Here is a 62456-nt window from a genome sequence, read left to right as displayed (position 1 = left end):
TTGAGAAGCTGCTTGACTACACTGAGTCTCATTGTCACCTATGAGTGGAGGTTGCTACATTGCTACTGTGTGGAGCACCTACCCCCAGGCACTCTTATAGGGTGATGGTGAGGATTAAATGAAATAATAAGGTTGAGGCAGGAAGATCACTTGAAGCCAGGAGTTCAAGACTAGCCTGGGCAACATAGCCAGACCTCATCTCTACAAAAATGTTTCTTAAAAAATTAGCTGGGCTTGATGGCTTATGCCTGTAGTTCCAGCTATTCAGGAGCCTGAGGCGAGACCACTTGAGCCCAGGCAGTCAAGGCTGCAGTGAGCCATAATCACGCCACTGCACTTCAGCCTGAGCAGCAGAGAGAGACCCTAACTCAAATATTAATAAATAAATAAATGAAATAATGCATGCAATTAGTACACTAGTACATGATCAAACACATGGTAAATGCTCTCTACAGTTACTTTCAGTTCTAAAATATATTTCGTGACCCTGTGAGATAAACAGACCTGAGCAGAACCTTGTTAAACCAACAGGTTCAACATCTTGTCTAGAGATAGCAAATTCTTGGAACATTTGCCACTAGTCCCCAAACCTATGCCCATGTCAGACATTGCTAATCAATAGCAGCATATTTCCCCTACAAGCCTCATCTATCTCAGAATCCTTTCTAACATAGCTTTCCAAGCAGCCACTTGATCCAAGCACATGAGATGAAACCTATTTGGCATTTCTTGATCTAGTGCCCCAGTAAACTTTATAATGTTTCAGCAGAGGGTATCCTTTGGACTCAGCCCAGTGACAGAAGCATTTGAAAAGACTAATCTATATGATGGCTATTTCCTACAGGTTTGAACCTGTACCTCCAGGGACCCAGGGCATTGGCTCACTGGAGCCCTTTGTTCCCTTTACTCTTGTTTTGGGCTGTACGAATTGATTGCAATTTTATACTCCAAAGCTTAAGACTTACTTTTAAAGGGAAAGATAACTTGTTTTATTAGTTAATTTCCTAGAGCAACTCTCTTTACCTCTTAGAGCCAGAGTTTTTTCATCTATAAAAGAAGGCATTGAAATAATAAAGATTAGAGAATAAAGTAATAAAACAGAAAATATAAAAACAATAGAGAAAAATCAATGAAATCAAAGGTTGTCTCTTCAACAAGATCAACAAAGTTCTTTAACAAATCTTTAGCTAGACTGACCAAGAAAAAAGAGGGAAGATTCAAATTACTAAAACCAGAAATGAAAGGAAGGGTCATCATTACAGACTCAAGAATAAATAAAAAATGTAAGTAGACCTGTAACAAGTAAAGAGATTGAATAACTAATCAGAAAAACTCCCCTCAAAGAAAAGCCCAGGACCAGATAGCTTCACTGCTGAATTCTACCAAATATTTAAATAAGTAATACCAATTCTTCATAAAGTCTTCCAAAAAAAAAAAGAGGAGAGTACACTTCCCAACTCATGCTATGAGACCTCTACTACCCTGATACCAAAACTAGACTAAACATCATAAGGAAAGAAAACCACAGACCAGTATCTCCCCTAAATATAGACACAAACATCTGCAACAAAATCCTAGCAAAACAAATCCAGCAACATATTAAAAGGATTATACAGGATTTATCCTAGAAATGTAAAGTTTGTTTAACATGCAAAAATAAGCTACTGTGATACACTATATTAATAAAATAAAAGGGTCGGGAGCGGTAGCTCACACCTGTAATCCCAGCACTTTGGGAGGCCTAGGTGGGCAGATCACCTGAGATCAGGAGTTCAAGATCATCCTTGCCAACATGGTGAAACCCTGTCTCTACCAAAAATACAAAAATTAGCCAGGTGTGGTGGCACACGCCTGTAATCCCAGCTACTCAAGAGGCTGAGGCAAGAGAATTGCTTGAACCTGGGAGGCAGCAGTTGCAGTGAGCCAAGATTGCACCACTGCACTCCAGCCTGGGTGACAGAGAAAGACTATGTCTCAAAAAATAAATAAATAAATAAAAATAAAAGACAAATACCACAAGATCATCTCAACAAATGCAGGAAAAGCATTTGATTAAATGTTTTCATGATAAAAATACTCTACTCTTTTCATGATAAAAATATTCAACAAATTAGGACTAGAATGGAACTTTCTCAACCTGATTAAAAAAAAACTATGAAAACCCCACAGATAACATCATGCTTAATGATGAAAGACTAAATGCCTTCCCCTAAAATCAGGGATGAGACAAGGAAAGCCACTTGCATGATAAGACTACAGGAAATCAGAAGGAATAAAAAGCACAATTTAGTCACCCACTCTCCAGTTGATGGGCAATAAGTTTTTGCTATTTTGAACAGAACTGTTAGGAACATTCCTTGTACATGTCCCCTGTTTTATATAGGCGAGAATTTCTTTTGGAGGTAGAGTAGAACTCCTGGGCTGGGAGGAGTGTGAATATTCAACCTTATGAGATGGAGCCAAACTGTTTTCCAAAGTGGTCAGATCAGTGTACATTCCCAGCAGCAGTTCTTAAAAGATCTCAGGATCTCTATCTTCTGGTGGTGTCACAAGCAGTCAAAAAGAATGAACAGCAGCTATAAACAACAATGAGGATGAATCTTAACAATATAATATTCAGCAAAAAAAAAAAATCCCATAAGGATGCATACAGCATACTTTATATAACTTGAAAAACAACTGAAAGGAAAATATGTGTATAGGCCAGGCATAGTGGCTCACACCTGTAATCCCAGCACTTTGGGAGGCCAAGGCAGGAGGATCGCTTGAGGCCAGCAGTTCAAGATCAGCCTGGGCAACATAGCAAAACCGTGTCTCTATAAAAACTAGAAAAATTAGCCAGGTGTGGTGGTGCAGGTTTGTAGTCCCAGCTACTTGGGAGGCTGAGGTGGGAGGATCTCTTGAATCCAGGCGTTTGAGGTTACAGTGAGTTGAGATTGCGCCATTGTACTCCAGCCTGGGCAACAGGAGATTCTGTCTCTTAAAATAATAATAATAAGCAAATAAGTAAAAATTTTAAGAAATGTGTACATATACTTTAGGATTATATAAGGATAAAATAAAAAACTGTATGAAAAAGAACTCTAGGGGAAGAGAGACATCCATACACACATTCAATAGCAGCATTATTCGCAATCACCAGAAGTCTATTGCAACCTTTTGGCTATTGGGTTGCAAAAGCAACCCAAGTGTCCATAGATGGATGAATGGATAAATAAAATGTGGTATACACATACAATGGAATATTAAATTATATTCAATATATATTAAATAATATATTTAATAGTATTTATTTAATAATATTTAATAATTTAATACTATTTAATAATATTAAAAAAGGAGATTCTGACACATGCTACAGCATGGATTGAAGACATTATGCTAAGTGAAATAAGCCAGGCGCAAAAAGAGAAATACTATATGATTCCACTTGTAGGAGGTATTTAGAGTAGTCAGACTCAGAAATAGAAAGTAAAATGGTGGTTGCCAGCATCTTGGAAGGAGAGGAAAACAGGGAGTTATAAATGGGTGTAGAGTTTCAGTTTCATAAGATGAAAAGAGTTCTTGGAGACTAGTCATAGTAGTGTGAATATACTTAGTACTGAACTGCACACTTAAATTTCATGTCTTGTGTATTTTACCACAATTTTGAAAAGAAAAAAGGAACTCTTAAGGGAACTAGGAACACAAGATTCAGGAAAGTGGTTCCCTGTGGAGGGGGAAGTGATAGGGAGTCCGGAACATGGGGAAGTGCTGTGTTGCCAGCTGTAAGTTGTCAATGTCCTAACTTTAATTTTGCATGGTGTGTTCCCTTTAAAAATAGTGCTTATTACGTTTTTAAAAACAAATAAACATATTAAAATGCTCCTGCATTTTACCAGTGATGAGAATGTGTTTTGAACCTGGGATTAGATCAATCCAATTATCTACACCTGAAGGGAAAAACATTCAACCTCAAAATCCTCTGTAGGAAATTATAAACTGTTTTAAAATTGACAGTTAGGATGTCAACATCTCCCCTAACAACCTCCCTTTGTCACTTTCATAAAGTCCTGACTTAAAGAACCCTTCTTTAAATTACTGCAGATAGAAGAGAGAAGGCTGAACCAGGAAGATCCCCATCTGGGAATTTTAGTCACACTTCTGGCACCCAGCAGAAACAAACAAAGGGAAGCTTGTTCCTTACAGAAAGTTATATTTTTAAAAAATTCAACAAAATACTAAGTTATTAAATAATCCAAGTCACAATTTTGTTGCGAGTTGGACACTCAACATTTCTAATTTTTTAATAAAATTGATTGATCATAAATGTGATAATTGAGTTATTCTGACCCCAATTTGTTGTCAGCTGTTGATTTAACAAGGTTTTGCTCAGGTCTGTTTATCTCACAGGGTCATGAAATATATTTTAGAACTGAAAGTAACTGTAGAGATCATCTTGTCTAAAGATAGCAAATTCTTGGAACATTTGCCACTAGTCCCCAAACCTATGCCCATGGCAGACATTGCTAATCGATAGCAGCATATTTCCCCTACAAGCCTCATCTACCTCAGAATCCTTTCTAACATAGCTTTCCAAGCAACCACTTGATCCAAGCCCATGAGATGAAACCTATTTGGCATTTCTTGATCTAGTACAACCATCTGCTTGTACAAATGGAGAAACAGAGTAAGGAAGTGACGTATCCAAGGTCACACAAGAGACAAAACTCATTAGGGTCTTCTGAGCTCCAGTCCAGTGCCTTTCTCATTACTTTTGAGTCATCCCTTCCTTTGACATAAAACAGATACTCCAGTCATCACAGGAATCCCAGCCTCTGCTGAATCCAGCTCCCAATGTGCAGCCTTATTCATGGACATTTTTCTTTCTGGGATTGCAGGCCTGTCTCTCCCTCTCTGTCCTTTTAGCTGCTACTGCTGCTGGTGGTGAGGGCTTCCATGGAGGAGAAAGCATCGTCCTTATCTTCTGTGAAGCTCCTCTGGCAGCTCCCCAAACAAAGCCCTTTGCAAGTGCACCACAGCACTGCCAGCTTTGGGATGGCTGTAACTCACTGTGTGCTGGTCACCGAGCTCCCCTCCATGGTTGCCTTGTTGACATGGAGCAGGTTCCACTTCATTGCCTGAAATGAATACCCCTCCAAAACCTGCCACTCCATCCCCATACACAAATGACCAGAGCATTCTTTCTCTGAGAAAACCTACAAACTCCAAATTGTTGGACAAATGAGATGGAGACCAAATTGGAAGAGCAGGTAAGCTGGTCTTGATCCATGTGAAATAGCTGTGGAAACAAAACTGAAGACCATTTGGTGCCTTCTGAAATTGGCCTTAATTAAGATGCTTTTATGTAGCTGGAGAAAGGCAGGCAGCAGCTCAGGATCTTTAGTACCACAAAATAATGGAAAGGACTTTAACTTCTGAAAGTGGCATCAGGTACAGGCAAGGCATCATTTTCCTTGAACCATGTGGACATTTTACAACCTCTGGCAAGATGCCTCGATTCAAATTAAAATTCAAGTGGTTTTGGCCAGCCCCTCCTTCAAGTGAGAAGTACATACCTCATCTTAAAGCCATAGGAAAGACATTGGAGAGAACTGATTCAGTCTTCTCATTTTGGACATGAGAAAGAAGGGCACAGATCAGACAGGGACTGGCCATAGGTCACACCTGGGGACTCAGAGCTCAAAGTCAGAGCTCTGCCCTTGATTCAAGGTTCTTCCCCAGTGCCTGTATCGTAACCAGTGGCCCTTGCTCGGGTGCCTGGGAAAGGGACATACCAAACAGTGCCAAGAAACTTGCAACTGAAGGCAGCATCCCCAGGGAACACACCGCTGCTGGTGGTGAAAGGACAGCAAGAGGCCTCGCAATCAGAGGGTGAGAGAGGACAGACCGGAGCTGGAACTGACAAGCCAGCTCTGTGTTAGCATGGTGCTGTTGCCTTGCAGGTATTTTCTTTTAATCATTTCAACAAATCTGGGTGACTAAATCCATTTCATGGATGAGAACACGTAGGCTCAGAAACAGTGAGTAACTTGGCTAAGGTGGCCTCATTAGAAGTTGGCTGTGCCATTTGACCGCAGCTTACTCCCCAGGGCCTGGCCCTTCCTCTCTGACACACACTTAAGGCCACCCTCAGGCCACACAGAGTCCTGCCACTCCCACATGGATGCTGAAGAATCTCAAAGTTAGGTAGAAGTATATTTTATCTTGACACTTCCAAGGAAAGTCTGTGTAAGCAATGAGTTATGGGTAGATGTAAGGACTTTTTATTTTTTGTGGGGGATATTTAATCCCTTTAGGAGAATAAAATGTTCTGAAGCCACTTGATAGTAGCTATTTTTATAGAACTATTCTATTGTAAGGTATTACTTCTAGCTCACTGCCCTACATTTTCTAGAAAAGAAAACTTTGCATTTACTGTTTAAAATGAAATAAATGTTTATTTTTATAAGGTTGATATGGTTTGCATCTGTGTCCCCAGCAATCCATGTTGCGATGTAATCCCCAGTGCTGGTGGTGCGGCCTGGTGGGAGGTGTTTGGATCGTGGGGCTGGATCCCTCATCAGTGGCTTAGCGCCATCCCCTTGGTGATGAGTGAATGAGTTCTTTGAAACCTGGTTGTTTAAAAGTGTGTGGCACCTCCCCTCTATCTTGCTCCCACTCACTCCCTGTGACACGCCTGCTCCCCCTTTGCCTTCTGCCATGATTGTAAGCTCCCTGGGGCTTCTTCAGAAGCAGATGCCAGTGCCATGCTTCCAGTACAGCCTGCAGAACCAGGAGCCAATTAAACCTCTTTTCTTTGTAAATTACCCAGCCTCAGATATTTCTTTATAGCAATGCAAGAATGATCTAATGCAAAGGTGTACTGTTTTGTTTTGTTTTCAAGCTAAAGTACATTGTTTATGCCTTTTTACAAATATGAGGGATATCAGAAACTGGGGAAGTCCCTAAGCCCAGCAAGGGGAAGAATCCTCTATGGCTTCAAGCCTGGGCTCTCCTGCCTATGGGGTTTCACAATGGGAATGGTGCTTGATGCATTCAACTAATACCTTATTTGCAGACATCTGTATAGTTTTCAGCTTTTAAAATATGATCAGCTACATTGTAGCCAGTATTTCCAGTTAAGTCATAGCTGATATGCAACTTTATTTCCTTATAGTAAAATACTAGAAGTTACTGGTCAGATTTAAGATGTTCAATATATATTGACAAATTGCCCTCTAGAAAAATTGCTCCAATTTACCTTTGGACAGCAATTATGAAAGGCTCATTTTTCCAGACTCTCACTCATGTGGTTTGGATCTCTGTTCTCACTAAATCTCATGTTGAATTCTAATCCCTGATGTTGGAGATGGAGCCTGCTGGGAAGTAATTGCATGACAGGAGAAGATTTCCCATAAATGGTTTAGCACATCCCTTGGTACTGTTCTCATGATAGTAAGTGAGTTCTCCACATGGACACCGGAAGGGGAACATCACACTCTGGGGACTGTTGTGCGGTGGGGGGAGGGGGGAAGGATAGCATCAGGAGATATACCTAATGCTAAATGACGAGTTAATGGGTGCAGCACACCAGCATGGCACATGTATACATATGTAACTAACCTGCACATTGTGCACATGTACCCTAAAACTTAAAGTATAATAAAAAAAAAAAGTAAGTGAGTTCTCATGAGATCCAGTCATTTAAAAGTGTGGCACCTGCTCCCTCACTCTCTCTTGCTCCTGTTCCCACCATGTGAGAGGCCTCACTCCCCCTTTGCCTTCCACCATGATTGTAAATTTCCTGAGGCCTTCCCAGAAGCTGAGCAGATGCCAGCATCATGCTTCCTGTACAGCCTGTGGAACCGTGAACCAGTTAAACCTATTTTCTTTAGAAATTCCCCACTCTCAGATATTTGTTTATAGCAATGTGAGAATGGACTAATACACTCACTAATGCTGGGTTTGCTTTTTCTTTTTTATTATTACTAGTGAAATTGAATATTATTTTATATGTTCATTGGCCATTTGTATTTCTTCTTTTCTGAATTGCTGGTATATTTCCTTGACTCATTTTTTCTATTACTGTGTTTGTCTTTTTCCTGTTTGTTGATGAGTACTTTTATATAGTTGGAAAACTCACACTGATATACCTCATTATGTAAAAATCAAAACTTCTGTATGTTACAAAACACCAGAAAAACAAATGAAAAGACAGAAGAAATTATTGAGAAAAACAAATTTGCAATGAATAGAACAATTTTTCTTTATACCTTCTGTGCAGTACTGAGCATCATCCTTAAAAAGTCCTTCATAATCCCCAAGATCATGTAAATATTCTTTTTTTAATGTTTTCTCTTAGTATGTTTATAGTTTTATTTGTTAACATCTTTACAACAACTGGAATTCATTTCTGGCATGAGGCTTAAAGCAGTAATGATTCTAACTTAATTTTTTTCCAGGTAGTTAATTAATTGCTCTAAAAAAACTTATTGAATAATTCTTCTTTGTTCAAGAGGTCTTAATGCCACCTTTATCACACGCTAAAACAATATATTCTTATAAAAATTCAGGTTTGTGGCTGCGCATGGTGGCTCATGTCTGTAATCCCAGCACTTTGGGAGACCGAGGTGGACGGATCATGAGGTCAGGAGTTCAAGACCAGCCTGGACAAGATGGTGAAACCTCATCTCTACTAAAAATACAAAAATTAGGGGGGCATAGTGGCAGGCACCTGTAATCCCAGCTACTCAGGAGGCTGAGGCAGTAGAATTGCTTGAACCCAGGCAGCAGAAGTTGCAGTGAGCCAAGATCACACCACTGCACTCCAGCCTGAGTAATAGAGTGAGACTCTGTCTCAAAAAAAAACAAAAAAAACCTTCAGGTTTGTTTCTGAACTTCCTATCCTGTTCCATGATTTCTGATCTCTTCTGAATTCTAAAGCTGTCCTATTCCAACAAGGGCCCCCAAATTCTCAGAAATAGAGTTTGCATTGCTTCGGCGATCTCTGTTCAAATTCTTATCTCTTATGTTAGACTGTGAGTTCCCTGAGGGAAGGGTCCTGTCTCACTCCTCTGTGTACCCTGAGAGGCTAGTGTGGTATAATGAAGGGAGGGCACAACAGCACCATGGTGAAGTGAGGAAGCCCCAAGATTAGGGGTGCCAGATTGAGCAAAGAAAAGTATAGGATATGCAGTTAACCTACAATATCAGATAAACAGCAAATAGTTTTTTGTATGAGTATATCCCATGCAATGTTTGGGATATACTTATCCTAAAAGTTATCCAGCCATCTCCACTGAAACACATCCTCCTCAGACCTCACACCCCTGCTTAAATGAGATCCAAGCTGGAAAACCAGGAATGCATTTTTTACATGCCAAATGCCACAGCTCAAGTTAGAAGCACCCAACTGACTGGGTGTGAGAGTGGGGAATATGGCCTCCTATGCCTGCAGAGGCAGCTTCCCATGCCAAGAAGGGACTGACTCACTGCTCTTCCTCCATAAGACTCCCTGCCACAACCACTTGCACCATGCGCCATGTCCCTGTCCCATATCCCCATTACCCAGGGGCCTTGAGCCAAGTGGAGCAGGGCAGACACTGCATGATCCCACAGCTGACTGTTCATAGTCTCTAACATTTCCTTCTCTTATAAAAGGAAAACAGGGCACTCCTCTGATGCCATCCAGCATGTGATACATGCCTGGACACATCCAGGAAGCACTCAAGCCATGCTGGGGAGGCAGTCATCCTGTTTCTCATGTTTATCCACACATTTCCCCAGGAGCTACAAGTCTACATGGCCTAGACACTTGGTCCAAATGGCCCCTAGTTTGTGCTAGGCACAGTGCTAAGCATTTGGGTTACAATGATGAACAAAAACTGACCTGGTCCTTGATGTTATGGAGCTTACATTCTAGTAGGGGAGATGGCCATAAATCACATGATCAAAATTTATTTAATTGAAAAAGTATAAAGAGATATAAGAGCATATAGTGAGGGACCTAATCTGATGGGGTGAGTAGTCAACACCCCAAATAAGGGATATTTGAGAAGGCGTTGACTGTCAAAGAGAAGTGTTTCTGGCAGAGAGAATAGCATGTGCAAAGGTCCTGAGGTAGGAGGGAGGGAACCCTCAGGGATCTGAGGTGATTGAGGGAGTGAGAGAGAAAGAACGAAGCAAGAGGTGGCTGCAGAGGCAGGCAGGGGCCAGATCCTGCAGGCCAAGGGTGAGTCAAAGCCATTGCAGAATTTAGCAAGAGAGTGACTTAATAATATTGGGCTTTTAAAGATGAATATGGCTGCAATACCAGAATGGCTGGTTGGAAGAGGCCAAAAAGTGGAAGCTACTGGGAATGTCTGTGTAAGAGCTGATGGTGACCTAGTGGTGGAAATGGGGCAGGAGAGAGGGAGACTGTGCTGGGCTTCATCATGGTTGAATGCAGGAGAGAAAGGAAGTATCAGGGAGATGCTGGCACAACCAGGGAAGACTTTCATCAGCCATTGGGTATGGGGGAGGGTGGTTAACCTGTGGGGAGAAGCAGGGCACTTATCCAGGGTGGAAAAGAGAGAGAGTGAGGAGAAGAAGCAGGAGTAAGAGACCTAAAGCTGAGAACTCAAAGGACCAAGGAGAAGCTACAGGGCCAGCTCACAGAAATGGGGCAGAAGGAACTCACTTGTTGCCCCAGCTTTCTCTCATTTCAGTCTCAAAGAGATCCTGCCGGCTAGGCGGACACTTTCTCCACTTCACAGGGTAACCAACTATGGATCAGATCCTTTCCTAACATCGCAGAGCTGGGACTTGAATGCAAGTCTGTGTAACTACAAAGCCCATACTCTTTGCTCTCTGCCAGGAGCCCCACTCCTGCCCCTGATCCCTGGGCTGATGAGTTATATCGAGGCCTATAGCCAAAATGAAGGCTCAAAGATTCCCCGGCAGGGGAGGAAAGTGGCTGGGTGGGAGGGCTAATTCTCAATTCCTGTAGTTCTCCCAGATCCTGGAGCCTGGGGGAATATGGGGAAACCAAGGCAGACGCAATGTGGAGACAACAAAGGGCAGTATTTCTCTACCCTGGCTGCACAGTGCCATCATCAGGTGAGCTGTGAAAACTCCTGGTGACCGGGCCATCCTCCACCAATTAGCTCAGAAACTCTAGGGTGGGGCTTGGGCATCAGAATGTTTTCAAGCTCTCCAGGTGATGATGCCAAGCTCTCCAGGTGCAGCCAGGTTGAGAACCACGGGCATATCAGCCCCTCTCCTGAGACCCACTCTATCTCAGTCTAGACTCATCTTGGAACGTCCTCCCATAACTGTATTTGGGGCCACACTGCCCAGGATCCCAGCCTAATCTGAGTTTAGGTCCTAATTAAGATCTTTAGAGACCCACGACACTGCAAAATTATTGTGCAGAGCTCTTCTCTTTCTTTTCTTTCTTTCTTTCTTTCATTCTTTCTTCTTTCTTTCATTTTCTTTCTTTCTTTTTTTTTTTTTTTTTTTTTTTTTGAGGCAGGGTTTCTCTCTGTCATCAGGCTGGAGTGTAGAGATGCAATCGCAGCTCACTGCAGCCTCAACTTACCAGCCTCAGATGACTCTCCCACCTCAGTCTCCTGGACAGCTGGGACCACAGGCACATACCACCACATCTGGCTAATTTTTGTATTTTCTGTAGAGATGGGGTTTCACCGTGTTGCCCAGGATGATCTTAAACTCTTGGGCTCAAGTGATCCTCTGCCTCAGCCTCCCAAAGTGCTGGGATTACAGGCATGAGCTACCACACTCAGTTCCCCTTTTGCTTAAGTAATTCTAAATAAAAACAAGACTAAATTATAAAATAAAATTTGACATGGGCATCTTTGGAGAAATGACACAAAACTTCCATGATAGCTGAAATTAAAATATTTATTTTTGGATTTTCTATTGTGTGTGTGTGCACACAGGTACACACTTGTCCTTGGTTGGTGCCCTATGTGTGTACTTGCTCTGTGTATTAGGTTAATCTGCACAGAGTCTGAAGGCACAATTTTCAGTAAATGAAAGCTCTGCATAGCACAATTTCCAAGCAGTTGAAACTGAAGCAGCAGTCTCTTTCTGGGTTTAATTTGAATTAACTTATTATGTCAGAGGTTGCAAATGTTTTTTTGTGAAAAATCAGACCTTGGCGATGACACTGAGCAGTAGGATATAAATAACTCCACAAGCTTAGCGTTCCAGTAATGGAACGCTAAGCATAAATGGGTAAACTGCCAAGATGTACTTGTGCAGGAAACTGACAATTCTCAGCAAGAAATCTTCAGATGAGGCCTGTCACTCTCCAGTGTAACTCTAGGGCCTGCTTAGCAGGGGGACCAGCTTTGGCTGGAAGCTGGGTCAAAAGGGCAACCCTGGGATGGCACCTTCCCATCCCATGGAGGGAGCTCTGTTGGGAACGTGAGACAGACCAAGAAGACTCATCCATTAGGAAAGCGGCCCTTGGCCTGTCCGGTTTTAATGGAGGAGGGTGCTTGGTGCAATGACCACTTCTGATGGAGAAACTAGTTGAAGACATGGGCATTGTCTTTCCCATGTGTGCCCCACTGGGAGCCTAAACTTGATGGGTGAAAATTTCCAAGAGATGAATCAAGAGCGGTACATATGTCTCGGCTGTCCAGGCTGGGATCCTCCCACCACCCCTCGGTCCTGCCCTCTGGAGCCCTTAGCAGGCTGGCAGGAGCCCTTTTTGGGGTCCAGACTTCTGACCAGGATGCCTATGGCTTCCTAACACCCAGGTAGGGCAGCCTAGTGTAAAGATCCTGAAAGCAGGAGAACAGCAATTGATCAAGTGAACCCAAGATATGACTAAAACTGTCTCTGATGACAAAACCTTTGTTGATGAAGAGTCTGGCCCATAGAAAGATGGCCCTGAGCATGGCACCTCTGACCAAATCCGTCACTCTGACCTACTGAGTGTATGAGCCCAGCCTTGCTCACAGTTGGGGCTGGAGGAAGACCTCATGGAGGCCACTTGATAACTGCACTTCCTGTGTGCCTGTCACTGCTGATTCCACCCACACCATCCTCTGCCCCAGCCAGCCCAGCCCTGCCATGCCCTGCCATTACAGTCCGGGCTCTTTGGATGTGAGTGACAGAAAATTCACTCAAGTTGGCTTAGGCAAGAAGGGAAGCTCATTGGTCAGTAAGTTAGCCATGGGTAAGACAGGGAACAGTTGGGCCTCAGGAATACCTGGACTCAGAATCACCAGCGCTGTTAGGATTTGCAGGCTCCTTCCCTTTTCTCTGTCTCCACCTCAGTCTGCAGATCAGTTTTGTGCTCTCAGAGCAACTCTCCCCACAAGGTTAGAGTCAGGCTGTTGGCACCATGAGGCTTCCGCCTTACTGGCTTTGGCCCCCAAGAAAGGATGGGGCTCCCCTCTATTAGTTCCTATTCAGAAAATTCCAGAAGAGTTTCTGCTTGGTCTGGTCTGGGTTGGCTGAGTAGCTGGGACACTAAAACTGCCAAGCCCTCTAGTGTCATGTGGTTGAAGTAGGGCAGGGAGATGTATTAGTCAATTCGGTGTACCTTGCCAAAATACCACAGACTGGGTGGCTTAAACCACAAATGTTTATTTCTCACAGTTCTGGAGGCTGGGAAATCCAAGACCAAAGTGCCGGCAAGGTAGGTTTCATTCTGAGGCCTCTTCTCTTGGCCCATAGGTGGCTGCCATATTGTGTGCTCACGTGACCTCTTCTTTGTATTTGTGCAGAGAGAGAGTGAGTGCACTCTCTGGTGTCTCATCTTATAAGGATACTAATCCTACTGAATCAGGGCCCCACCCTTAGGACCTCATTTAACCTTAATGACTTCCTGAGAGGCCTCATCTCCAAATGCAGCCATACAGAGGGTTAGGGCTTCAACATATGAATTTGGAGGAGACAGAGACACTCAGTCCATGAAGAGAAGAAAAGCTATTCAAGAAAAAAGGGGTGCAGTGGCCAGAAAAGGGGGCAGACAAAACTACAGATGCTCTCCCCATTTCCCCCAATACACAACAAACACACACACACACACACACACACACACACACACACAGCTCTGCCTTTGTCCCTTCCCCACAAGGCCACTCCCCACCCCATGATTATTTACCTCCCTCCTATCCTGCTCTCTGGAGCTGCCCCTTCCCCTAAGTTGTCCTGTGGCTCACTGATTGCTGCATACAGGTAGGTGCGTGTAAATGTAGTTGGGGCTGGGGGCCTCCTGGACCATGTGTGTCCTGAGCCCCACCATGGGACTAGGCAGGAAGTGGGTCTCACCCATGTCTCCTGTCCTCAGGCAGAGCCTAGCCCTGGGATATGAGCTCAGAGGGTGCTGCAGCTTTGTTGGATTCACCTCAGGCCCCCTTTCTCCCCATCCACTTATAAGGTTCCCAGGGCCTTGATACCTCTGTCCTTGGAAGAAAAGAATGTGATTACCCAGCTCACTCAAACCTGCTCGTGGCTTCCCACAATAGAAGGACATAATTTTCTAATTCAAAAGAGTCTACCAAGTGACTAGCACAGTGAATGAAGAAAGACCTACAGCAAGGCACAGCATTGGGAAATTCCAGAAAACTAAGGATAGAGAGAAAATCCTAATATCTTCCAGAGAGAGAAGACAGGTGATATGTAAAGAGCCAAGACTCCGCATGACATGGACTTTTTCCCAACAACACTGGGAACTAGAAAATAATAGAGCAATATTTCCCAATGTGAGGAGAAGTTACATTTAAATTAGAGCATTACATCCAGCCAAACTAGTAATCAGAAGTTGGGGTAGAACAATGACATTCTAAAATATGTGAGGGTCAAAAGCTTGGCTTCCATTCACTCTTTCTCAGGAAGCCACTGGAAAATGTGCTGCAACACAGTGAGAGAGTAAAACAGGAAAAAAGAAGATCTGGGGCCAAGGAACAGGAGATGCACACAGAAGAGGCAGGAGGAAATTCACACGATGGTGCAGAGACGTGCCAGGACGCCAGCCGTGTCATGGGCTGAGAGCCGAGTCCAGATTGGAGCAGAAGGATGGAGGGCAAGGGAGAGAGGGAAGCCTCCAGGAAAATAACAGGGCTGATACAGTATCTGGTGTTTCTTAGTTTTTGGATCATTATCACTAGGCATTTGATAAATCAGTTGGAGCATCTGAAAAGAAAATAGTAGGTGGGCCTGAAGTGGTGACTCACACCTGTAATCCCAGCACTTTGGGAGGCTGAGGTGGGCAGATCAAGAGGTCAGGAGTTCAAGATCAGCCTGGCCAATATGGTGAAACTCCATCTCTACTAAAAAATACAAAAGTTAGCCAGGCGTGGTGGCATGCGCCTGTAGTCCCAGCTACTTAGGAATTTGAGGGAGGAGAATCACTTGAATCCAGGACTTGGAGTTGCAGTGAGCTGAGATTGTGCCACTGCACTCCAGCCTGGGTGACAGAGTGAGACTCTGTCTCAAAAAAAAAAAAAAAAAAAAAAAAAGTAGGTAATAGGTACAAAAACATATAAGCAAATGAAGGAAAAAAATACAAAGCAATTATTAACTCTGAGGGGAAAAAAAAGGAAAGAAATTAGACAATTTCAGTGCAGGAGTTGGGTTAGGGAACAATATTTAGATAGCTACAAGAATGTAAATGCTTTTGATTTCATAAGACTATGATCCAATCAAACTGGTAGATTGGAAGCAAGGAAATTGTTAAGACCTCATAAGGGAGGTAAGCCCTATACTGAGCTATACCAGGAGGTAGACACATACTGAAGAAAACAAATCAAGAAATAGCAACAAAAACATTATTTAGAAATATGATGATAAATACCAGAGGAAATAGCAAAATGAGTTTAAAGTGATGGCCTCTGGGAATTAGGACTCAATGCAAGAAAGGAAAGGGCAGAGGAAATGCTTTTTGATATAAGCCTTTTATTACCATTTTGTTCTTTTTTTCTTCTTTTTTTGTTTTACCGAGGATTTCTTGCTCAAGATACCATTTTGTTCTTAACTCTGTGTATGTAGTACTTTGATCGGAATTAAATAGAATCTTACAAATTCTGGAGATCTATTGTACAGCATGATGACTATAGTTAATAATAATGTATACTCTAAAATTGCTGAGAGTTGATTTTTTGTTTTTATTATTATTTTTAATTGATACATAATAATTGTACTTGTTTATGGGGTACAGTATAATATTTTTATATATGTATACAATGTATAATGATCAAATCAGGGTATTAGCATCTCCACCACCTCAAACATTTATCATTTCTTTGTTCTGGGAGCATTCAAAATCCACTCTTCTAGCTACTTGAAAATATATAATACATTGTCATAAATTATAGTCACCCTATAGTGCTAAAGAAACTAGAACTATTCCTCCTATCTAGCTGTATTCTTTTTTTTTTTTTTTTTCAGACAGGGTCTCACTCTGTCCCCTAGGCTGGAGTGCAGTGGTGCAATCACAGCTCACTGCAGCCTTGACCTCTCTAGCCCTCCCGAGTAGCTAAAAATGCATGGCGAATTTTTAAATTTTTTGCAGAGATGGGAATCTCCCTATGTTCCCCAGGCTGGTCTCAAGCTCCTAGGTTCAAGTGGTCCTCCCACCTCAGCCTCTGAAAGTGCTGGGATGATAGGCATGAGCCACCGAACTCAGCCATGTACTTTTTTTTTTTTTTTTTTGACAGAATCTCACTCTATCTCCCAGGGTGGTGGAGTGCAGTGGCACAATCTTGGCTCACTGCAACTTCTGCCTCCTGGGTTCAAGCAGTATTCATGCCTCAGCCTCTCAAGTAGCTGGGATTACAGGCATGAGCCACCACGCCCAGCTAATTTTTGTATTTTTCACGGAGACGGGGTTTCACCATATTGGCCAGGCTGGTCTTGAATTCCTGACCTCAGGTGATCTGCCTTGGCCTCCCAAAGTGCTGGGATTACAGGCATGAGCCACCGCGCCCGGCCCAGCCATGTACTCTTGTATCTGTTAACCTGTTAGCCAGCCTTTGGCTACTCTCTCCCGCTTATCTTTCCTCACTGCTAGTAAACACTATTCTAAGCAAATACATCTTAAATATTCTTACCACAATAATAATAATAATAGTAAGTTGTGATGTGATGGAAATGTTAATTAACTTGATTTAATAATTTTATAATGTATGCATACATCAAAACACCGCATTGAATACTGTAACTGTACACAATTTTTATTTATCAATTATACTTTAATAATGTTGGAGGAAGAATTGAGTATAATGTTAAAACAAAAAACAATTGCAAAACCTATAGAAAATCATTAGGCTGGGCACAGTGGCTCACACCTGTAATCTCAGCACTTTGAGAGGCTGATGTGGGTGGATCACCTGAGGTCAGGAGTTCAAGACCAGCCTGACTAATATGGTGAAACCCCATCTCTACTAAAAACACAAAAATTAGCCGGGTGTGGTGGCAGGCACCTGTAGTTCCAGCTACTTGGGAGGCTGAGACAGGAGAATCTCTTGAACCCGGGAGGCAGAGGTTTCAGTGAGCCGAGATTGTACCACTGCACTCCACTCCAGCCTGGGGGACAGAGCAAGACTCCATCTCAAAAAAATAAAATAAAATAAAATAAATAAGAAAATCATTAATCTAGTCCAGACCAGTCTTTTATAGATGAGGTCACTGAAGTGCAGAGAGGTGAACTGACTTTTCTTCTCTTACACAGCAAGTCACTGGCAGAGCTTGACCTGAAACCCAAAGCCAAGCATTTCCTATTACCTCCAGGTCCTTCAGTCCAGCCCTCCCAGGGCTCTGCCTTGGGAATTGGTATTGGTGACAAAGGGAATAGAGAGGAACATGCATAGAGCTCTCCATTTAGATTGACATATTCACACTGTGCCAGGGCATCAGCAAGAAACAGTGCAAGCTCCAAGAGTACTCGCCCCAACCTTTTCCCCCCTCCCCATCCTCTCTCATAACCAACTTCAGCTAAAAGGTCTGAGAAGAAAAGGGAATCTTAGATGACTCTCACTAGGGTGTAAATGACTCCCACGATGATTTTTATTTTATCAAGACATAAATCTAAAAACAGTTTGATGGATAGGATGCCAGGCAATAGGATGAAGACAGATAGGGAAACTGCCTGGGGTCATGAAGAAGGTGGAGGCACTGAGGCCCTGAGTAATTTCATAAAGAGCACCTTAGCAAATGTCCAGCACCATGATTTCTCATCTTCACTACCCAGGACACAGAAGTCCCCACGTTCTGACAGATTTTATCAGACAAATTGCACTCGGTCATGCTTCATTCATTTTCCTCGGAGAGTTCCCACGTTACATAAAATTGAGATAATCTCCCCCCTCCCCATCACCCCCATGAAGACATTCTATGTTTCTGTTTGCAATACAGTCTTATATGTATTGATATTAGATTTTCATGGTGCTCTTTGTATTTTGCAACTATTGCTCAAGCTGGAGACCCAAAAAGAGCACTAGCTTTAGAATCAAAGACCCCTGGGTTCCAGTTTCAGCTGAGAGACTGTGAGCACACCGCCAGCCCACTCTGATCCTGTCTCCTAGTTGTATAATCACCTATTTCCCACCAATTGCGAGGCTGGAGATAAAAGTGCCCACTCTGGCCAGTACATAGTAGGAGCTTAGTAAGCTTAAGCTCTCTTGCTTCCCCACTACCCTAAAGTGTTAGTGGAAAGACAGAGATGTGGGGAATGGCACCTAGGAGGCTCCAGCTGTATGCTTCACAATCCTACCAATGAAAAATCTGAATTAGGCTTCAGTTTCCTGTCTACAAAATGAGAAAGAACAGGAGTGGGTAGGAAGAGGAGGAGCTTGGCCTTGTTGGTTTAAGCTGGGCTCATCTGATTCTGTAACGCGGGCTTCACTGCAGGGTCCAGCCCACTCCCCAGCCAGGGCTTCGCGTGCTCTGAATGTCTTTTGGCCAAGTCCAAAGCTGTCCAAGGTGGCGGTGGGGATGTGGGGTGGTGGGTAGTGGGGTGGAGAGAAGCAGTTCCCCCATATAACCTGCAGGTGGCACCAGAGCAGCGCGGGAGCCGAGAGTTCCGCTCCAGCCTTCCTGGAGACCCGGGCAGGGCGGGGTAGGGCGAGGCAGAGGTGGTGCACGCGGCTGAGGTGGTGCACGCCGCTCAGCTGGGCAGCGGCATAAGCGCGACTGCAGATCAGTCCACACCGTTTAAAATCAACACAAAAGTCTCCTGGCTAATTTCCTCTCTTCAATAGGGTGATCATATGCTTTGTCATCCAAATCCAGACACTTCGGAGAGTGAAAGGGGGCACTATAATAATTGCACCAGGACAGCAGACATAACCTTAGCTGTACCTTGCAAACGAGAACATATGGTCACCCTACCCTCAGGTCACTTTTTCCTCCTTGTTTCCATTCTTTCTTTTAAATTTTTTTTTTCTTTTTAAACACACAGTATTCTTTTTCCCTAAGCACCGCTGTCTTTGAAAATGCCTTTGCATTTGGGATATTTTCGACCATGCAACATCTGTTTTCGCATCTTGAGTCTGAACAGTCTCTCTGAACCCACCCCAAAGGCTGGTTTTAGCTTCCAGTCGGAAGACTCTGTTCTCTGGCTTACCATCCCCATGACTCAAGAATTAAAGATGTCAGACCTGGAACAGTAGCCCTTATCTCAACTTTGTTTACTCTTTGCTAAATTTATTCCTGTAATTTTGTGCTGAGTGCTCATGTCCTTTATCTCTTTGAATTTACGTAAATTAGTTTATCAAATTGCAAGTAGACAAGTCCCATTAAGCAGGATTCTTATATTTTCAAGATCATCTCATTACCCCATTCAACCCCAAATTAGTATGCCATTTATCCCCTTGTTTCTGAACCCTCTTCACTTAATAGTCTCATAAACATCCATCCGTCGCAAAAAGGACTTGAACTTTTCTTACTTCCATTTTTAGTTGATTCATTGCGATCCAAGTAATAATTTGTCTGGGGGAGTGATTAGTAGAGAATTGTGCTCTTAAATTTAGTTTTATAGTTGGATTCTGCTAGTTAATATCTCTCTCTCTGTCATTCTCACATTGCAACAAATGACTATGGGTTTCTGTCTTAACCTAAAATCTAGGTTAGAAATTTGATCTTATCTGAATAAGATATTAATAGATAATGTGAGACTTTTAAAATTTACTGAAACGTTTCTCAGCTAAGAATGACAACTCATGGTCACAAATATGTATGTAAGCAAGCAGAAAATTGAGCTTTAAATATATAAACTCTTAAAATATCATGTTTAGAGACAATTTTTTTTCTTTTCTAGTAAAGTATATTTGCTATTGTTGGAATGATTGTGTCTCCTCCAAAATTCATGTTGGAACTTATACCCCAATGTGATAGCATTAGGAGGTGGAGTCTTTAGGAGATGACTAAGTCGTGAGGGAGGAGCCCCCTCATGAATGGGATTAGTGACCTTATGAAAGGCCTTGAGGGAGCTACCTAGCTCGGTTTTCTTCTTTTGCTGTTCTGTCCTTTCCACCATGTTGGGACACAGCATTCCTCACCTCTGGAGGACTCAGCATTCAAGGTGCCATCCTGGAAGCAGACAGCAGCCCTCGCTAGACTACAAACCTGCTAGCACTTTGATCTTGGACTTCTCACCCACCAGAACTGTGAGAAATACGTTTTTGTTCTTTACACATTACCCAATCTCAGATATTCTGTTACAGCAGCACAAATGGATTAAGACAGTATCTTGCATACAGCGAGGTGCATATACCTTAAGCTACAACTCTGTACTACTTACATATGTGCACACTCATGTAACAACCACTCAGCTCAAGATACAGAATGTTCCCATCAGCACAGAGGGCTCCCTCTTGCCCCTTCTCAATTGCTGTCCCCGCAAAGTTATCCAGGATCCTGACCTCTGTCACCATGGATTAGTTTCGCCTGTTCTTGAGCTTCATATAAATGGAGTCATTCAGTGTGTGCACGTTTGTGGCTGGCTTCTTTCATTCAACATAATCCTGTGAGATTTAGCCATGTTTGGGTACTGGTAGTTGTTTATTTTTCTGGTTGTGTAGTTTTTCATATTTTATTTATTACCCTTCTATTTTTGTCTCTAACTCAGTGTCTTGTGGGGTCTATTGATCCTTTTTAGCCAGATTGATATTAAACATCTTCTTATCAATGGAGCTTAGGACATTTTTAGAAAACAAAAGCCTAATAAACCCAAGACCCCCAATCTTAAGCCAAGTTTCCTTCTCACGCCTGCTTCAGTTGCTCTTCTTCATGTGGTATTTTTTTCCTTCCCAAAACTGATGGAAATTAAGAAACCCAAAAGCTCTTCATCAAGTTATCAGCTTAGGGATGCTTGTCATCTGAATAACAGGGTAGATATTTATAATCTGAAATGTTAAAATAACTATAGCAAACACTTACATAGCACTGATTGCTTTTCAAAGTGCTTTACATATATTATTTTCCTCAAAACAACTCTGAAATAGACACTAATATTGTCATCCCCTCATTTTAGATGGGGAAATTGAGGCACAGGGAGACCACGTAACTTTCCCAAGGTGGTAGAGCCAGGACTTGAACCTGTGTTTTCTGGTTTTAGAGCCTGCACCCTTCCCCACCACACCATATTGGGTAGCATGATACTTCATGTGGTTAAAGTGTTTTCTTCTATTTACTTGGGAGCATTTTCTGAATAATTTGAATCTTATAAATTAGCTTCAAATAATATAAGCAAATTGAAATGGAAGATTTAATATAGAATGTGCAGCATTCATGAATAAATTATAAGACTCCCCGGTTTTAAGTAATAATTATTTGCTTATCTTGTGACTTTTGTCGGCAGGGCTGTAATGTGCTCACCTCATTTTCCTTCTCTTCCAAAGGAGGAGATGGGCTCAGAGATAGGCACAATTTATCATAAAGTCTCATCACACTTTCCCTCACCATCTGGAAGCTGGAGCTAGGTTTGTGAAATCTTGGTTGAGAAAGAGTTGAATGCCACTTGTAGCATAGTGAGTTTCAGAAAGATAGTTTTATTTGCTAGTTCTGTTGCATAGGGTCCTGCAAGTTTTGGCAATTAACATATATGACCAACAGTTTTCTCACAAAGATTATCAGGGTTCTAGAAGAAATTATCTTCCAGTTTTATCCTGCTGCTAGTCCTATATTTCTTTATATAAGAACTAATTAATTCTTTGTCACTTTTCATTAGACATTTCTCTGCCTCTTTATGCTGTGCTTTATGTCTCTTTGTGCCCAGCCCCAGGTTTTTCCTTCTAACTGCAAGATTATTGAAATTTTCTCTCTCTCTCTCAAACTCCCAGGCTCAAGTGATCCTCCCCCGTCGACCTCCTGTGTAGCTGGCATTACAGGTGTGCACCGCTGCACACTGCTGATTTTCTCTCTCTCTCCTTTTTGAGATGGAATCTCACTCTGTTGCCCAGGCTGGAGTGCAGTGGTGCAATCTCGTCTCACTGCAACCTTCACCTCCCTGGTTCAAGCAATCCTGAGTAGCTGAGTTTACAGGTGCATGCCACCATGTCCAGATAATTTTTTTGCATTTTTAGTAGAGATGGAGTTTCACCATGTTGGCCAGAATGGTCTTGAACTCCTGACTTCAGGCAATCCGCTCACCTTAGCCTTCCAAAGTGCTGGGATTACAGGTGTGAGCCACTGCACCTGGCCAATTTTCTCTTTAACTTTCCCCATGAGCATGTGTACACACACACACAAACATGCATATAGACACCCAGACATCCACATGTATACACAAACACACATACAGAGACATACACATATCTACACATACTTATTAGATATACATTTACACACACCAACACAGACATGCACACACACGTACACACCTTCCTTTCACCTTCTTCACAGGACTCAGTGTTCTTAGAGAATGGAAAGAGTATTGCACCATGAGTCAAAGATATACTGTGCAACTTTGCCCAAGTGTCTTTTCTTTTGAGATCTCATTTATAATAATAAACATCCTTACCCACCAATTAGGGTTATTTTGAAGATAAAATAGAAAGGTTGAATAACAGAATGATGGCATGTCATATAGTTAAAAAAAATAAAGAAAAACATTAACCTGACCAAAAAGAGATCTGGTCTTTGTCCTAGACTCCTGGGAGGTAACTGTCAACATGTAATACCTGATAGGAATATCTTTGCCTGGGGATCTTGGCTCATGATGGATAGCCTAATAATAAGATTTAGGGTGGGGACTAGCCAGGGCAATAAAACAACTATGTGATTTAGAGTCTGGGCTTTAGGTCACTCCTGGAAGGACTGGAGACTGGAAACTGAGAGCAGCCACATGGACAATCAAGCATGCCTCTGTGATGAAGTTCCAGTAAAAACCCTGAACACCAAGGCTTGAGGGAGCCTCACTGGCTGGGAATACTCCATGTGTATTGGCACATAGCAAAGCCGGGAGGGTAATGCACTCTGACTGCATGGGGAAGGGATAATGGACACTCCATGCCTGCTGCCCTCCTGGACTCAGCCCTATGCCTTTCTTCCCCTGGCTGATTTTAATCTGTCTCCTTTCCATGTAATCAAGCCGTAACTATGAGTATAACAGCCTTCTGTGAGTTCTAGCCAATTCTTAGAGGTAAGTAAGCAGAGCTCATCTACTGCCTGCTTGAAAAAACTATTTAAAAATCCCTAAACTGAAGAAGGCCAGAGCTCTCATGAATCTGACCCAACAGATTTTGAAGCCAAAGCTGAGGGCATTGGAAGCCAGAGCCAGGCCAGACAGAGATGAGGCTCCTGGGAGGGAACAGGTGCAGTCCTGCTCAGGCTGCAGTGTCCCTGGGCTACAGCTGGACAAGGACTCCCTCTGGGTCACAGCTTCTAGGGACAGAATTTGGGGTAGTTTCACTGTCTGATTTGTAGGACTTTGGTGATGAACTCAGCTGGGAAACTGTGTGGTAATGGGAAGTGAATAGTTTTGCTTTTTTAAATCATCTACCTCCTGTATGCTTGGATCCACATGGGAACTCAGTGTGGAAATTGCCTTCGAACAGCCTAAGCCTGAACTGTGGGCCATGTGTCCAGTTTCCTGGCCACCAGCTTTGTTCACTCCTCACCCCTACCCATCACTGATGCCAGATCCATCCTCCCAAATATCCTTTCATCATGTTACCCTCCCCACCACCTCATGGCACCTTCTACACAACAGGAAATGCCTCCCACCTCAGCCTGGCATTCAAGGTTCTTTCTGATGTGGCCACCTCTCACCACCCCACCACATCTCCCTGTGGGCCCTGCCTAATTGGATCAATTTTTCCTATCCATGAGCTGAACTTTCCCACCTCCATACTGTTGCTTACACTGTGACCTTCCTCTGAATGTTCTCTTCCTCCCTCTCCCCAAGTCCAAATGCAATAGACTGAATTGTGTCTCCTCAAAATTCATACATTGGAGCCCTAACCCACTATATGATTGTATTTTAAAATAGGGCTATTAGGAGGTAATTAAAGTGAAGTGAGGGAGGGGGGGCAGAGCAAGATGGCTGAATAGTAGTCTCTACCAATCATTCCCCCTGCAGGAAAATCAAATTTAATGACTCTTCACCAGAAAACCATCATCATAAGAACCAAAAATCAGGCGAGGACTCACAGTACCTGGGTTTAACTTCATGTTGCTGAAAGAGGCATTGAAGAGGGTAGGAGAGACAGCCTTGAAACACCAATATGACCCTTCCCCCTCCCCCAGCAGTGGTCACTGTGGTGCTGAGAATCTGTGCACCTGGGGGAGGGAGAATGCAGCAACTGTGAGACTCTGTCTTGAACTCAGTGCTGCCCTGTCACAGCAGAAAGTGAAACCAGGTGGAACTCATGTGACACCTGCCCATGAAGGGAGCATTTAGACCAGCCCTACCCAGAGGGATTCACCCATCCCAGTAGTTAGAAGGCTTGAGGCTTGGGTTTTGACGAGCCTTGGCATGGCAGGCTATTATGCCCTGGGGCCCTAAATACACTTGAAAGGCAGTCTAGACCATAAGGACTTCAGCTCCTAGGCACATCCTAATGCCATGCTGGGCTCAGAGCCAGTGGACTCAGGGGGCACACGACCTAGAGAGACACCAGCCAGGGCAGCCAAGGGAGTGTTTGCACCACCCCTCCCCCAACCCCAGGCAGTGCAGCTTGCAACAACTAAACTGACTTCTTCCTTTTGCTTGAGGAGAGGAGGGGAAAGAGCAAAGAGGACTTTGTCTTATGTCTTGGATAGCAGCTCAGCCACAATAGGACAGAGCACCTGTCAGAGTTGAGAGGCCCCCATTCCAGGACCTAGCTCCTGAATTACCTTTCTAGATACACCCTGGACTAGAAAGGAATCTTCTGCCCTAAAGGAAAGAACCCAGTCCTGGCAAGATTCATAACCTGCTGACTCAAGAACCTTGGGCCCTGAATAGCCAACAACAGTGATACCCAGGTAGTATGTTATGGGTCTGGAGTAAGGCTCTGAGACTTGCTGGCTTCAGGTGAGACCCAGCACATTCCCAGCTATGGTGGCTGTGGTGAGAAATTTCTTCTGCTTGAGAAAAGCAGAGGGAAATGTAAAAGGGACTTTGTTTTGCAGCTTACATACCTGCCTGGCCACAATGGGATAGACAGCACCAAATGGGCTCTTGTGGTCACTGATTCTAGGCCTTGGCTATTAGACAGCATTTCTGGACCTGCCCTGGGTCAGAGGGGAGCCCAATGCTTTGAAAGGTGAGTCCCAGGCCTGGAAGCATTCACCACAAGTGACTTAAGAGCCCTTGGGCCCTAAGTGAACATCGACAGTAGCCTGGCAGTACTCCCTGTGGGCCTGTGGTGTTGTGGCCACAGGGTGAGGCTCCTCTGCCTGTGGAAAGGGAAAGGCAGAGTGGGAAGGACTTTGTCTCATGGTTTCGGTGTCTGCTCGGCTGCCTTAGAATAAGGCACCAGGTAAATTTCTAAAGTTTTTGACTGCAGTCCCTGGCTCCCAGACAGCATCTCTGGACCCGCCAGGGCCTGAGGGAACTTGTTGCCCTGAAGGGAAAGACACAAGCCTGGCTGGCTTTGCCACCTGCTGACGGTACAGCCCCAGGGCCTCAAGTGAACATAGGCGATAGCCAGGTAGTGTTGACAGTGGGCCCTGAGACCCAGTGCTTTGCTGGCTTTAGGTCTGACCCAGTGCAGTCCCAGTGGTGGTGGCCATAGGGATGTTGTGTCAGCCCACCCCCAGCTCCAAGTGGTTCAGCAGAGAGAGAGAGAGAAAGAGAGAGAGAGAGATGGGGCGCCGCAGAGACAGAGACAGAGAGACAGAGACAGCGACTGTTTTTTGGAGAGAAATTACAGGTAGAGAATAAGAGTCTCTACTTCCTGGTAGCTCAGAAAATTCTTCCAGATCTTATCTGAGACCACCAAGGCAGTTCCTCTATGAGTCTGCAAGAACCATAGCATAACTGGGCTTGGAGTGTCCCCTAATAAAGATACAGTTTAGATCACAACACCCACATCCTTTCAAATACCTGGAAAGCCTTCCCAAGGGTGGGTACAAACAAGCCCAGGCTGAGAAGATGGTGGCAGCTTGAAATCAGCCATGGAATATTTGCACCACCGAAAATGGCAAACACTACAGAACAGACTTCTGTTCCCTCCCCGACAGAGAGCCCCTTGTGTAACAACAGCACACCACTGCCCCTTCCCTGAGCAGAGCACTGTGTGTTGCAGCAGAGTGGGGGTGGGTGTCTTCTCCCTTGGGCTACAGAGTACACATTTTTTTCCTCAGCACATGGATCATTCTCAAGGATAAACCATATCTTAGATCACACAATACATCTTAAAATATTAGAAAAAAATGAAATAATATCAAACATCTTCTCTGATCACAATGGAATAAAACTAGAAGTCAGTAACAAGAGAAATGTTGGAAACTATACAAACACATGGAGATTAAATAATATGCTCTGGAATGACCAGTGGGTCAGTGAAGAAATTAAGAAGGAAATTGAAATATTTCTTAAATGATAATGGAAACACAACATGCCAAAACCTATGGGATTCGACAAAAGCAGTACTAAGAGGGAACTTTATGTCTATAAACACCTACTTTTAAAAAGCAGAAAAGCATCAAATAAACAACCTAACAATGCATCTTAAAGAAATAGAAAAGCAAGAGCAAACCAAACCCAAAATTAGTATAAGAAAATAAATAATAGAGATAAGAGCAGAAATAAATGGAATTGAAATGAAGAAAACAATAAAAAGCATCAGTGAAATGAAAAGTTGGTTTTTGGAAAAGATAAACAACATTGACAAACTTTTAGCCTAACTAAGACTAAGAAAAAAAGAAGAGTGAAGTGAATAAAATCAAAGATGAAAAAGGAAACATTACAACTGATATCGCAAAAATTCACGGGATCACTAGTGGCTATTAAAAGCAACTGTATGCAAGGCCGGGTGTGGTGGCTCATGCCTGTAATCCCAGCACTTTGGGAGGCTGAGGTAGGTGAATCACGAGGTCAGGAGTTCGAGACCAGCCTAACCAACATGGTGAAACCTGTCTCTACTAAAAATACAAAAAAATTAGCTGGGCATGGTGGCACAACCTGTAATCCCAGCTACTTGGGAGGCTGAGGCAGGAGAATCGATTGAACCCAGGAGGTGGAGGTTGCAGTGAGCTGAGATCATGACACTGCATGCCAGCCTGGATGACAGAGCAAGACTATCTCAAAAATAACAACAACAACAATAATAATAATAAACAACTCTATGCAAAGAAATAGGAAAACTTACTAAAAATGGATAAATTTGTAGACACATCCAGCCTGCCAAGATTGAACCATGATGAAATCCAAAACCTGACCAGACCAATAAGAAATAATGAGATCAAAGCAGTAATAAAAAGTCTCCCAGCAAAGAAAAGCCTGGGACCTGGTGCTTCACTGCTGAATTCTACCAAACATTTAAAGAACTGATACCAACCTTAACCAAACTATTCAAAAAATAGAGACCTTACCCAACTATTTCAAACTCATTCCACAAGGCTAGTATTACACTGATACCAAAACCAAAGATACATCCAAAACAGAGAACTACAGGCCAATATCACTGATGAATACTGATGCAAAAATCCTCCACAAAATATTAGCAAATTGAATTCATCAACACATTAAAGTTGGGATGCAGTGTCCCAGGTTCACTCAACCCTTCCCCTTTTCCTGTGTGTGTCTACTTTGGCTGTGCTCCCAGGTGGCAGTGGTGGTGGCAATGTTGGTGTGTGGGCCTCCCAGGACAAGGGGAAAGTGAGTATGCCCTTCCTGCCTCCTGCCAGGTGTCTGTAACCTGTCACCAGCTCTGGTCAGGTCTTCAAGCAAGGGATCTGGAGATGTTCTTTTCCAATTTCTGGATTGGGAAATGGAGGCAAATTCTGGGTACTAGAGTCAGAACTAAGATGAGGCTTGATCAAGGGCATCTGGGGTCCTGAGAGGCAGAGACCGGAAACCCTCTAGAGCATGTGGGGATCTGGGTGTGTGTTCTGGCCAGTTGCTTCTCCCTGTGCCTCAATGTTCCAGGTATGCTTGGAGGGGCTGAGATCCTGGGGATGCCTGGAGCCTGGCTGCATGGCCTGGCCACCCTGATGCCTTTGTGTTCTCCGTGGCAGGCCAGCAAGGCTGAGGAGAATGGCTCTGACAGCTTCATGCACTCCATGGTCCCACAGCTGGAGCGGCAAATGGAGACCACCCAGAGCCTGGTGGAATCCTATGTGGCTGTTGTCAACAAGACCGTGTGGGACCTCATGGTTGGTCTTGTGCCCAAGACCATCATGCACCTCATGATCAACAATGTGCATGCACCGCCTCATGGGGGCAGGGGGCTCCTGTGGCACTGGGGATGCAGGTGGCTGTGTTGGCCTGGCAGAGATGACAACCAGCCCTGTGGGACCAGGTGCAGGGAGAGGGTCACGGTCCAGACCAGAGCTGTTCCATAGAACTGTAACATAGGACTGGGCACAGTGGCTCATGCCTGTAATCCCAGCACTTTGGGAGGCCAAGGCAGAAGGATGGCTTGAGCCCAGGAGTTTGAGACCAGCCTGGGCAACATAGTGAGACCTGGTCTCTACAAAAAAATTTTAAAAATAGCTAGGCCTGGTGGTGGCATGTGCCTGTAGTCCTAGCTACTCAACAGGCTAACCTTGGAGGATGACTTTGAGCCCAAGAGGTTGAGGCTGCAGTGAGCAGTGATCTCACCCACTGTACTCCAGCCTGGCGACAGAGCGAGATCTTATCTCCAAAAATTAAAAACTGAGTAGACAGGTGTCCTGGTGGCATGATAGGTCCTGGGTCCCCTCCCAGATCTGTGACCCTGGACTGGTGACTTGACTTTTCCTCTGGACCTCAGTGTCCCCATCTGAGTGAGAAAAGGCGGTGGAAAGGTAGGTCTTTGAGTCTAAGTGGTGTAGAAGCCGCATCTGAAAAGCCATGCTCGGAGCTCCAAGTCCATGGCACAGTCCCAGCAGGGCCTGGTGGGGTGGCCAGGGTGGCACGGGCATCAGGTCCCAAACTCCTTCCTTCTTTGCCCGCTCTCAGACAAAGGAGTTCATCTTCTTGGAGCTGCTGGCCAACCTGTACTCATGTGGAGACAAGAACATGCTGATGGAGGATTCTGCAGAGCAGGCACAATGGTGCAACGAGATGCTGCGCATGCACCACGTGCTGAGGGAGGCACCCAGCATCATCGGCGACATCAACACGACCACTGTCAGCATGCCCAGTGGGGCCCATGGATGACTCCTGGCTGTAGGTGCAGAGCATCCCAGCCCAACGCAGGTACCAGGGCTGGCCCCCATGGCCCCAAAGCCCCCCAACCTCCATGGCTGAGCCTGTGGGATCTTGGAACAGGCTCCATGCCCAAGTTGGCAGACGTGGGTGCTCTCTGGAGCTGTCAGAGAGGGCAGAGAGCTCGTGGTTCATGGTGTAAGGGCTGGAACTTGGAGGGTGTTGTGTGTGGGGCTGGAATCTGAGTCTGCCAGAGGCCTAGGAACATCATCCTGGGCATGCCGTACCTGTCGTGCAGTCTGAGTCATGCTGCCAGGTCAGGGTATCCAGCTCCCAACCTGGGAGTGCCAAGAGCCAAACCCACTGCAGAGCAGGGGTGATAGTCAGGGTCCCACCTCCTCTATCTGTTGGCAATCCAGTGGTGATATAGGATAAAACCTTGAGAGTCCCATACACATGGTCATCCCACAACACACCTCACAGACCAGGCAGGAGTCACATCACCAAGGCAGCCAGGACCCCATCCCCACCTCCTTCCTCTGTCCTATGCTATCAATAAGTAAGTTTCCCAGCCACATATAATGATTAGAACCTCCTCCCCATATGCCAGCTCCAACCTCCACTAGGTATGATACAGGGGGCGACCCTACCCCCCAGAATATACAAAATATTACACAGATACTATATGTACACTGGGGAAGGGGGTCCACCCCAGCAGCCCATGCCCTCACCTGCCTACAGTTAGCCCCACTGTTCTGCTTCAGCTGCCTCTCTGAATAAGATGGGAGCCCCCTTAGGGAAAAGTTGCTTTGGTGAGAGTAGGGAGGCCATCAGGCCTCCTCCAAACAAACCAGCTCTACCAGCCTCTGGCTCTTAAGTAACAAACATCACCATCCAGAAATGTAAGGACTCAGCCCTGGTCAGGTGGCAAAGGGTCTGTTTGTCTGCCCCCATTAGACAGGGGTCTTGTCTTGCTACCCTAATGGTAAAGGGGTGACTGGGAAGGGGTGGTAGGGACATGGTGGGGGCAGAGACTCCAGCTCCACTTCTCCAGGCTTATGCTGACAGGGGCCTGCTTTTATTTATTTTTATCCCATGACTTATTTTTTAATCCTATAACTTCTTTTTCATAATACTTTTTTTAAACTTTTCATAAAACTTTATTCTACCTTTTTTCACAACACTTTTCTGCCACAAATTTTCCACAACATTTTTTATCCCATAACTTTGGTTTGTGTTCTTTAAATAAACACACTTGCATAGTTACAATTTTGTAAAAATAAAAACTGATTATCTCGTGCCAAGCGTGCCCAGCATTTGCACATTCTCAATACTTTTAACACCATAGTTTTCAAGACACAAAATTTTAAGGCAAAAACAGCACTTTGCAACAATTTAATAATTTATTACATTACAGTAGCATCACAGTAGCAGTCAATAATGCCACTTTAGGCAACAGTGTTTCAGTATTTCCATTATACATTCTGTTTACTAGAATTCATAAATTGGTAAAAGTCATTCTAAGAAAACTTGGCAAATAAAGCTTTGCATTGGAATTGGCATTTCTTTCTCTACCTTTCCTTCCCCCAGTTTCTTTTAAACTACAGTATTCATATTTTAAAATGTTTTAACTTACTTCAAAATGTTAAGATAGCAGTTACATTTTTGAATAGTTATATTCTTTTAAAATGACTCTTTAAGATAAAGTTTTAGAGAAACTATATTATGGATAGGGCTGATTTACATTTTCACATTTTCTAAATATCAGCTTTGGTTTTAGAACTGATTTTTTTCATTTCTGGAAAAACCTATCAGGTTTAATCAAATACTTTAAAAATGATTATATATTGCAATATTTAAATAGGTATTTTAATTCTTTACTTTTTCAGAAATTCTAATTTATTCAGTAGAACTCACATTTTAAAATTCTATGTTTCTGATAAACTCTAACCTTCCAATGTTGCCTTCTAAGCAAATTGAAAGCTGCCTTATACTGAATGAGGAAGAGAACAAATACTTGGCTGAATGAGGCATTGCAAAGGAATGCATGCACTTTGAAGAGAGACTTAAGTTATTGTCATACGATTTATATTCTATGTAATTTTTCTTAAATATATGACAAAATGCCTACACAAAGAGTGGTATTTCAGTTAATATAGTACATTTACTTTCCAGACTGACATTCAGCTTAAATATGCCAGTGTGTGATTTAATCCATAGGTACCTGATGAACACATTATTGTCAGATTGGTTACAGATGCTAAATGCTATCTGAAGGTCATTCCTAGTCATTTATCTTTATCAGGGTAAAAGTGAAGTGATTTGAAATAAAAATTCCTTTGAAATAATTTATCAATATATTAGGTAAACCCAGTTTCAGAATTATAAAGAAAAACTGTTAGACCAAATAAGGTGGCTAATTAACAGTGGTACAACTTCTAGCCCGAGGGTTTAAAATGGACTTAAAGTAACTGTCTTTCAAGTGAACTCAAATAATGCAAAAGTGGCAAGTTCACAAAATAGAAGGCAAGAACGGGACCTTAAGTCCATTTTAAACCCTCAGGCTAGAAATTGTACCACTGTTAATTAGCCACATTATTTGGTCTAACAGTTTTTCTTTATCATTCTGAAACTGGGTTTATTTAATACATTGATATATTCAAACAATTTGGAAGAGTCAGTTGAAGTCACAATAACCCAATATTTGCAGTCTTTCAGTGACTGCAGGCAAATCTGTTATTTCATCTGTAAAATCATACTATTGCTCTCCTATTAATGTCATATTTATAGAAGTATCATGAGGATATCAAATGATAAAAATGGAGATGGTCTAGTAACTAGAAATGCCCACCCCAGGGAGCACACATACATCTCTCCCTACATCCTAATAATGTGACATATTTTGGAACACAGACATTAGAACTTCATGAAGTTTTAACTGTTGATTCTTTCCCAAGCATCATAAAGTTATGATTTAGGCAATGTATGACTGAAATAATTCATTCATCGTGTATAGGCACATTAACATAAATATGGCACAAAATATGCCTCTAACTGAAACTGAGAGGTATAAAAACATATTTCACTCTTTGTAAAGAACCCTGTGAGGAAATATAACTCTGTGATTGTATAGACACTTTTCCTCATAATACTTGGACATTCACAAACAGTAGATTGCACTGCGGCTTGTAAACATTTTAAGTTACATAAACTTCACCTTGATTTTAAAATGTAGTATAATACTGTCTACTAAAACTCCTTTTTGTTTCAACTAAGTACTCTCACATATATTGGTTTATAATAATGGTGGTTATTATTTTTTAAATGTTTTCCTCTCAAGGGAAAGAAGTAAATTCCTATGTCAGAGAAACCAATGTGGCTGAAGAATAGGTATTAGCCAGAGAGGTCTACATGGTAAAAATCAATCTTCTAGCCTCAAAGAAGCTCCATGAACATAGAGGAAGGCCAGGTGTCACACAGCTTTCCTTCACTCGAATTCATTCTTGACTAGAACCTGTATGCCTCTTCCAGGGATATTTAAACTCTTAAAGGATTTCTTATGATCTTTACTAAATACATTAAGAAGAATGCCAACCAGTGCCCTTTTGTGTACTGGGACATATACTCATGTGATTAAAACAGGTAACATGAACTCTGACTTTAAAATCTATTATAGATATAAATGCTCTAAGCTAGAAAAGGTTTTCCACATCCACAGTCAATGATGGGAGCCTTTCATTCCTCAGAAATAATCCCTTTTTAGGTCATTGAGAAAGGGTACAACTGCTGCAGCTCATGATGCAATATCTTCATGACCCCAGAGCACATACAAATCCTAAGGGAACTACCATAGTACAGCACTCATTCTTGGCACCAGAACAAATGAAACACTCTATCCTGCACACACCTGCCAGAGCAGACCACTTTCCTCTTCTGTGAGATTTAAAAAGCTCCCCAAAATGTTATTACTCCCATCCCCAATACACAGAAAATAGGGGAAAGGCTGTTTCCAGTTCTCGGCCTTTAAACAACTCTAAATGTCAGTACTCACAGTGGCATGTTACCAAGTAATAAACAGTGCGCACTTGAGGGCAAACCACATATTGAGCTAATGAAGAGCTCACTGTGGTTAGGATTCGACCAAACATAATAGCAGAATATAAGCAAATTTTATCTGAATTCTGTAATGAATGTACATGCTGCAATAACATTAAAAAAGCGTGGCAGCCTGTTCCAAACCAGTAAGAATAGTTTTGTGCAAATAGTGGGTCTTTGTGTGTTTGAATTCCCATCACCTAAGGGCAAACTCGATATGCATGCTAATGACCTGAAATTATCAAATTAAAAACAAAAATGCTAAAGGATGCCAGAGTGAACATCAGGGAAAGACCAACTCTCCCTTAACTTTTTACAAATAAATTTAAACGGTAAATTAGAAACATAAATAAATGTGAGTGGCTCTAACATTCAAATGGAGTAAATGAATGGTGTAGGAGATTAACCCCATAACTTTTTGTTGTTGTTGTTGTTTTAAATTTCTTGACCAGCTCTTAGATGATGATGATGTTTATCTCCCTGTTCTCGGCTGCCCGGTAAAAGAATGGCACGCAGGGTTTGCTGGGCAAGCCTGGGTGCTCCTGGGTGTCCTGCATTATAGGAGGCAGCTGCACAATCTGCTGTGCAGTGGGGTTGTCATGGGGAGAACCCTCCCTGGCCTCTGCTGTTGCAGGCTCCATGCTGTTGTCCAGGCTCACCTCATAAAAATCTTCGGAGAGAGGGAGGCGGGGGTCTGAGCACAGTGCAAGCCTCCCCTGCTCTTGCCTGCCCACCCCGCCTGAGGGCTCTACTCACCATCCGCCCCAAGTTCCTGGGGGGCTGGGGCCCCTGGAGCGGGCTCATCAGCAGGGTTCTGGGCAGCGGTGAGGAATTTGCCTTGACCCTCGTGGTTGCCCACAAGGGGCAACACCAGCTCCTGCAGCTCCAGCAGCTTCACCTGAAGGGAGGGGTGCTCAGCTCCCACCCTGGAGCCTGCGCCAGCACCCATGCCCAGCCCCACCCCCGCAGAGATGTTGCATGCCCTACCTTCATCTCCTCCTCCTTCTGGGACAGCCTGATGACATCCTCCATCTCCTGGTGCCGCGTGATTGGCACTGCCCCCTGGCTTTCATATCCGGTGAAGGACTCTCCTGCGAGAGGACACGGCTCAGACACTAGGGTCCCTCCGATGGCCCTGCAGCTCCCCTTGCCCGTGCCCTGGCCTCCCGCTCACTCATGCCATCTGTCGCTCCAGAGGGCTGGATGAATCCATGCTCCAGTGTTTCCACCTGCTCCTTCCCATTCGCTTTCTCCTTTGGGAGGTCCATAAAGCTGCTCTGGAGCCAAAATAATGGGGTCACATCTCGGGAGCGACCTGTTCTGCCCTGCCCCCACTTTTCTTGGCCCATGCCAGGACTCACTTTCAGCTCCTCCATGGCCTCCTTCAGGGCCTGGTAGCTCTCCCAACACACACACTCATCCCCAGTCCTCCCTGGGGCTGGGGCCTCTGCCTCTGGCTCCTTCCAGGCCGAGGCCACCAGTTGAGCCAGGTGCAGGCAGCACAGCCTTCGCACCTTCCGCTGCCCACATAGCCGTGCCTGCTCCTCCTGGGAACTGGCTCCAGCGGAGTTGAAAAATGCCACTTGAAGGCAAGAGGTGAGTATTCTTGTAGGGGCATAGACAGAACAAATGAGGCAGGGAGGTGGAGCACAGCCCCTTCACTTGGGGCCTCAGAGAGTGCACCTGTTGGCCACAGGTGACAAGGTGTCTGACCACTGGCTCCTGGAAGGGGTGAGGAGCCAGAGAAATCAGAAGGCAGGAAAACCAAGAGCATAAGGGGGTCTGGGAGGGACCACAGAGGAAGGTGGCAAAGCGGGGTGGGGAAAGTCAGGCTCACCGTGGACTCCCAGCTCTCCAGGTCCTCTGGGATGTTTGGCACGGGCAGAGGCACCTCCTCCTCCTCACTGTCCAGATGTCCTCTTCCATCTCCTGTAGGGAGTTGGCCAGAGGGGTCCTCAGACAACCCAACAAGGGAGGTACTGTGGGCCCACCTCTGTCCCCACCCTGACCGTGTAACCCTGAGCCAGCCTCTCCCCAGAGGTGAATGAGCTGCTGTTCTTTATTTTTCCTTTTAAGAACCAAGATCTTGCTGTGTTGCCCAGGCATAGTCCCACTACTGGTCAGTGCGGGAGTCCTGACCTGCTCCCTTTCTGATCTGGGTCAGTTCATTCATCCTTAGGCAACCTGGTGGCCCCCTGCTCCCAGAAGGTCACATATTGATGCCGAACACAGTGAAGACACCTGGTTGGCATAACTACCAGCTGTTCTAAAGGTCTCTTCCAACCCCTCAATCCTATGCTGCTAACAGTCCCCCATTCTTCCTGGGGCTCTCTCCTCTTCCTCTGAGTGGTCTCCTGTACCTTCTCCAGGGAGAGCCATGAGGCTCAACTGGGTCTCCAGCTGTTGGTTCTGCTGGCTGGCAGCTTCTAGGTGCTCCTAAGGGGATGGAAAACAGAGTGAGAAGGCACAGAGGTTGCCAAGTCATCCCACTCGGGGCCCCGTCCTCAGCAACTCCCTCCTCCCCTGGGTCTCCTGCAACTTTTGGCAGGCCATCTCAGCCACCACGTTGTCCTGAGCTTCCTGCTGCTGCAGCTGGTCCATGTGCTGGGTCTGCAGCAGTAACTGCCTGTGCAGTGCCTCCTTCTCAGAGGTCAGCTGCTGATAGGTGGCCGTGTACTGCTGCAGGTGACCCAGGTACTAATCTCGCTGCTGCTGCAGACCTGAGACTCTTGGCTCTTCAGCTCCACCTGCAGGAAGACCCTGGGCATGAGGGCGTGTGGTGGCTGGCTTCCAGATTCTGGACCCATTAACAGGGTAGCCAGGGCACTGTGGGGCTCTGTCACCTGCCCAGGACCCTGGTCCCTTGTTCCAGGCCTAAGAGGCTTCCTCCCTTGCCTAGAACCCCATGCCTCCTTCCGCAGCCTCAAATCTCATGTTCTTCTTCCCTCAATTTAAACTGTAGGCCACAGACTGGTGGAAAAGCAGAGGGAGTCAACCACCACCTGTTAAGTGTGCTACATGCCTAATGCTTTCCATGTATCCTCTCATTCAATCCTCAGCACCTCTGCAAGGAAAATGCTAACTTCCTTTTGAAGTTAAAGAAACAGAGACTTAGAGATGAACAGTAGTTGAATGGTGACCAGTGGAACCCAGGCCAGAATCCAGTTTGAATCTAAGGAGGTTTTTTGTTTTGTTTTGAGACAGTGTCACTCTGTGGCCCAGGCTGGAGTGTAGTGGTGCAATCTCAGCTCACTGCAACCTCCACCACATGGGCTCAAGCGATTCTCGTGCCTCAGCCTCCTGAGTAGCTTGGATTAAAGGCATGTGCCACCATGCCTGGCTAGTTTTTTTTTTGTTGTTGTTGTAATTTTACTAGAGGTGAGGTTTCGCCATGTTGGCCAGGCTGGTCTCGAACTCCTGATCTCAAGTGATTCTCCTGCCTCAGCCTCCCAAAGTGCTGGGATTACAGGTGTGAACCACCATGCCTGGATAAGGAGCCTCTTATCACTGTCTCTTCCCCTATGATTGGGCAGCTCCATGCATCTAGCTGGGATGATGATGTCCAGATCTGGGAGGAGCCCAGGGCTACCCACCTCTAAAAGTCAGAGGGCAGGAAGCAAGAAACAGTCATAGGGCTGCCCCGGAGGGTGCTGGGGTCACCTGCCCCCCAGCTGTAGCGGCCTTTGGCCTGGCACCTCCCCTCCCCAGAGGCTGGTGGCCACCTCCCAGCCCTTCTTGGATGGGGTGGAGGTTACCATCTCCTTCACCTCCTCTAGCTTCCCCTGCAGCTCATTTACTTGCTGCACCAAGTGCAGTGCACTCTTGTTCTCGTTCTGCACAGAGAGAAGCAATCAGTTTCCATCCACTGCAGCTGGAGACACCAGAACTTGGTGTCTGCCTCCCATGTCACTGGGAAGGGTGGAGGCAGGTTAGAAAAATCATCCCTTCTCCCCCACAGCCATCAGAGCAGGGCCTGAGGAGCTGTAGCTCACAGGTGCCTTTAGAAGTACCATTTCGTGTGAGGGCTACACTGCCCCATTTTACAGGTGGGGAAACAAAGGCCTGGAGGGATAGGGATGAGGGAAGGCTTCCCAGGTGGGGCAACCCACCAGATCCTTGAAGCTGCACTGTGGCTCAGCCAGCTGCTTGTCGAGCTTGTGGTTCTGGGAGAGCACAAGCCTCTCCTGTTTTCGCAGCCTCTCCTCCTGCTTTTGTAGCCTCTCCTCCTTCTTCCACAGTCTCTCCTCCTGGTCCCACAGCCTTTTTTCCTGCTTTCGCAGCCTCTCCTCCTCCTTTCTCAGCCTCTCCTCCTGCTTGCGTAGCCTCTGCTCCTGCTTTCGCAGCCTCTCACCCTGCTCCCCTAGCATCTTCTGCTGCTCCTGAAGCACCTCGTTTTGTTCACACAGTCTCTTCTGCTCCCGCACCCTCCACTCCTTCTGCTCTCGGAGCATCTCCTCCTGCTCCTGGAGTCTCTGCTTTTGTTCCTTGCTCAAGAGACTCAAGGCCTGATTGTTTTCCACCTGGGATTGGAGCTTTCCCTCCAGACCCTCCACTTCCTGCCTCAGGTGTTTGGCCTCATCTTGTAGCTGTTCCACCACAGAGGTCACTGCTGGGGGCGCCACGGATGGGGGCTCAGCTGAGAAACGAAGCAGATAATAAGGGCCTCTGGATTCCCCACCTCCCTCCAAAAAAAATCCCTCTTCTTGATGCACAGCTCCTCTCAGGCTTCCCAAACTTGGTCTCACTGCTAATGATTCCTTGCACCTGATGGTAGCCAATTTCCAAGCCACTTTCACATAGAGAACACTGTGAGTGGCTGACAACGGGCACTCCTCCCTCTTTGCTGATGGGGACCCCGAGGCTCATGGAGATGACAAAACTTGCCATCTCCTGGCACAGACCTCTTTCCCTCTGCCTCAAAGCCCTTCCATCCACCCACCTCCCTGGGGCATTCTAAGCCACCCCCACAGACCTCTGATGCCAGTCCTGCTCCCAGGTCACACCAGCCCCACCTTACCCATCTGGTTTTTGAATTCGGACAAGCTCCTCTCCAGCTCCTGTATCCGATGTATGTCACTCTTCTTCTCTTCCTTCAATGTGTGAGCCTGCCCAAAGCACAGGGGAAAGGGCCCTGGGGAGAGGGGCTGGTGGCTGGACAGGCTACCATCTCCCTCTCTGCCCCCATCTGCACAAAGCACAGACCCAAGACCACCTCTGGCTGTACTATTCCCATTTTACACAGATGCCCAGAAAGATCCAGTGACCTATCTAAGGTGGGGGCTGAGGGGTCAGGTCTCACCTCCACCGACATTTTCCGCATCCTCTCTTGCCACCGGGCCCTCTCTCCTTTTATGTGTTCAGCGTATTCGTCTTTCTGTAGCTGGACTTGTTTTAATGACTCTGTCATCTGCAAGAAATGGGCACAGAAGTTAGGAAGGGCTGTCACTGGTCCTCACCTGCTCCTGGCCACCTGGGGTCATCTTCCTTCCACATCCCTCCCTCTGCAAAGCCTCACCTGTGTCACATGTGCGTTCAGCAGCGCCCGCTCCTTTATGGTCTGCTGTAACCGCCGCTGGAGGACTGCTTCACTGCAGCTCGAGGACTGGATGGTGAAGAGTGAGAAGGTTTGATCTGGGGAGCCCAGGCAGTGCCGCTTAAAAGGGCTAGGGCTAGGCTCAATATACAACTTGGTTAGTAAAGATCAAGGCATTTCCAAGCCCATGGCCTGGTTATTAAAAGAACTCAGTAAAGTTGGAAGGGACAGGGAAAGAGATCGAATTTACAGCTGGCTAACAGAGGCCCAGAGAGATCAGATAATATTGCTGTTGTTATTACTGTTATTACTACCACTGTTTGAGCCGCCATGGAGTACTTCACCAGGTTCCATGCTACAAGCCCATTTCATCCTCACAAACACCATGTGAGACAGTTACTAGGATTACCTCTATTGTGTAGATGAAAAACATCGAGTGTTCCAGGTTAAGTGCTTGCTTAAGATCACTTAGACAGAGCTGGGATTTGAACACCCAGGTCTATCCTATTCTCTAAGCCCATTTTTCTTGTTGGGGATGGGGGCACAGATAGGAAGGGGGAAATTAATCTTTTGTTCACTTTTTGAAAGGATAATACATTCATATAGTCCAAAACTCAGAAGGTACAGAAGGGAGGTGTCTCCCAGGCAACCTTTACTCTCTCCTGAGTTTTTTATGAATGCTTGCAGATGTGTTTTTGTATATTATCATAGTACACACACACACACACACACACACACCACACACCCCTTTCCTCTCTCTACAGAAACGGTAACATACTAAAGACACTCTTCTGTACCTTCACAGAACAACTACCCAATACCCCACCTAGGAAAGGGCAGGGCAGGCACTTGGCCTCTGAGCTCTGCATCCAGTGCTCACTCCCCACAGTGCCTCCCAGCTCACCCACAGCAGCTGACTCAGCCCCAGGCTGCCTCTAACAACCATACACAAAAGCAGTGAGAAATGAGCATGCTGCCTTCTGGGCAGGACACTCCATCCTGCAGAAGGGACTTTTAGTCTCACTCCTCCATCTGGGAAGCCAGGCTGCCAGGGGATGGGGCAGCTGGTTGGACTCACCCTGTCCTCTTCCTGCTGCTGTGTAGACACAGCACAGAGAGCCCGCTCCAATTCTTGAATACGCTGTAAGGAGTATTGCAGGCGGCCAGCCAGATCCTTGGACTCTTCTGTAATGAGAGAGGTTGAGATGGGGCCCAAAGGACTCCCCGTAAAGACCTGTCAAAGTGCCAGGTTGAAGGATGATGGGATGCCCAGATTCCCACCTTCGAAGTGTCGGGCAGCACGTTTAGTATGGTAAAGGGTGGTCTTCAAGTCTGCCTTTTCCGATGTGAGGACGTTGATTGTCTGGAATTGAATGTTTGGGAGAAAAGCCAAGCAAATGCTGAAAGACAAGGAAAGATGCATTCTCCAGAGGACAGGAGAAAGCTCCCCACCCTCCACTCACCTCTAACTGCTCCGTTTGTGCTTTGTGTATTTCATTGTTTGCTTTCTTTGCCTATAGGAAGAGGAAGACAGAGCTCTTACCACGGGGAGGCAGAGATGGCACAGCAAGGGACAGGCCCCTAGAATGCCACCAATGCCCCAGGACAGGCCCACCCATGGGACCAGGTTATCAGGGACCCTGTGGGGATGGGGCGGAATCTGAGGGGTGAGCCTTCTTCCCCAGGCTGGGAGTGGGTAAGATGAGACTGGCACCTCTACATCTGAGTGCCCCCCAAACCCAGCAGTCATGTGAGCAAATAAATCATGTTACTTCTTCCAGCTGATGTTCCACTTGTTTCTTCTGCTCTTTCTGTGGGGAGAGTCAAATTCAGGTGACTAAGAGTGGCCCCCTCAACTCTATTCCCCAGACCAGGAAGTGGTAGGCGGGGACCAGGAATGGATTTTAAAGGCAACATTCTCAGACCCAATGGCAATACAAACTGGCCAACACTCCTCAAGCTCCCAAGGACAGAGGATTTGGGTCTTTGTTGGTTTTTTCCCACAGCCACAGAACTCAAAGTCTGAATCTGGATTCTCTTGAAAGGACAGTAACATAAACCTCTAGAGAGGGAGTCTCAGGAAGGCCCACCCTTCTGCCAGCTTGTGAATTAGAAAGGCGCCTTCATTCAACAAAATTTTATGGAGCACATACGGGCCAGCTACAGTTCTTCACAGCAGATATAGGATGAAAAAGGACAGACAGGAGCCCTTGGCCCTCAGGTTTCCATTCTAGGGGGCTTTAAATCTCAGACTCTCAGAGCTAACAGAGACCTTTGATGCTCTACCTCCTCCGGAAACACGAGCCCAAGGAGGACAGGTGGCTTGTCCAGACTCAAAGCAAATTAGGGACTGAGTCAGGGCAGAAATACAGGTTCCCTGACAACCAGTCAGGCTAGCGCTTCCCTGAGAGGTGACAACCCCAGGGCATGTGTGGCAAGGACTGGAGCAGGGGTGTCTGGAGAAGAGAGAGTCGGCAAAGAGGGCAGCGACAGAAGAGCCACGCTGCATGCTCCTTGCTCTGGGGTCCCTCCCGGTGAGGCCTGTGTGCTCCAGCTCCCCATTTGCCATTGGCACCAGGGTCCCCCAGCCCCTTTCTTCAGGGCCCCAAGGGGAAACTAAAGCCCAGGATTGGCAGTGTGGAATCAGGGGACCCCACTGGACTCTTACCAATGATTCTATGTTTTCATTGAGTTGATTGATAGTCACAGAGCTTGACTCCAGGCCTACTGCTACTCCTTGGTACTGGCTCTGAGGCACATGCAGAGAGGAGGAGTTGGAAGAGGATTGTGGGGAGAGGTAGAGAGAACAATCATTAGGGCTGGGGTGTATGTGGGCTGTCTCAGGTGGCAGAGGGTCACCCAGCCCCCATTGTGAGAGGAGGTTGGAGGGCTGGCCTGCAAAGTCACTGCACCTCGGCCCAGGGCCTCTTACTTCCAGATCCTTCAGGGTAACAGATGATGCAGGAGTAATAAAAATGAGAAATCAAAAAAAAAAAGAACTTACATGGGAAATAGTTATGTATATAGAGAAAGTATAAAAACAGCAAGGAGCCGGGCACAGTGGCTCACACATGTAATCCCAGCAGTTCGGGAGGCTGAGGCGAGTGGATCACTTGAGGTCAGGAGTTCAAGACCAGTCTGGCCGACATGGTGAAGCCACATCTCTACTAAAAATACAAAGATTAGCCAGGCATGGTGGCAGGTGCCTGTAATCCCAGCTACTCGGGAGGCTAAGGCAAGAGAATCGCTTGAACCCGAGAGGCAGAAGTTGTAGTGAGCCGAGATCACACCACTCCACTCCAGTCTGGGTGACAGAGTGAGACTCTGTCTCAAAAAAAAAAAAAAAAAAAAGGCCCAAATCCCACATGCCTGCTCTGTACGTTATTCGCAGATTATTTTTAAACTTTTAGGTGTCACCATTTCCAAGATGATAAAAGATGCGGGGAAGGAAAAAAACCCACCAATCAAGCAGGTGAAGAAGCAGACAGAAACAGGCTGAAGGTTAATGGCAGCAACATAAAACAAGGCAGAGGCCAAGTATCCCCCAAGCCAGAGAAGCCTCAGGGCCATGCACAGCTGGAGACAGCAAGCCAGAGGGGGGTCTTGGCACTGCCTCAACTTTCACTTGTCCAATGGGGGAGCACTACCCCATTGGAGTGGTTAAGGTTGGACACCAGCACCTTCAGAATGTCCTGAATCCACAGGAGGTGACAAGGGAAAAACAAGGGCAGGGGGCGAAAGACAGAAGTGGCTTAGAGAGAAGTAAGAAAGTCAGGGTAGGAGGAAGATGTGGGTTCAGGAAAAGGAAATGCTGAAGAAGAGCAGAGGAGATTAAAACCATGGCCTGTGCCATTCTTCCAAATGGCCACCTGCTGCCTTGCCAGGGGCAGGAACAAATAGATGGAAAAGTCCCTTGAGTGATGCAGTCACAGAGTGGAGTCAGCTGACCAATACAGCTCTTAATGTGCTCACTGGACCCCTCTCCTCAGGCCCAGGACATGGGTGATGAATCTGGTAGAGCTCAAGACCTCCACCTCCATTAAAAAAAACAGACTCCTGAGTAAGAGTTCACCTGAACTAAGGGGTCTCCAGCTAAAAAACAAGTTTGAAAGACACTGATCTTATCCAGAATCATCTTACAGAGGAGGAAACTGAGGCCCAGCAGAGGAAGTGATTTTTCTGTGTTCACCCAGCAAGCTGGTGGCAAGTTAGAGCTTCTCTTCCTCCTAGGGCCTGGGGCTCTCCTCACCACACCCTGGACCCCCTTCAGTGACTCCTAAAGGGACAGCCTGATGGCAAGTGGCTGTACTCATTAGCCCAGCTTCCCCTTGAGAGTGGGGATCAGGAAAATCAAACAGCAATGACCATTTCCTGGGTATCCTGGGTGTTTACAGCAGGCCACGTACTAGGGGTTAACATGAAAGCAACAATAATAAGGAATCTCATTTAAACTTCACAAATGGAAGTCAAACAATACTACCCCTATTTTACAGACGTGAAAAGAGAGGCCCAAAGAGCTCAAGCAACTTGCCATAAATCAGATCCCTAGCAGATGGAGAAGCAGGATTCAAACCCAGAATTCTTAACCAGTACCCAGCAATCTCAACAGTTACCCTCTACTGCCCCTTGTGCCCTCTGTCCCCAGGAGCCTGGCCAGCCAAGACTCACATCCCCAGGTGAGTGGCAACCACCAGAAGTGGTTGTCTCAGGGCTACTGCCAGTTTTTTTCTTTTTTGTCTTCGCTCCTTCTGGAACACCAGAGCTCTTCCTTTGCTGATATTCTTTTAGCTGTGGGAAAGAAGAGTAGTAATACACATGAGAACTACCAGCCCCTACAGCCACACCCTCCTTACAGTTTTTGCAAAATACTCTTATACACCATCTGATTTAATGCAACCAACAACTGTACAAGGTGTTGTCACAATCACTTAGTGATTGAGAGGGATGGATATTATGGCTAAAAAAAAAGTGGGGCAGGGGGGCAATAATGGAACTTAAACTCAGTCTTCTGACTCCAAGCTCTGGGGTTTTGCCATGAATCAGCAGCTGCCAGGGACCAAATCCAGAGGCAGGGGTAGAAAAGTAAACATTACATAGGCAGGAACTACACACTGTGTGGTTTAGTCATACATCCTCACATGTCTGTTAGTGTGAAGAAGTGCACCAGTATCTCTCACACTTTTATATCAACGTGTCCTCATGGCAGAAGGCAGCTTTTTTGTTAAATCTGGGAATTTATCAGAAAGAGGACAACCCAAGTCTCATTTCAGAAAGAAGTCTGGTATACTCTTAGAAACCTATGTGAGGGTCATCCCTAAGTACATTAATGTTTTTCCTCTCAAGAGAATCAAGGGAAACTGATGCTTCTGAAAGATCTCCCACATTTATCCTGTGGCATTCAATGTACCCCAAGTTGAGATGATATGAAGAAGATTCAAGCTGTCAAGTTCAGTTTCCCAAGATCTATTCCACAGAAGGTGAGCAAATCTCACTTCAGAGACCACTGACTGAAGGGCAGTCTGGTCCCAGAACCATGGAGAATTAGAATATCAGGTAGAGAACTCAGAAAAAAATGTTCAAGTCTCTCTGGAGAGTAGAATCCTGGGAGAAAACCAAACCAAACCCATTCTCCCATTACCACCCAGAGATACTGCCAACGTTTTGAGCTCACAGGGGAAGTTTAGGCTTTTCACACTGTCGATGTCTATGTGAATGGAGTAAGGCAGCCTGAAACCTCTTGCTCCTAGTTACCATAGTCCCCATTTCTCTTCTAGCTGGAAATTTGTGCTGTGACCAGAGGAACCAGAAATGGGGTGAGAATGCTTAGGGGACTGGGTTGTAAGATCAAAGGCCGGTCTTGCAGCAGTAATGACAGTTCCTAGGGGGACTGTGACATCACTACATTCCACTCCTCCTGGGGGTGGGGGGAACGACATCCGTGCAATGGCTGAGTTGCCGATCCACGATGGGGGAGGGGGGCATAGGGCTGGGACCCAGGTCCTTGGAGATGCCAGTCCAGAGAGCCCAGGGAGGTTGGGCTTGGGTCAGCAGGAGGGGAGAGCAGAGTCTGCTCAGGGAACCCCAGGAGTCACCAGCCCAAAGTCACCCAGGGATGACTGGAGATGCTGGGGGGTTAGGGCTGGGGGTCCCAGGTCCTTGGAGAGGTGAGCCCAAAGAACCCAGGGAGGTTGGGCTTGGGGCGGCAGGACGTGAGGGCTGAATATGGAGCAGGGAGCCCCAGCAGTCACCCGCCCAAAGTCACCCCAGGGTGATTGGCAAGGGCAGAGGCTGGGCTGCTGGCTGAATGGGTGGGGCTGACTGACAAGACTTTGGTGGAGGAGCCCAGGGGCGCCGGGGTAGGGGGGCCCAGCCCAGTGTGTCTCAGGAGGGGATCTCCGGCTAGGTTGGGGGGCCATGACCTTTTTCTTGGCTTTTTACCTTTTTCTTGGCTGCTGCCAATTTGTTCTGTCGAGTTTCTTCTAACATCATGGGGTGGGGAGGGAGGTAGGGTTGGGGCCACATCAGCGAACACCTCCAGTCACCTGCCAGGCTGCTGTGTGACTGAGCCAGAGGAGGCGTAACCAGGACCACACTAGAATGCAGAATAGGGGTGTGGCCTTAATGCTCCAATCCCATTGGTCAATGAGAAAGATGAAAGGGAAAGGAGGCGTGGCCAGGCAGCAGTGTGTCCAGAGGAACCTGTGACATCACAAGGAAAGCTACCTATGCGACTGCTGTCCCCGCCCACTTGGGGAGAGGGGCGGGGCCTGCCTACTCCAGGAGAGGAGAGGGACGGTTTTGGCTTTAAAATGTTAAAAATAAACTTTAAAAAATATATGTGTTTATACTTTATATATATGTGTGTCAGTGTGTGTGTGTCTGCATGTTCCTCCAGAGCTGTCCTCATTATCCAGCTTGTATACATGGTCTATGATTTTGGCCTACATTTTTCATCTTCAGATGGAGTACAAGAATTACCAGTATTACCCCAGTTAAGACACAAATCCTATAAAAATGGAAAATCCATAGCATGTTTGATGATTAATGAATGAAGTGGACTATATTATCCAACATTCCAATCATTCCAATAAGGTAAAATAATCACAATGATTTCTCTGTTTTGGAAAAAACATTTCTCTTATTCTCCTACATTATTAAGAATTTTTAAAAAACAAGAAACATGTCTAATATCTTTAAAAACACAAAGCTTTTGGGCTGGGTGTGGTGGCTCACACCTGTAATCCCAGCACTTTGGGAGGCGTAGGTGGGTGGATCACCTTAGGTCAGGACTTCAAGACCAGCCTGGCCAACATGGTGAAGCCCGTCTCTACTCGAAATACAAAAACTAGCCAGGTGTGGTGGTGGGTACCTGTAATCTCAGCTACTCGGGAGGCTGAGGCAGGAGAATCACTTGAACCCGGGAGGCAGAAGTTGCAGTGAGCCAAGTTCACACCACTGCACTCCAGCCTGGGTGACAGACTGAGACTTCATCTCAAAAAAAAAAAAAGTCAAAAATTAATAAAAACACAAAGCTTTCCATTTAATAAGCACTCAAAGCTCTTTACTGGTTTAAAGCAAACACAAGGCCTATTTTTCTAGAATCACCTGGCCTCTCTAGGCCTTGCAAATGAAACTGAATTTCTCACTTGATACTTGGCTATGACTTGCAATCATGAAAACCAAGAATTGTGTTATGTCACTGTGTATTGCTTGTTACCCGAATTCCACACTAGGCTGGGATCAAGGGTTGAATCTTTCATGATTTGCTCCATAACCTGTGAGTTTCTTTTCCTACACCAAACTAAGCTTTGTTCTAGAGTTCTGCAATTTACAGTTAGTAGACAAGAGTGGTTCTCAAAAATGTAGTCTCTGGACTAGCAGCACCAGCAGAACCTGAGAACTTTTTATAAGTGCAAATTCTCAGGCCCCACCCTGGACATGGTGAATCAGAAACTCTGGAGCAGGGCTCAGCAATCTGTGCTGCAGTCATCCCTCCAGGTGTTCAAGGACCTCTGGCATACAGCAGGTAGAAAAATGTATTTCCTTCTGTAGGTCAAAGCCAGGGATACCATATGTTCTGTCTTGATATGAAACAATGACATGCAATTAAAAGACATAAATCTCCTTCCTGCTCCCACCCTCCATCCAAGGTGTTTTATTTTCATGAGTTAAATAAGAAAACAAATGGCAATCAGAGATTCAGCCTAAAAGGTATGTTTACAAGTGTCACTTCTCATCCAGCCTGATCTCATACAATACCATTTACACCCTCTTACCTCTCAAGTTTTTTAAAAAGTGTCTTCACAATGTAAGTCTCAGGCACACTAGCAGTTCTATAATAAAATACCAAGTAGATCAGAATGTCCAAACTTACTAGAGAAGAAAAGTGGAATCACTGGCTGTATTTTCAAATTGCATTCAACAGGAAATGTAAGTTTTGAATTCTTTTCACCTTCACACTTCCAAGTTAACAGCATTAAATCAGAATACTCCATTCTTCCAAAGCCTCTAGCCAGGCAAAGTTTTACTGTATTACTTCTTGCTTTCAATGGATATAAAGCAGAGTCCTGCTAGGCACATTTTATATACCTGCAAAGATGCAGAACTAAACAGTTCCATCTGTTCAATATTAAAACAAAAGTCCTGCAAACCTCGGATGGTGAGTGTAATACTTCAGCACTAGCACCAAAGCCTCAAATATAAAAAGATACCAAGATCGCCACTAGCAAACAAAATGAGCTCTCGGCCGGGAGCTGTAGTTCACGCCTGTAATCCCGACACTTTGGCAAGCCAAGGTGGGAGGATCACTTGAAGTCAGGAGTTCAAGACCAGCCTGGGCAGCATAGTGAATTCTCATCTCTACAAAAAATTTTAAAAATTAGCTGGGCGTGGTGGCACACACCTGTAGTCCTAGCTACTTGGGAGGCTGAGGTACGAAAATTGCTTCAGCTCAGGAGTACAAGGCTGTGGTAGCTATGATCATGCCACTGCACTCCAGCCTGGGTGACAGAGCAAGATCTCGATAATTATAGTCTGTCCTGCTCCTGTTTATGTTAAAATGCTTTCAATCAGCAGGATAAAAATTAAGTGAAATGTGACTTGGGAGCTTGGCCAGAAAATAGGCAATGGAGAAACAGGCACTTCCCACCAGAATAAAAATGGCCAATAAGCATATAAAAAAGATTCAAGGCCGGGGCTGTGGCTCACACCTGTAATCCCAGCACTTTAGGAGGCCAAGGTGGGTGGATCACCTGAGGTCAGGAGTTTGAGATGAGCCTGACCAACATGGCGAAATCCCATCTCTACTAAAAAATACAAAAATTAGCCAGGCATGGTGGTGAGCACCTGTAATCCCAGCTACTCAGGAAGCTGAGGCAGGAGAATCACTTGAACCCAGGAGGCAGAGGTTGCAGTTAGCCGAGATTGCACTGTTGCATGCCAGCCTGGGCCATACAGCAAGACTCCATCTCAAAAAAAAAAAAAAAATTTCAAAAGCACTAGAAACCAAAGAAATGTAATGAAAACAATGAGATTTTCTCCTTAAATATCAGCAAAGAGGACAAATGGAAGGGGGACACTGGAGCTCTGCCCTTGTTGGGAGTAGAAACTGAACCAATTTTTCTGCAGGATAATTTGAAAATTTCTATTAAAAATCTTAAAACTATTTTATGTTATTTTCCTCCAGAAATTCTCCTTCTGTGAATTCAGCCCCAAAATGCTTGCTTGCATCCATTAAAATATATATATAAGAAAATTTACTTCTGGAGTGGCAATGATTAACTTAATATACATCAAACTTTTAAAAAGATGACACCAAGGATATAGTTACTGCCATGGAAATATGCCCAAAACATAGTGACAAAAGACTATATATTATGATTCTACTTTTTAAAATGTTCATATGCATAAAAAAGTATGAAAAGCAACAAACCAGAATGCTTTCAGTGGCAAAATTAAAGACTTTTCTTCATATTTTGTCTTCCAAATTATTACTAAAAGAATGCAATTTACTTTATAATCAGGGAGAAATATTATTTTCATTTATTTACATATAAATTTCTTTTCTTTTCCTTATTTTTTCTCACGGATGTATCACATGTACCCTAGAGAGCTTGAATCCCTACCTCTTGAGGTAAATCAGACCAGTTCTGTCTCTATCAACTTGCCTTTTTTGGACATTTCAAATCAATGGAATTATACAATATGTGGTCTCGTGTCTGGCTTTTTTACTTAGCTAATGTTTTTGAGGTTGGTCCATGACATATAACAGGTGTTGGTAGTTTGTTCCTTTCATTACTGAGTAGAAGTCCATTGATGGATATACCACATTTTGTCAGTAGAGAACATTTAAACTTTGCTTTCAACTTCCTATGGTCTAAATGAAACCCTTGGAACATAGGACTTACAGCGAAAGCTGCTGTGAATGTCAAAAGAACTGCTTATCAGAACCAGCTTTGTCATCAGGAGCCTGAACTGCTGCAGAAATTTTTGCCATTTTGCAACTTCCTTTTTACCAGCAACTTTTGTGCTACTACACATCAGGACTTTTGAAGCATCTGATACATCCATCTAATAAGTATGAGCATGTGTCTGAGTGGACAAGTAAAACCATCTATGCTACACTGCATATTTTTTCCTCCCCCAGACTGGACCAGGGAATCTCTCAACTTTCTAGAGTATCCTGTCTCCGTTGACAAAGCTGAACAGTATTAAAGATCCTGCTGCCTTCATTCGGCAGATTTGGAGGGGAAGCCCAACAGCAAGGGTGGAGAGGAAAAAGAGAGGGGAGTTTGTGGAACAGGAAGCCCCCCAGAGTCTGCGCATGGCTCCCAGCTGTTGAGGATGTTGTGGATGGGAAAGTGCCGATGGTGTCCCCAGGCAAGCCTAGCACCTCCATTGGGCCCAGAAGGTCTTGACTTCGGACCCTTATCCATGTTCCAAAAGTGTTTACAAGCTGTTTTTGCTTTTGTTATTTTCCTAAATAATCATTTCTTGGTAGTTAGTCATTAATCTTTCTTTGGGAGTGAGACAGAGTTTTAAAACTGAAGAACATAATTTTCATTAAAATATCAAAAATGGAAAAAAGTTACTTTGTAAACAATTTGCTATACAAACCAAATGGCAGCTGTTGAGAATCTCAATAACGTGTTAAATGCATTTGCTGCTGTTAGAAGAAACACAGTAAAAAAAAATTAAAATAAAGAAAAAAAAGCATTTGCTGGCAGTGGTACCATTTGCCCAAGGTTGGGTTGCTGTGTCATCATACTGTGGTGGGGGGTATATGTGGTGTATATGTGTGAAACTTTTCATCTCAGGATGGATTGTAGGGACCAGCCCCACAGGGTCAGTGGGTCTCTCCCTGTGTGCAGCGACGAGAGTGCAGAAATAAAGACACAAGACAAAGAGGTAAGAGAAAAGGCAGCTGGGCCCGGGGGACCACTACCACCAATGCGCAGAGACTGGTAGCAACCCCGAATGTCTGGCTGCGCTGTTATTTATTGGCTACAAGGCAGAAGGGGCAGGGTAAAGAATGTGAGTCACCTCCAATGATAGGTGAGGTCACGTGGGTCATGTGTCTACTGGACAGGAGGCCCTTCCCTGCCGGGCAGCCGAGGCAGAGAGGGAGAGGAGACAGACAGAAAGACAGCTTATGCCATTATTTCTGCATATCAGGGACTATTAATACTTTCACTAATTTGCTACTGCTATCTAGAAGGCAGAGCCAGGTGTACAGGATGGAACATGAAGGCGGACTACGAGTGTGACCACTGAAGCCCAGCATCACAGGGAGACAGTTAGGCCTCCAGATAACTGCGGGCAAGCCTGACTAACGTCAGGCCCTCCACAAGAGGTGGAGGAGCAGAGTCTTCTCTAAACTCCCCTGGGGAAAGGGAGACCCCCCCCCCCCGCCTTTCCAGGTCTGCTAAGTAGCGGATGTTTTCCCTTGACACTTACGTTACCGCTGGACCACAGTCCGCCTGGCAACAGGTGTCTTCCCAGATGCTGGCATCACCACTAGACCAAGGAGCCCTCTGGCGGCCCTGTCCGGGCATAACAGAAGGCTCGCACTCTTGTCTTCTGGTCACACCTCACTATGTCCCCTCAGCTCCTATCTCTGTATGGCCTGGTTTTTCCTAGGCTATGATTATAGAGCGAGGATTATTATAATATTGGAATAAAAAGTAATTGCTACAAACTAATGATTAATGATATTCATATATAATCATATCTAAAATCTATATCTGCTATAACTATTCTTGTTTTATATTTTATTATACTGGAACAGCTCGTGTCCTCTGTCTCTTGCCTCGGCACCTGGGTGGCTTCCCGCCCACAATGGATCATAATGTGAGCTGCAGTTTTCCTTCCAAATAGGGTTACAAAGTAGTAAAACATGGGCTTGGAAGTGACAGACCTGAGTGAATCAGCCAAGCTTAAAGAAAAACCCAATAAAATTAACTTTTAATAATCCTGAGGTTGGCTTTTGAAATAATAGATACAATGATTTACTCTAAGCATCTGGTTATGATTTTGAATCAGTAATACCTACTGTCTTGACCCTTTTCTTTTTTTTATGGAAACAGAGGTTTCACCCAGAAAACCCCAAAATAGTGACTTTTTTTTAAGATAGGGTGTCACTCTGTCACCCAGGCTGCAGTGGAGTAGTGGATCTCAGCTCACTGCAGCCTCGACCTCCCACCTCAGCCTCCCGAGTAGCTGGGACAACAGGCACCACCGTGCCTGGCTAATTCTTGTATTTTTTGTATGGGTGGGGTTTTGCCATGTTGCCCAGGGTGGTCTCAAACTTCTAGGCTCCAGCCGTTCACCCACTTCAGCCTCCCAAAGTGCTGTGTCTACAGATGCGAGCCACTGTGCCCAACCTGCAGTGACTTTTTAAAACATAAGTTCAAGCATCTCTTCTTAACTCCTTTAATTGGAGGTATCTCTTCTCTCATTCTCCTCATCTTTGGTGTTCCCCCAGAGTTCACTGCTGTCTGGATGTACAACATAGATTCAAAGTCAAGGCTGGGCTGGGTGCAGTGGCTCATGCCTATAATCGCAGCACTTTGGGAGTCCAAGGCAGGCAGATCCCTTGAGTTCAGGCAAGGTAAGGCAGGCTCCCAAGGCAGAGACTGAGGCTGACCCCACATCCCCCTACTGCAGGGGAGGAACACAGGGATAGGCAAGGGTCTTAACCTAGAAAGCCCCAGCAGTTCCTGGGCCCATCAAGACACCATTGAGTCTTGGTAGTGGTGGAACCCAGGAATGGTCTTTGAACCCACCACCTGGAAGGGGAGCCAAGGACAGTCCGGCCCAAAGGCTCCCCTACCTGCAGGCAGTGGGGAGGCCCAGTGAGCGGACCCCAGGAGCCCAGACCATGAGCTTACCTGGCCAAAGACAGCAGCCAGCACCAAGACACCAAAGAGGGCGTGTAGAAAGATCATCACATAGGGGTTGACTGTGGCTGGCACCAGGTTCCTCTGTACTTCTGGAACACACAGGCCTCTCCTTCCTATCCCTGAAGTGCCCCTGCCCCCACCCCAGCACCCTGAAGACCAGCCTAATATGTGCATTTGTCCTGGGTCAGCCCCACTGTCCACGCAACTGCAATTTCTCACTAGAGAGCCAGGGCAGGGCAGGGTATAGGAGGGGTCCCTGGAAGATGCCCCCCAGAATGCCCTGATGCCTAAAATGTTCCCCAATGGGCCTTCTCAGGGAAGGAGGGTTAAGACAGCCTTGTTCTCTCCAGCTACCTCCATCACCACTGGAGCCCTTACAGGCATCACAGGAGAGAATTGGCTCACTGGAGCCAGGAACAGCATGGACACAGCCCTGGGGCTGAGGCTAAGTGGGCTCTGGGAGACCGTCACTCTCTCTTCAAGCTTTGGTCTCCTGGACCTCTACAAGCCAGGCTGTTTCAGGCTTTGCGTTAGGTCTTGCTCAGAGACAGAGTTCAAACACAGCTGGTGGAAACAGTGGGCTTTAGGGAGGTGGCACATACCTGGGGGTGGGGGCTGGGTAACAGGGAATGGAGGCCGTGGGGTTAGCGTGCCCTGTCTGGTGGTGACACAATGGGACCCGCACCACATGAAGACAGAGGGTCCACCTGGAAGAGTGGACCAGCCAGACGGCCACCAGGCTGGATGGCCACCACCAGAGCCTGCAGGACACCAGAAGGGGCTGGGAAGGGACAGAGGATAGCTGAGGGGCAGGGAATGTGGGTTCCTCCATACAGACACATGAGTCTTCCCTAAGTGGGTCTTCCCCATGGGGGTGAAGGGGCATTCAAGACACACCTCCAGCCCACCTCAAACCATCTCAGGAGGCCACCACCAACTCACACAGGCCAGTTGCATTGTCACAGTGACCCCAGAACAGCACAGCCCTGTCCTTCAGATAAACAAATGGAGAGAGTGATGCATACCACAGCCAGGAGCTGGGACTCAGACCCAGGTCCAGCTGCAGTGCTGCCTCGATGGCTCCACCTGCACCTCCTCCGGGACTCAGTTCCTGCTCACAAATGAACACTTGAGTATGGGTGAAATAGGGCTATTATCTCTTCTGGCTGCTGGAGAAAGGGAAGCAAGGCACAGAGGACTTGCCCAAGGCCAACATATCATGGCTGGTTCAACCCCAGCTGTCTCAGCCAGCACATCCCCATGGCAGAGGCTTTACTGTGATCCAAGCCTTGAAGGTGGAACTCCTTCCAGTGTCCCACCCAGGGCACAGAGCATGCAGCCCCATGTTTGGGGAGGTGACAGTGTGGGAAACAATCCGGCTAGGCCAAGGACTCATACAGCCCAGGGTTCCCTAGGCCAGAAGAGCTCTGGAGCCCACCACGACACCCACTGGAAATTTGGAATCCGCACCTGCAGGAGATCAGGAGAGGAGTTCGGCCTCCCATGCACCTGCAGCAAGGTGAGACAGGCACAGATGGATGCCCTGCTTCCAGCCTGCATCAGGTGGGCAGGAAGCAGATCTCCTGCCTGACCTTCCTCTCCTGCCTCCCCCAAGCAGAGGAGAAGGGGCAGCCACCCATCAGGCCATTGCCCAGATTGAAGCCGGTGAAGCCAGGTCCCAACAGGTAAGTGTGACACCTGACTATTCCAGGCCCGGCCCAAGGCAGTCCTGTCTCTGGTGAGGACCTGGTAGACAGATGTGATGTCCCCAAGTGGCTCTATAAACCTCTTGAGGATAATCAAGGAAATGAGCAAGACCTTCATGCTCAGACAAGAACCTGACAGGCACGAGGGGGACCAGGGGCAGGTAAAAGTCAGTTTGGGTTCAGGCCTGGCCCCTGGAAGGATGGTGGATGAAGGGCTAGCCATGGTGAAGGGGAATGGATGGCCACGGGCTGGGTGGTCAGGACTGTCAGCTCCTGCAGCCCCTGCAGAATATCCACCCAGGCCTGGCTCTGCACTCAGCCTTCTGCCTGGAGCCACAGGTGCCTGGACACCGGCCTCAAGTAGGGATGGTGGTAGGAAAGGCACTTGTGGCCACATGTGGGCACATAAGCATGGGACAGAGGGGTATCATGCCCCAAAGAGACCACAGAGGCCAAGAACTTAAGCATATGTGACACCATCAATAAATCCCCTTGTCCTGGGTCACATCAATTAAGTCAGAGCCTACCCAGACCCTGAAGCTGCAGCTCAGTCTGGTTGAGACTCACAAAGAAATGTTAGTGCTGGGCAGGGGGCCTGGCCCATCCTGCAATGTCCAGCAAAGCTGTGGGCTGGACAAGAATCTCTGAAGATTAGTCCAGGACAAGGAGAGCTATGTCTGGGCAGGGAGTGGTGGCAATGCCCAGGGGGCAGGAGACCTGAGGACCTTTAGGTAGGGTGCCAGGTCAGGACGTGCAGAAGAGAAGGTGGCATGGCAGCATTCTGCCCGAGGCCAGGCTATAAACCTAGGGGCCACCCCGTCTAGCCTAAACCATGCTGCCACCCAGATGCTATCCTTCAAATGTGAGGCAGGGCTGGGAGAGCCTCCAGATCCCTCATCCCTTCCACCCCAAGCTGGTTCCCATCCCTCACCAGAAGGAAAGTGAACTCTTCTATGATGCACAGCCTGCCAGGTTCTCTATCTCCTGGGGGAAGGGGCTGCGGGGAGGGGGAGCTGCAGCTGGGTGAGAAAGAACCCAAGTCCCACTCTGTCCCTACCTGACAGGTGACCTCAGGCAAGATGCTTTCTCTGCCTGGGGCCAAGGAGAGTCACAGGGGAGGGGCCAGGTTAAGAGGTCCCTGGGATCACAAAGGTGAGGGGCAGCTTCTTGGGCTCCAGGTGCTCCAAGGTAGACCCTGCAGGGCACCAGAGCTAGAAGGGTGTTAAGGAGGTCAGGTGCAGTGGCTCAGGCCTGTAATCTCAACACTTTGAAAGGCTGAGGTGGGCGGATCATGAGGACAGGAGATCAAGACCATCCTGGCTAACACAGTGAAACCCCATCTCTACTAAAACTACAAAAAATTAGCCGGGCATGGTGGCATGCGTCTGGAGTCCCAGCTACTTGGGAGGCTGAGGCAGGAGAATCACTTGAACCCGGGAGGCAGAGGCTGAACAGTGCTAGGACCTGAGCTCTGCCTGGCCATGGTGACTTTGAGCCAGGTAACCCTACATTAGTCTCAGTTTGTCACTGTGTCTCACGGGGGATGTCAGCATTACCTTTGGAGTCAAAGTAGGTAAGCCAGGGTAACCAGAGTTCCCAGCAGGGACCAAGACCAAAGGATGCAGGGGTCGGGCCTGTCCCAGAAGGTCAGGTTGGATGAGCGGCTCCATGAAGTTGGGGCAGCTCAGGGCCTGCCCTTCAGGTTACAGGCATCTGGATCCTGATCTAGACCCTCATATGCCATCCAGAGACCCAACCCTAGGGACCCTACCCAGGCTGGTAGCAGAGAGTCAATCCTTGTACTCACCCCACCAAAAGCTCTGAAATGAGGAGGCCTATGGGTGGGGGAAAGACTCTTCAGAAAAAGGTTCTCAGGGTCAGAGAAGGTTTGAGCTGGGCCTTAGGGCAGCCAGAGAGGTAGGTGACAGGTCCCCTCACAAAGCCTACCAGAGAATGCAGGAGGAACACAAGTGTAGTGGTGGGAATGTTCTGGAAGACAGCAGGAAGCCTCCCACTCACTGATGGGGCCGAGTGAGGTCAGGTCCACACACCAGGAGAAGCTGGTATCCACACACTGGTGCACTTTGTTTCTTGTTTTAGAGGCAGGGTCTTGCTCTGTTGCCCAGGCTGGAGTGTGGTGGTGCAATCATAGCTCACTGCAGCCTTGATCTCCTGGGTTCATGCAATCTTCCCACCTCAGCCTCCTGAGGAGCTGGGACTACAGGTGCACACCACCATGCCTAATTTTATTTTTTCCAAGACAGGGTCTGACTATGTTGCCCAGGCTGGTCTCAAGCGATCTTTCCACCTCAGCCTCCCAAAACACTGAGACTACAGGGACAGGCCAGTGCTCCTGGCCATGCTGGTGCATTTTGGCTGCCAAGGTGCACAGGAGGTATGAGCTGGGGGGCAGAATCTGCTCCTGGACCTCTACCCAGGCCTGCACCCAGACTGACCCCTGGGCTGCAGGGAGCAGGTGTGGAGAGAATGCAGCAAGCAGAGCGGGCTAGCCAGTGATGGAGACCCAGGCTGGGACTAGGAGAGATAGGGCTCCAACCCTCAGCCTAGTGGCCCTGCCCAACCCCTTGGGGCCAAGATGACTTCCTAGGAGCCGGGCATGGAGGCCAGCATGCACCTGAACTGAGGACAGAAGACTCTGATGAGAGGGAGGGGGAGGCCTCTCACATAGTTTGGATACTTGTCCCATCCACATCTCATGTTGAAATGTGATCCCCAATGCTGGAGGTGGGGCCTATAGTGTGAGGTGTTTGGGTCATGGTGGGGGATCCCTCATGAATGGCTTAGTGCCCTCCCCATGGTAATGAGTGAGTTTTCTTATTTTTTATTTTTTATTTTTTATTTTTTTTGAGGCAGAGTCTTGCTCATAGCCCAGGCTGGAGTGCAGTGCTATGATCTTGGCTCACTGCAACCTCCACCTCCCGGGTTCAAGTGATTCAATGAGGGAGTTTTCTATTAGTTCACAGGAGAGCTTGATGCCTCCTCTCTCTTGCTTCTTCTCTCACCACGCAACATGTCTGCTCCCTCTTTGCCTCCCATCAGAAGTAAAAGCTTCCTGAGGCTTCACTAGAAGCCTAGCAGATGCTTGTACAGCCTGCAGAACTGTGAGGCAAATAAACCTCTTTTATAAATTACCCCATCTCAGTGCCAGGAGCGGTGGCTCACACCTGTAATCCCAATATTTTGGGAGGCCGAGGTGGGTGAATCACTTTGAGGTCAGGAGTTCAAGACCAGCCTGGCCAACCTGGTGAAACCCTGTCTACTAAAAATACAAAATTAGGCGGCATGGTGGTGCATACCCGTAATCCAAGCTACTTGGGAGGCTGAAGCATGAAAATTGCTTGAACTGGGAGGCAGAGGTTGCAATGAGTTGAGATCACACCATTGCACTCTAGCCTGGGCCACAACAGCAAAACTCCATCTCAAAACTCTGTCTCTACTAAAGATACAAAAAATTAGCCAGGCATGGTGGTGCATGGCTATAATTCCAGCTACTCAGGAGGCTGAGGCAGGAGATAGCCTGAACCCAGGAGGTGGAGGTTGCAGTGCCCTGAGATTGTACCATTGTACTCCAGGCTGGGCGACAGAGCTAGACTTCATCTCAAAAATAAATAAATAAATAACCCAGTCTCAGGTATTCCTCTAGAGCAAGGCAAAGTGAACTAATACAGTGTCCACTGGACCTGACACTCAAGGAAGGGCTGGTCTTGACTCTGCCATTAACAGTCAGACTATGACAGAGTTGTTCCCCTGCTCTGCCTCAGTTTGTCCTCTCTCAACTGAGCAGAGCAGGGATAATTGCTTCTCATGTGGGCCACAGGACAAAACAAAGCCCTGAGTCCCACAGGAAGGTAGGTGGGCTATGTCCAAAGGAAGACAGACCTGGGGCAGTATTTTATGTCCCCGGAGTGGCAGAGGGACATGGAGAAGATGCCCCCTTTGTGGGCAAAGGAGAAGGGAAGATAAGCAGAGAGGTGCCACACACCTGCCTCACCCCCACCCCCCCCTCCCACACCAGACCCATTCCCACTTAGCCCCCAACTCAGACTGCACCATTCCACTTTGGTCAGCGTGACTTCCTGGCCAAGCTGACAGAAGCTGACAGCTTGGATTCATCAGAGACAGCACGTAGTGTAGGTGATGTGCAGGACGGAAGTGGAGAGGGGACACGGGAGCCGTGGTGTCAGGTCTGGGGCTGCCAACATGGTACCTGCTCTGGCCGTGGGCAGACCATGCTGGTCCACCCTGCCAGATGTGGCCTCTAACACTAAGGTGTCTGAGTTCCAGGCCAGGACTGGAGCCAGACGCCCCTTGGGGTCAGGGGACACAGTCCACATAGACATCGCCTGTGCTTTGGGCAAAGCCAGCTGGACAAATGAATGAAAGGGGCCCTGCTGGAGGGTAGAACTGGGCCTGGACTACTCAGACCTGCCTCTGTGACAGGACAGTCCCATCCTTCCAGTAGACTCCTGAGCTGGAAGCCCACCCAGCCAGGGAGTGGGGAAGGGGTGGCCTGAGTCTCCCTTGAGTCTGTAGCCCCTCCCACCCAAGGGAGCTCCATAAGAAAAGATGCAGAAACACCACATGCTCCTCCCAGCTGCTGGCTGCTTCCTCACATGGCCCCCAGGACCCTGGATGAGTCAAGATGGGGCTGCCAGCAGCTGGGCGCAGGGGGAAAGCTGGGTCCCCAGGGTGGATGCCTACCAGGAACATGCAGGTGTGGTGAGTGATGGGCCCTCAGGGCTGAGCCCCTTCTGCCCAGGGGACCTTGGTGACACACCTGCTGCTGAGCTCAGCCCAGGGAGTAAGGGCCTGGTGCCAAGTAGCCTCTCTGCTTGCGAAGACAGTCCTGGGATCATTACCCCTCTGCCCAGGGCTCAAGTATCCAGGCTGGGGAAGGGCCAGCAGTCAGAAAGAAGGAGGCCATGGGTGTGGGTTCCCTAGCAGTCAGGGGCCTTGGTGGACCAAGCCCCTATGAGGGGGATGAGGGGGAAGGGAGACTGAGCTGTACCCCCTACCCTGAGATCTGTGATACCAAGCTCCAGAAGGGGCCCCAGGGGGAGACCAGCATGACAGGAACCGCTACGATGCCTTTGGGCACCTACTGTGCAGGGCTGGGCCAGCCTGAGGTTGGCAGCAGAGGGGTGGGCCAGGCACCACAAGGAATGAAGCTTCGTTTGGTAGAGCTGTGACCCTCTTCATCCTCTCCTGAACCCAGCTGACCCTCGTCCTCAGGCCTCTGCAGAACTTTGACCAAGTGGTGGTGGAGGAATTCCGGTGGGTCCAGGGTGGCCCTGGGTGACCCAGGGCTCAGGCCAGTGTTCTGGGGTTGAGGACAGGAGGCTGGAAGAGATGACCTCGCCTAGTCCCCCAAGGATGCCCAGCCCCCTGATGTCTGTGTTAATCCTCTCAGCAGGCGAGACCCACTGACCGCCAGAGTGGGTGCCACCTTCTTCAGGGTGGCGCCAGCCCAGGCCGTCGTGTGGGACTGTGCACGCCAGGGTCTGCACACCCTGTGGGAGGCAGAGGGCCTCTTGGTAGACACGGTCATCACCTCCTTCCCTCTGCAGGCCCGCCTCCCTCTGTCCCTCTGCCACCTCCCTTGGGCTCGCTGCCTCCCCTCCTCATGGAGCCCTCCAAAGTACTCCTAGTCCCAGCTCTCTGGTCCCACAGCAACTTCTGGGCCCAGATTCTGTCTTCTCAGAAGTCTGGGAGGCAAAGCCCCACCAGGCCATAGCCTTCTTGCTCTGCTCTAGGCACTCCTAGCCCCAAAGCCTCCAGCCTGCTGGATGCCTTTATCTCCAGCTATGCCACGGCTCTCCTCATGCTGGGCCTCCTGCTCGTCACAGTTGCCCTTGTCCTGGTGAGTGTCTGGCTGGGCCAGGTCTCCTTCCTGAGTCACAGGCTGAGCCTTTGACGCCTTGAGTCTTTGAGCCAAGCTGAGGGGTGAGCAGGCCTCTTTACACCCTTGATTCCCCCATCCAAGCCCAGCATCTCCTCATCCTCCAGCTGGGGCCGCGGGATTTGGGGCCAGAGGGTTGAGCCTGATCCCAGTATCCCCGCCTTTCTTGTCAAAGTGCTAAACTTGAGGATGTGCCTTGGGTGCCGTCTTTCCCAGGAACTCACAGCCAGAGAGGGCCAGGCACCAGCCTGAGGTCACACAGCCATGGGCTTCTTCCTTCCTAGACCCCCAAGGATTGGACTTGCAGGGCTGGGACAGAGGTGGGGTAGGGGAAAGCAATGCCTTGTCAACCCACGCAGGGAGCCCCACTCTCATCCCCAAGGTGCATAAAGTTGAGGAACACCCCTGCTCTCATGTCCATGCTCACTCAGGGCCCTGCTCCAAGTGCTTGGCACTCACATCGGCCTCCCGCCCTCCATGCCACAGGGGTCGGTCTTGTTTACAGAAGGGGAAACAGTGGCCAAAAGCCTCCCCTAGCACACACAGCTAGACCACACAGAGGTCTTAGGTGCAGCTGAGGGCTCCACAGTCTCTGCTGTCCCTTCTGCCACTCGTGCTGCCAGAGACCACGCTTTGGAGAGGGAGGAATGAGAGTGAGCTGGGTGCTCACACGTGGGGCACAGGGGACTAAGGAAGGGTCAGCCAGGAGGAAAGGGCAAGGTCTGATCCTGTACGTACACATCACAGAGCCCGCGGAGTCAGGAGACCCAGGGCCAGGTCCCAGCTCTGCGGCTGCTTGGTATGTGACCATGGTTAAGTCATCTCCCTGGACTCTCCATGCCCTTTGTGTGCTGCATGCACCTTCTAGAATGAGCCCAGACCCTGGCTGGCCTCATACTTACTGCGTAGACTGCAGACCCCAAGTGCTTCTGCAAGGGGCTTTGCTTCTCCTCATAACAGTGGCACAGGCTGGCCGTGTGCTCTGGAGGTAGAATGGAGAAGCTCTGGAGGTAGCAGGTGGGGGCTGGGCTTGGGTTCCTGGCCCAGACAGGGCAGGGTACACCTCAGGGTCACAGGGCCCACACAGGGCAGGGTACACCTCAGGGTCACAGGGCCTGGCCTGCTCTCTAGCAGACCTTGGCCCACAGGCTGCCCAGCTACCCACCCACAACCCGTACCTTTAGGCAGCCCCAGCTGCTGCAGTTCACTGGCCAAGGATTCGCCATTGACACTGTGCTTGGCTGCACCGGAGAGCATGAAACAGCACTGCCACTGTGGCCTTCACATCGCCTGACTCTGAGGGACCCATGGGTGGGACAGGGGGTGTCACTGTGGCCCCAGCCACCTCCCAGTTGCCCTATTAACTTCAGCTCAAGGCCCCATGGCCTCCTGAGGCCTACAGGCACTGCTACTGCTCCACCAGGAGCTGGCAGAGGACAAGAAAGTGGGATTGTCAATGTCTTTCTTTCCCTCATGCTCCTCCACTAGGGAAGGCAGGTTAAGGATGCTGCTGGAGGGGGGGGCCCTCTGTACCAGGCACCAGGCCAAGGTCCCAGGGTTGCCTGGGGCTGTGGACTCAGTGGGGTACTCACCAAACTTAGCGTCAACCATGAGCTTCAGGATCTTCTCATACTATGGTGAAAGGAGATCTTCAGGGGGTGCCAGGCCCCTGCTCACCAGCCCCTCACCTACAGCCTGGATCCTGCAATAAGAATCAGACAGGCTGGAAAGAAGTATGGGAGGTGCCCAGAGAGGTTGTGAGGCTGGGTCACCTGTCTTCCTGGGCCTAGAGCAGAGTTTCAGGGCAGTAGGGGTCATAAGGGCATGGGACAATGGGGTGCTGGGTCTTGTACTCATATCATTCACCTATCCCAGCAGCTCTTTAGTACCTGGCTGCAGAGCAGCTGCAACTTCACAGAGGACTGGAAGGGAAGTCCTTACATCAGCCAGGCTGGCAAACCTCACCCCTCCTTCCTGGGGACTGGCTCAGAGCAGGCCAGCCACTGATCAAGGTCACAAAGCATGGTAGCACAGGCTGAGAGCACTGACGCCCTAACCCCAGAGAAACCTCACCATCGTCTAC

General features: G+C 47.1%; 2 protein-coding genes across 6 annotated transcripts; one reads left to right on the top strand and one right to left on the bottom strand.

Annotated features, from left to right (window-relative positions):
• Positions 1-2723: 2723 nt before the first annotated feature.
• Positions 2724-45995, bottom strand: LOC100443202 (golgin subfamily A member 6D). Of its 5 annotated transcripts, none has more exons than XM_063716243.1 (17): positions 45786-45995; positions 44016-44135; positions 42016-42096; positions 41120-41158; positions 40811-40861; positions 40629-40710; positions 40426-40532; positions 39330-39416; positions 39114-39221; positions 38832-38919; positions 37924-38450; positions 36175-36250; positions 35652-35743; positions 34989-35091; positions 34802-34905; positions 34571-34712; positions 2724-2979 (listed from the first exon to the last, which is right to left on the bottom strand). In XM_063716243.1, the coding sequence occupies exons 1-17, from the start codon at positions 45867-45869 to the stop codon at positions 2921-2923; spliced, it is 1950 nt and encodes a 649-aa protein (XP_063572313.1). In that variant the 5' UTR covers positions 45870-45995; the 3' UTR covers positions 2724-2920. The 5 variants fall into 5 exon arrangements, with proteins under 5 accessions (XP_063572313.1, XP_063572312.1, XP_063572311.1 ...); XM_063716242.1 differs by lacking the exon at positions 2724-2979 and adding an exon at positions 17181-17693; XM_063716241.1 differs by lacking the exon at positions 2724-2979 and adding an exon at positions 32325-34484 and having other exon boundaries at positions 37924-38423; positions 45786-45994.
• Positions 28582-29731, top strand: LOC100939721 (putative GED domain-containing protein DNM1P34). The gene is made up of 2 exons (XM_063716326.1): positions 28582-28788; positions 29531-29731. The coding sequence occupies exons 1-2, from the start codon at positions 28582-28584 to the stop codon at positions 29729-29731; spliced, it is 408 nt and encodes a 135-aa protein (XP_063572396.1).
• Positions 45996-62456: the final 16461 nt, after the last annotated feature.

This window comes from Pongo abelii, chromosome 16 (genome assembly GCF_028885655.2).
Source record: "Pongo abelii isolate AG06213 chromosome 16, NHGRI_mPonAbe1-v2.0_pri, whole genome shotgun sequence".
Classification (NCBI taxonomy): domain Eukaryota; kingdom Metazoa; phylum Chordata; class Mammalia; order Primates; family Hominidae; genus Pongo; species Pongo abelii.
The sequence above is the reverse complement of the archived record's forward strand: the minus strand, read 5'-3'. Positions and strand labels throughout refer to the sequence as shown.

Excerpts from the sequence above, each read along its gene's own strand:
- LOC100939721 (XM_063716326.1), top strand. The coding sequence starts at position 28,582 with ATGCCTTTGTGTTCTCCGTGGCAGGCCAGCAAGGCTGAGGAGAATGGC. Across the intron at positions 28,789-29,530 it reads TGCACCTCATGATCAACAAT|ACAAAGGAGTTCATCTTCTT; the intron begins GTGCATGCACCG and ends GCCCGCTCTCAG.
- LOC100443202 (XM_054532949.2), bottom strand. The coding sequence starts at position 45,869 with ATGTGGCCCCAACCCTACCTCCCTCCCCACCCCATGATGTTAGAAGAA. Across the intron at positions 44,136-45,785 it reads TGGCAGCAGCCAAGAAAAAG|CTAAAAGAATATCAGCAAAG; the intron begins GTAAAAAGCCAA and ends TCTTTCCCACAG. Across the intron at positions 41,159-42,015 it reads ATGAAAACATAGAATCATTG|AAAGAGCAGAAGAAACAAGT; the intron begins GTAAGAGTCCAG and ends CTCTCCCCACAG.